The following is a 60,948-nucleotide window of genomic DNA, read 5'->3' as shown; positions in this document are numbered from 1 at the left end:
GATTAAGAAATCAAATACAATTCCCTATTCAAGACACTTATGGTATATTTTGATACTAAAATTAAGACAATTGCACAGATATTTTGAAATGCCCTATATATCTCCATAATAAAATGAAGTTAATATCTCTTCTAATCTTAATTCAGAAACATTCAATAAATTCAGACTGGTCACAACAGGGAATGATGCACTTCCTATTAAATGAGAATGCAGCGTCTCTTAGAAGAAACCCAGATCTAGACAATAACTATCAGAGCTGAAGATGATATAAGCATATGTAGTTACTGCTGTGTAATTTTTTGTTTTGGCATATCATTCTTTTAATTTTATTTTGGTCTACAACTGTAAATCTTTCACAAATATAAATAAATATAGGTTCCTATATACACATCACATGATAAGTGTTCAGCCTATTTGCTTGTACTTCTGAAATAAGGAAATGTATTGAAAATCATAATATTACTCTCATTTTAAACCTTGTAATCCCTTAATTCAGGATAAAGTCAGGGTGATTGGAAAAAGCTGAGCATTTACTAGGAAGATGCCTTCTTGATGCAACACAGAGTTCACAGCAGATTTTTTTTCCTTTGCACCCTAGGAGACAAACATCTGCCACTATCTAGGATTGCACTCTTAAACTTCTGAGTTCAAAGCAAGCTTCTTCACCACTAGGCGACAATGCTAATCTAGTGAAAATCATAATATTATGTACTATTAACACAGACTATTAGTGAAATGTAGTGACAACCATAACTATTCTTACCAATATTTTTGATTCCAATTCTAAGAATGATGGCATTCTTAGATTAAGAATATTAAATAGAAAATTTATTTTCAGAGCAACCTCTACAACTTTGGAAATGCCAAGTGAATAATATATTCATTCCATATCTGAAATATAGCAAAACTTGTGGTATCTGTGTATCTGAAATGCAGAATTTTCTAAATATTAAGGAACAATTTCTGAATATTCCATCATTAATTTTCAACAGGTGCAACCCATTTCTGCATGCAATGATCATTGTTTTTCAGGTTACAGTAAGGTCAAAATAGAAGGGAAACCATTTTGCTGCTACAATTGCCTCCAGTGTCCAGAATGGAAGATCTCAAATAAGGCAGATAAGAAATTTCATAAAAAGAAAATCCTAATACATTTTTCAGAAATCAAATCATATGTTTAACAAGTTGTTCATAATTTGAGATAGATAGGGACTACTATTTGAAAACAAAAAGCTTTTCAGGTACTGATGAAAAGATGATTAAAAAATTGTATGGATATCTATTAGAAATTAAACTAGAAGAACAAGTTAAAGACACTATGATTGCTTGTAACTGTTTTTAGTGCTATCTTTTCTGTAGCCATTTCTTGTATATTGGGGAAAACAACCATTGTTGTTCTTGCTTTCATGGCTACCAAGCCAGGCTCCAAATGAGGAAATGGGTAGGGAAAAGGCTAGCTTACACTATTGTCTTGTCTTGCTCCCTGGTACAAGTCACCATTTGTAGTGTGTGGCTAGCAATTTCTCCTCCATTCCCAGATTCAGACACATACTCTATATCTGAAGAAATTGTTCTGGAATGTAATGAAGGTTCATCCATCATGTTTTATACTGTCCTTGGTTTTATGGGGTTCTTTACTGTTATCAGTTTCATGGTGGCTTTCCTGGCTAGGAAGCTGCCTGATAGTTTCAATGAAGCCAAATTTATCACCTTCAGCATGTTGGTTTTTTGTAGTGTCTGGATATCCTTTGTTCCCAGCTATCTGAGCACTAAGGGGAAATATATGGTGGCAGTAGAGATATTTTCCATTTTGGCTTCTGCAGCTGGTTTACTGGGTTGTATCTTTGCCCCTAAATGCTACATTATTATTCTGAGGCCTGATTTGAACAGAAAGGAGCCAGCTGATAAAGAAACAAAATTGACTCCAGTGCCTTATAATTTCTCCAAATTGTGATAGAAACTTAATTTGTCTCATTAAGAGTCACTCAATAATCACTCACATAGGTCATAGATTTTTTTGGTAATAGGTAAACATTTAAAAGAGACTTGAATGGATTAGGGAAAAGCTTACATATTTGAGTATTTATAGGGATAGCTTTAAGGATTGTGTTTAATCAGAAATTGAATATATCAATTCAATGTAAGAATACAAAGAAATGCAACTAATAAACCAATTGTAAGCAACAGCAGGAAATGTCCAAAAAAGTGTGTTTATGTACATATATTTCTATATATCTCTCTGTGCATACATAAAATGTTTGTCTTTCTGGACATGTATACACACACACAGGCGTGGGATTCTACCGGTTCGGTCCGGTTCTATAGAACTGATTGTTATTGTTCCCGGTAGTTTGGAGAACCGGTATATCAGGCCTTTGGCTTGCCCTGCCCCTCTCTGCCTACTTCTCTGCTGCCTGCCCGTCAGTCCTTATCACACATGTGCAGGATTGCACACATGCACAACATTGCAGCCTGCTCTTGAGCACCCACCAGGCCAGCCATTGCTGCCTGCCTTCCACTGCGGCCCTGCCTTTACTCACCTCCCTGGGTGAGTGAGGCTCTGCAAGCCCTGATTGCCTTCCCCCACACTTGTCTTTTGCTCCCACTGCTGGTTGCCTTTCCTCCCCCACTTGCCTTTGCTGCTACCACTGGTTGCCTTCCCCTCCACTTGCCTTTTGGTGCTGCCGATCACCTTTCCCTCCCCCACTTGCCTTTTGCTGTCATCGGCAGTTGCGTTTCCCCCACCACTTGCCTTCCACTGAGGAACATGTGAAGAGGCTTGTATAATATCTGGCCAGATCAGTAGCTGCTTCTCTCACTTGCTGCTGCACAGCGGAAAGCTTCCAAATCCCCTCTCTCCCATTAGAAATGGCTCCCAGGAAAACAGAGAAGCAAGCCAGGTTGAATCTTGCTTCTCTCTGCTTGTCTGGGAGTTGTTTCTGATGGGGGAGGATTTGGAAGCTTTCTGCTGTTTCAAGAAACTTTTACTCTCCCAAAAACAGCAGCAGGTGATAGAATAGAAGCAGGCTGCTAACCTGGCTTGAGTTTCCAAGTGTTCCTTCCTGCTGCTGTTGATGGGATGCAAGAGTTTCCCAGTACAGTGAAAAGCTTCCAAATCCCCCCTCCCATTAGAAATGGTTCCTGAGCAAGCAGAGAAGCAAGCCAGGTTGAATCCTGCTTCTCTCTGCTTGCCTGGGAGCTGTTTCCAATTGGAGGATTTGGAAGCTTCTGCTGTGTTGGGAAACTTTTGCTCTCCCAAAAACAGCAGCAGGAAAGAACACATGGAGACGATCATGTCAGCAAGGCCCCACTTGATCGAGTCTATATCAGCTGATGGTGGATGTGGAGAGCAGAGCCTGGAAACCCCTATGCACCATGTGTGTAGCTGCATGGATGGTGGGGGCAGACACAGACTGGTCCCGGAAGCACCAATGCTGCTGGAATCGCCATTGCCACCTCACTGCTGTTGCATCCCCCAACCCCTGCAGGTATGGTGAATGTGAACCTCAGGACAGATGACCACCTCAACTGCTGCTCCCACTGACTGTTTTCCTTGCCAAGAGTGGAGGTGACAGAGAAAGAGAGAGCAGCCCACTTGATACAGGGAAAAGTCACGTGTCTCTCCATATTCCTCTCGCCCGAGTAGCATCTTTAAACTTAGCATGCTTCACAAATGAGGAGGAGGGACAAGGCTGCTCATGGATAAAGCAATATGGGGAGAGGAGATACAACTTTTCTCCACACTGAGCTGCTCTTGCCAGTGACTCCAGACTGTTTTGCCAAGCTAAGACTAGATCAGGGTCCCCAAACTTGCTGGCTGGAGAATTCTGGGAGTTGAAGTCCACAAGGCTTAAAGATGACAAGTTTGGGGACCTCTGGACTAGATTATCAAGGAAGAGAGGAACATGCAGCAGATGCCTAGCAAAATTTAGTAATACTGCATATTGGCTGTTTACATTGAAATTGGGTGCAAGATAGTGATGGTAGGTAAATTATTGGGCAGTTTAGTTTGGTATTTATTTCAGTAGGCTGATTTTAGAAAGCTAAACAGGATCAGACCTGGTAAGTATTTGGCTGGAAAGCCAACACAAAATAGGGTGGTGGGGAGGAATGGGGCTGGGAAGGAAAAAAGGTAGATAGGATAAGATAACTTTTATTGTCATTTTTTTACTGTAAGTACACTGGCACACATTAAAAGTGAAATATATGTACTATCCATACATATACATAACACACACATACAAATGTTACAAACACACACACATAAAATCATTGCCCATTTTGAATATATAGCGGAAAGGAAGAAAGAATATTGGATACATATACACAAATGTGTATGAAAAAAACTGCAAAGAAATAGGATTATAAAAAAGAGCTTCCAATCTAGCAGTTGTAGATGAGAAAGAGAAATGAGAAACAGAGAGAGAGAGAGAAAGAGAAAGAGAGATGAGAAAGAAAGAAAGAAAGAAAGAAAGAAAGAAAGAAAGAAAGAAAGAAAGAAAGAAAGAAAGAAAGAAAGAAAGAAAGAAAGAAAGTGGTATATGCCAACTTGCTTATCATCTGCTACTTTCAGTTCCCCTTTTTCTCTGTGTCCCAGACATTCATGATCCAAAATAGCTCTAAATTTTGATTGTCCAGCAAATATATGCTTTTTGCAGAAGTAGCAGATAGCAAACATATTGCTGTGCCTGCAAAGTCAGATCAGCAGATTGCAAGTATTTTGCCATGCTTCCAAAATCAGCTCCGGTGGCATTATTATAAATACTTAATTTAAGGCTTTCAATAAGCAGAAGCCTATACTAACTTTAAAGCCTAGTTGCTTTCTTCTCACACCTCAGAATTTCATCCCCAAATTTCTAATATATATCATATCATATTATATTATATTATGATGATGTATATATTTTAACACTTTGGACATCTAGAAAACACACTGATATAGAAATGTAATTTGTGATACAAAACAATAAAAATATTTAATAAACAATATTATATCTTCATTATGGATAGCATGCATACCATTTCAGTAAATTTTGCTGATGTGTAATTTTTTGTTATGCAGAAGAAAGTAACAGAACGGGAAATAAAATCAAAACTAGCCTTTCTTCCCTCTTAACTTCCAAAATCATTGAACTTTTCCACAATTTCACAACAAATGATAAAATATTTTTAAGTCTTTGTCACATATCCAAGCAATATTAATATAATTGGGATTCAATTTGCCAATCATACCTGGGATAATATGGTAATAGATACCACCAGGAGTTGGATCCAACCAGTTTAACTACTGGTTCAGTGATTTATGATTTGCTTCCCTGCATGCTGCACGCGTGTGTAAATCTTCGTCAGCTTGCTGCCTGGATAGCTGAGCAGCGCTGTGTGCAAGGAAGCAGCATTTGAAAAGCACCTTTTTCCTGCTCTTTCAACCGCATCTGTGCCTTGCAAGGCAGCTGAAGTTGAAAAACCAGGATATGAAGATCAGGTAAGAGCCCGGGCAGGCAGGTGGGCCAAAACAGCAGCAGACATAGAACCGGTTCTATTTCTGCTGCTCTTCAGAACTACCAGTTGTACAGAGCCAGATAGAACCAGTAGAATCCCACCCCTGGATACCACTGTTATCTACTTTTGAAATTTACAGTAAAACTCAGCCATTCATTGATATTTCCCTTGCTGCATATCAATTGTCGGTTGTATCCTAGGTATCAAACATACACTTTTGATGAGATTTGATGAAACATACATTTCTTTTTCAGAAATTCATAAATAAAGTTTAATGAATGTCTACAGTTCTGCTTCACAATATTTTCAAATTCTGTTATTTGGCTCCTATGTGCAAGATAGCTGGCCCACTCAATGTCTTATTTGAGTTCCGGTTTGCAGCGCTTCGGCGGCAGGCAGGAATCCGCAATCGTGCATGGTTTCTGCCTGCGCTCGCTGCTGGAGTGCCCCGAGCCAGCCGGCTTCAGGACTAAGCCACCCCATAGAGGTGGTGAAGACAGGGGAGACCTGGCAGGGTCGAGGGGAATCGCACCTCTCCTCCTCAGCTGGTTAAACTCCCTTTTCCGAAGGCAGTAAGAATGGCGGTCAGAAATGGCCGCCTCAAAGAAGCACTCAGCTGGAAAAGAAAGTGCAGGAGGAAGTTAAGAAGTGAAAGTTTTGGCTGACCAGGATAAGAAGCAACAACCAAGGTATCCTGGAATTTAAATTTTTAAAAAAGATACATCGTTCCCAAGGAAGATTCGGAAGCAGCGAATGAAAGTGAAAAGGGAAATATTTTTTTTTTCCACTCTCCTTCCTAACGTTGACTGCAAACAGAAATGAATGAGAAATTGGAAAAACCCACTTTGGCATCAATAGGTAATTAAACTGGATAATTAAATGTCAAGGGAATAATAAGAATTTCTGAACACTAAAAAACAAAACAAAACACTTTTTTCCTTGCTGTAAGTGGGAAGGGAGAGGAAAAGAATAAGAGTAGGATTCGGAAGGAGGAGACTGCCTAGAATTTAAAAGAATCTGTTTAAATCCTAACAAGACTTCTAAAAGATACATTTTAACTGGAATTTTGTAACTAAACAGTAACCCCAGGAAGAGAAAGTGAAAAAGAAGAAAGTGTCAAAAGAAACAGCTTGTGTGTATCTGTATTGCTTGGTGACTTTGGGACTTTTGGAAATTATATTTGAATGACTAAAAACACTTGGGTGGTTGTTTGAAAAAAAATTTCTTTTACAATGGCATCTCTTGTGGATGAACTGAAAACAGAATTTAAAAAATACAAAGAAGAGGAACAAGAAGGGAAGGACTCTCTTGGCTCTCTTTTTCAATTCTTAGAAATGGCGATCTGTACCTACGAGACACTACAAGAAAGAACTATGCAAGAGGATTGGGACAAAGAAGAAGCCATCTTTAACGAACAAGTAACTTTACTTGGGGAAGAAAGGGGAAAGGAGGGAAAGAAAATGGAGACTTTAAGATCTAAAAAAAACAACCAAAAAAGGGAAAAATAAGGTGAAAAGTAGATATAATGTTAGAAAGCAACAGAAAGGGGAATACAGAAGAGAGAAATGGAGGTGGAGAGACAAGGGGTAAAAGGGCAGAGAGAAGAAGCAAGGGAGTAAGGAAGGGAAGATAAACTTCAAATGTGTGGAGCAAGATGTAAAGAAACAGGACTTATTTAGAGATAATGGGTAAAAACTTAACTGAAAAGTGATTCTGCAAAGATACATAAGATTGTATTGTTATATTTGTATTAGAAATAATGTTAGAAAATTGGAAACAACATGTGATTAAAAGTGAGATAAAATATTCAGTGTAATTCAGTGAAACTTTTGTGAACAAAAGAAAGGAAATGAAATAAATGAGAGAATTGAATTAAGAAGGAATGGGAACATTTTAATGACACAATGTTTTAAAATACCAGTGAAGTGGGGGAAATAATTATGGAAAGTTTATAAGTGTTCCCATAGAAGTATGATACTTATTTGAAAAGTAATGTGTAAAATGTTTAAGATTTAAATGAATATTAATATTAATGATAGATTTGAATTGGTATGGATTGTTGTTTTAATTATATTATATATTTATAATTTTTTTCTCTTTTTAAAATATAGTGTGTAGTTTTAGAATGTACTAAGCAGAATCCAAATGGAAGTTATGTATTATACTAAGTGTTATAAATTTAGGGGAAAGAGATAAAGGCGTCATACTCCAATCAGTTATTACAGGAGAAATTTTGTTTAATGAGAAAAGATAATAGACAGCTGGAAACAGGACAGACAAAGAATATAAGTATAATGATTTGAACTGAGATGAGATAAATAAAATAAAACTAAGAAAGTTAAAAGAGGAAAGAAGCTGTATAGAAAATGTAGAATGGCAATAAGATATGGAATGGTATATAAAATGAGCATGAATTTGAATTTGTGTCTGTACGAAGAGATGTAACCCGGGATCAAGCTGCTTTCAAAAAAAGATGTTTTATGTTTTTATGTTTTATGTTTTGTTTGTTTGTGTTTGTTTTTGAAAATCAATAAAATTTGTTATAAAAAATAAAAATAAAATAATGTCTTATTTATTGAAACACCTGCCTTCCAGAATAAAGATCCCTCTAGAGATCATTCAGAACAAAGATCCTTCTAGAGATCCATTCAGGGTTGCTTTGTGACAATAAGTATGTGAAAACATGGGGGTATTATTTTGAGTAACTCATGTCCCTCCTGGTTAGCCAAGACTTCATGGTAGATAACATGTGATTAGGTTCAGATAGTGGGAAATGTAATATTTGAAGCATGGATGGTCCCACTGAGGCAAGAAACCAAGAATGAACCCAATCATATTTGATAATTTTTTCTCTGGATTCAATTTTCCTTTTTAGGAAAAGTTTGTGGTGTAACCATGCTGTAACCTCAGGAAATTCTAGAAGAAATAGATTACTTAGATTCTTTTCAGTGAGTTTTCCGACTTTGGCATGGAACTGAATTGATCATGTCTATTGATGATCTCTGGTGGGAGCAGGATAGAGGTGGTACATACATTTCAGCTTTCCTTGATGCCTTACAACTTTTAATACCAAGAATCATGGTATCTTTCTGGACTAGCTCAGGTGGTTAGGAGTAGAGGAGTCAATGATGCTATGGTTGTCACTGAAATCACAAATGACCAGAGTCAAACTATCTTACTTTCGATTAATTATGTAAAGAACCAACTCTCTGTAGAAGTGTTTAATGGTGGGAAAGGTGGAAGGAAAAATAAGAAGAGGCCAATCAATAGTAAGATGGATGGATACACATACAATGGTGATGAGTGCTCTCTTGGGAGAATGGGAAAGAATAGTTTTGAGATAGATTGTTATGGACAAGATCTATTGGTATGTTCACTAGGAGTCAAACATGATATTCAAGGCACATATAATTATTTTTATTTTTAAATAAAAATATTCATTCAATTTTTTTATCCCATAGTTTCACAAAAATAGCCACTGTTGATTTTTGGAAAACATGCCAAGTATTCTTCAGTTACATCATAGCAACACCTTTCCCAAGCATATAGAATAGAATAGAATAGAATAGAATAGAATAGAATAGAATAGAATAGAATAGAATAGAATAGAATAGAATAGAATAGAATAGAATTCTTTATTGGCCAAGTGTGATTGGACACCCAAGGAATTTGTCTTGGTGCAAATAGTATACATAAAAGATACTTTTATCAAGAGTCAAGAATCATAAGGTACAATATAATAATTATCTTCCTGCCATTATGAAAATTCCCATAATTATTTCAAATCCCTCTGGAGACATAAAGAACAGAACAAAACAATGAAATGAAACTGTTGGATATCAATGTTAACATCTTTTTTTTTCTATCTTGAAATGCAAGTGGAGAATCTAAACCTTTTTCAGTCTGATTCTCTATTTGCTACATTTAACCCCAAGGAACGTCTGTTCTCCAAAATGATTCTGTTCCTTCCAACTTTATTAATGTTGTTGCCTTGGATTACACATTATATTCCTCTCAGTAAATGCATTGTGGGAGACCCAGTCCTTATTAAGCACAAGAAATATTATTCAGAAGTTCTGGTTATTGGTGGAATTACTTCTCAAATTTCCATTTTTTCCAGCTCCATAACATTCATAAGGAATCCATCAGAAGAAAAAAATTATGATTTCATGTAATTATTACTTATTAATTTTTATTACAAAAAAAAAAGAAAAGAAATAAGAACTAACATAAAGAAAAGAGATAAAGAGAGACAAAGAACAAAGAAAAAGCAAAGGGGAAGAATAAAAAGAAATAGAAAGAAGAAGCTTCCAAATTTCCTTAGAGCAATTATAGGTACAAATATAAAGTTACCTCTTGATTCATGTTGTTATTTTTTAAAAGGAGTAAAAAGAGGGGAATACAGGATATTTATTCTGGCAAGATATCTTCTATAAAAAGTCCTTACATCTAAAAAACATCCAAGTTACCCAAGAGCTTGCTCTTCCTGAGACCATTGTCTGTGAACTGGACTGCCATTTGTCAGAAATGGTGTAGGGTCTCCCACTTGGGCAGGGGTTTGGACTAGATGAGCTAAAAGGTCCCTTCCAACTCTGATTATCTGTTATCTGTTAACTGTCCTTAAATATCACATTTCGATTCTTATTATGTTATGAGTCCCTGATTATGACATCGAACATATAAACAAGCTAAATTCACTACTAACATGGGCAACATCCTGCCCAAACACTTTTATCTTTCTTGGTGACTTCAATCTACCACACATTAACTGGACCCTAAACGAATGTAAAACTGAATCCATACATGCAACCTTCTACGATGCTGTAACAAACCTGGGACTGGAACAACTAGTAACCAACAATACTAGACTTAACAACTGCCTCGATCTCATCTTCTGCAATAGTTTGAATTCAATTTATGGAATACAAATTAAACAACCCTTTTCCAAAAGAGACCCAGCATGATAGATGTTTGTCTCAACATACATCCACACAAAAATCAACACAATGATGTGATCCCCAATTATAACTTCAAAAAAGGCAACTATGATCTTATAGACAACGATCTCTCATCCCTGCATTGGCAATTTCTATTCACTGGATGAAATACTGTTGAAGACCATTACAAGATATTTTTACTTTAAGTCAAAAGAGTCATCAAACTATATGTACCAATAACAACTCCCAAAACCAAAACCAAAAACAAAAAACAGATGACCCATAACAATAAGGAAGCTTCAGTCCAAAAACAGATCACTTTGGTGGCAACTATGATCTTATAGACAACGATCTCTCATCCCTGCATTGGCAATTTCTATTCACTGGATGAAATACTGTTGAAGACCATTACAACATATTTTTACTTGAAGTCAAAAGAGTCATCAAACTATATGTACCAATAACAACTCCCAAAACCAAAAAAACCAGATGACCCATAACAATAAGGAAGCTTCAATCCAAAAACAGATCACTTTGGTGGGGAAAAAAAATCTGGTCACGTTCCCATTTTCAAAAGCTGATATAAAAATTTATGCTACCAGATAAAGACTGAATGCACCAATTATCACATTAAAGAAGAGGAAAACCTTCTATGCAAAAATTCCATCCGTGCTTTCTACAATTTTGTAAACAATAAACTAAAAGACTCAAGGTCCACTCCATCCCTGGAAGGACCTAATGGTAAAGACTGCAATGATGACAACATTAAAGCCAACCTCTTTAATACATTCTTTGGCTCAGTATTTGTAAACAGCAATGGATAATGCCCAGTATTTCCTAGTTGAACCACAAACAACTACAATGATCTAATACATATTGATTTTGCAGAAGACAATATTGAAAAAGCACTATGCAATCTAAAACCATCTCTATCTATTGGACTGGATGGAAGATGTGCCTACTTCTTAAAAAAGCTATCCACTGCCATAGCAGAACTTCTAAGCATAATCTTTGAAAAATCTTTCACAACCAGCTCCTTGCCAAAACTATGGTCACAAGCCACGGTCATCCCCATCTTCAAAAAGGGAAACCCCAGCCAAGTTGAAAATTACAGACCAATCTCTTTATACTGCATCACCTGTAAAGTAATGGAATCAATTATTAACCAATCTTAGAGACAAACAAGCTACTCTCTAATAAGCAATTTGGTTTCCAGAAAAAAACTATCCTGCAATCTGCAACTCTTACATTGCAAAAACATATTGACTACAAAACTCGATCATGGCAAAGCAATAGATGCAATCTTCATCGACCTCTGTAAAGCCTTTGATTCAGTGGTACATGACAAACTACTCATAAAACTAAAATCTTATAGTATCTCTGGACACCTACATAACTGGATAGAAGCATTCCTGACAAACAGACAACAAATGGTCAAAATTGGGAGCGTCCTATCAAATTCTGTACCTGTCATCAGTGGTGTCCCCCAAGGCAGTGTTCTAGGACCAACTCTCTTCATACTCTACATAAATGACCTATGTGATCATATTAAGAGCAACTGCGTTCTCTTCGCTGATGATATAAAGCTGTTCAACACCACAGACAATACTGCTATCCTTCGCAAAGACCTCGACTATGTATCAGAATGGTCAAACAAAAGGCAACTTCAAATCTCAACAAATAAATGCTCTGTCTTTCATATTGGCAAAAAATAATAATAATCAGAAAATAAAATACAGGCTGAATAGTCAAGACCTTGTTGATGATCCACAATCTGTCAAGGATCTTGGAGTACTCATCTCTAATGATCTAAGTGCTAGAGCCCACTGTAACTACATAGCCAAAAAGGCATTAAAAGTTGTTAACCTAATCTTACGTAGCTTTTGCTCTGGTAATATTACACTACTAACTAGAGCATACAAAGCATTTGCTAGACCAATACTCGAATACAGCTCATCAGTCTGGAACCCATATTACGTATCTGATATTAACACAGTTGAGAAAGTTCAGAAATATTTCACAAGAAGAGTTCTCTACTCCTCTAATCGTTGTAGAATGCCTTATGCCACCAGGTTTGAAATTGTAGACCTAGAAAACCTAGAACTATGCTGCCTTTGGTCCGATCTAAGTATAGTATATAAAATCATACATTGCAATGTCCTACGTGTCAATGAACACTTCAGCTTCAACCATAACTATACAAGAGCAAACAATAGATACAAACTCAAGGTTAATTGCACCAAATTTGGTTGCAAGAAATACGACTTCAGCAACAGAGTGGTCAATGTCTGGAATACTCTACCTGATTCTGTGGTTTCTTCCCCAAACCCCAAAAACTTTAATCTTAGACTGTCTACTATTGACCTCACCCCTTTCCTAAGATGTCTGTAGGGGCGTGCAAAAGCTCACCAATGTGCCTACCGTCCCTGTCCTATTGTTTCTTTTATTTTTCTTGTATGTATCCATGTATTCATAGCTATGTTTTTACTTATATCTATTATCTTGTGACCAATTGACAAACCAAATAAAATAAAAAAATAAAAATAAATAATATTAAAAAATAAAAATAAATAAAATAAAAAAATAAAAATAAATAAAATAAAATAAAAATAACCAGGGGAGACATGATAGCAGTTTTCCAATATTTGAGGAGCTGCCACAAAGATGAAGGGGTCAAGCTATTTTCTAAAGCACCTGTAAGCCAGGGATGGAACAATGGATGGAAACTGAACAAGGAGAAATTTAACCTGGAAATAAAGAGAAACTTTCTAACAGTGAGAACCAATGGAACAGATTGCTCTCAGAGTTGTGGGAGTGCCATGCCTGGAGGCTTTCAGGAAGAGATTGTACTGCCATTTGTCAGAAATGGTGTAAGGTCTCCTATTTGGGCAGGAGATTGGACTAGATGACCTACAAGGTTTCTTCCAACTCTGATTATCTGTTATTTATTATTTCCCAAAGCACCAGAAATGATGGATTCAAACTAATCAAAGAGAGAAGCAACCTGGAATTAAGGAGAAACTTCCTAACCATGAGGACAACCAGTGGAGCAGCTTGCCTTCAGAAGTTGTGGATGCCTCATCACTGGAGGTTTTTAGGAAGAGACTGGACAGTCATTTGTTTTGAATAATATAGGGTCTTCCACTTGAGCAGGGGATTGGACTTCAAGACCTCCAAGATTCATTCTAGCTCTATTCTGATTGACTGATCAATAGTCAGGAGTCCAGGAAAAATCTCCATTTAGAGACTCTCACACCCTCAAACAAATGGTCATCTAACCCAGGTTACGATTGTAGCAGAAAAACTAAACAGCAAGTCAGCCCTCCTAATATTTACCCTCATAACTTTTCACACCATCCAGTTTCTCATAGTTATAGTCCCTGAATCACAATCAAATGACCACCACATTTGTGTTTGACATAAACATCACCTGGATAGGTTTGATCCAGTTGAGAGTGAGGGATAGATACATCATCTATTTCTAGTCTATAACATAGTCCTTTCAACAGTTCTAAGAAAGCTCCACACCCATTTGTACTAGTTGACCCTGACAACACAGGTAAACCTCCAGGTGGCCTCAACAACTGTCGAAAAAATGCAAATGACCAGCTGTCTGCAAGGAGTATAAATTCTTCCATTTCCCATCATCCAGTTAGAGCTGAAGAAGCTTCTTGGATGAGAAGCAAAACTTATTCAAAGAAAAGCAAAACTTATTCAAAGAAAAACCAAAAAGTCCAGTTGTCTCTTGAAAAAAGCACCTTTGTGACAACCATGACCTGGATGCCTGACATTTTATCCAGCCATTCCCTCTTGGCCCTAAGAACAACAGAAAGGAAACCATTTCTGAAAATGTCAATAAAAATGTATGGACTTCTTGTAAGCACCACAATCAAGGTAGAGTCAATCAACTATAACAATAGTATTGTCCATACATTTTGTAAAACAGATTAATTTTACTGTATTTCCAGGACTTTTTGCTGGAGAAGAGTAATGAACTCTTGATCATCTAAGACTCTAAAAATAAAAAAAAACAGCTATGTTCAATCAAAAAGTTTCATTATCTGTCAGAAATAGTTTTGATTGAATATGCCTGTTTTCTCATTTTGGAAGCCTACTACAAGTGCAAAATTCTATGAATTCTATGTCATTCCATTTATACAAATGCAAAGCTGGAAAGATCGTTTTTTTTCTTTTTAATATTATTTATTTAAGTATTTATTTCCCTTGGTATTTATTTCCCTTGGTTTTCTCTATTTTTGATTGTGATCTTTTTTACCAATTGCTGCCAATTGCTGCTACATAGAAAGCTGTGTTTTCCTGAACTCTAGGGAGTTACAAACAGCACAGTGAATAGAAATTCAAACCAGACTGATGTTACTATGTTACTAAACATATTCAACTGATGTCTTTGTTACTAAACATATTCAAATATGAGGCATGAAGAGCAAAGCTGTGTGCGTCTATGTTTCCTATTTTCCCTTCTTTCAGATCATCCAAGAGAAAAAGCCAGAATGTTAAATTACTCTATATTCAGAAGCCATATCAATTCTCATTTGGGCAAAACACATCTGAGATTTGCTCTGTTGCTCTTCAGACTGTGGCTGTTAATATGGTTTCCTCGAGTTATGTGCCATGATGCTAAATGCACCATCAATAACCCTAGTATTAAATATAAATCTTATCATTCAGGTGATCTCATCATTGGTGGCATTATTTCGTTGATTTACATGATATCTAACCTGATAACCTTCAAAAGAAATCCATCTGAAGAGTTACTTGACAATCCTTTGTATGTAAATATTTTTTTCTTAACTATACTAGCTCTGAAATGTGGCTGATTATAGGGTAAATGTATTTTGAGAAGAGCATAAATGATTGTAAGACATCTTTCACCTCCTTTCTGTTAAACTTTCTCTGCTCAGAGATTCTACTATATCATTGACATATTTCATAATAAATGGCTAGAAGCAGGACCAATTTTATAAAATTTGCAACTTGTCTTGATCTCATGTAACAGATATATAACTTTCCCCAAACTCTCTGCTTTCTGGATTCCTTTATCCTGGGTGCCATTCAAATAAAAAAATAAAATAAAAATAAAAAAATAAAAAAATCTAGCATACTATGTACCACAAGCCATCAGCTTTCTTCCTAATTCAATACCCTTGACAATGAAGAACAAATCTTCAAACCTGCAAATTTTTTATATGTTTTAGGTACTGCTAAGTACAATAGTGGACCTTTAGAAAGCAGGTACTAAACTAATATAAAGTGCTATAAAGAAGTTATCTGCCAAATATCTATTTCACTATTTCACTCATGAAACTGAGGACAAGTATTTTCTACACATTTTCTTTGAGGGCATAGAGTTTATTTTTGGATGTTGCTGGTAACAAATATTAATTTGAAACTCTCTGTGTGGAAATGCAACTGTTGTGACATTACACTTCTCTGAAGTTTGCTTCTACAGAACTACCTGCATATCATGTCTTTGATCTTTGCTGTAAATGAGATCAACACAACTCCTCAAATCTTGCCAAATATCACTCTGGGCTTTGGTGCATCTAACAGCTATTTCATGGCATCATGGACATATCTTGCTTCTATGGAGCTTCTTTCTTCACATGACAGTTTCATTCCCAACTACAGATGTAACATCCACCAAAATTTAGTATGTGTTCTTGCGGGACCCAATTCTCATATCTCTCGAGTTATGGCAGACATATTGAGTATTTACAAGATTCCACAGGTAAGACCTGCCAAAGAAACCAAGTAATGTATGCCTTTCTCTATTGCTTGCAATTAATGGCAATCTGAATGTAAGTAAAATCACAAAACACTTTCAAATTTTCCTGTCCTAATTTACAGAAAATACTCAAAGCATTTTGTGAAAATATATTTTGTTCCCACTTTGCCTCAAAGGTGCTTTTTCAAAAGACTGTTTCTTTGCTTGATGAAGCAGACATTTCACTTCTCATCTAAGAAGCTTCATCAGTTTTAGCAGGATGGTGGGGTCGATCTGATGAAACTTCATGGATGAGAAGTAAAACATCTTTGTTTTCTCATTTTCTTTTTCATTTCCAGTTGCCTTTTGAAAAAGCACTGTTGAGACAACTATGACCTCCGTAGACACTTGTTTCCACTTTACAAAATAGGAAATAGGACAAATCCTCTTGATCTTATGACAGACTTTTCAGATTTACTTCAAAGTATTTCTCTGTTGCTTTCCATGAAAGTTTCATATTAGGTAGAAAACCAGACTGTCTCTTGGAGTTAGGGGTGTTCCATCACTGTTTTTAAGGAACGTTGGACAACTATGTGTTGGATTTCTACTCTTATATAATAAACTTTGTGAAATCATGAGTGAATGAGATCTTGCAAGATATTAATATAATCTTACAATAAAGCTAGAACAATTATTCATTGTTTTACTTCTTGTATGGACTATATCAAAGGACTAAGATCAAACATACAATTCTACAAGTATTGGTCCCCCTCCTTTCCTTTGACTCCCCTGAAAATTAACCATTCCCTACACCACCTCTGCTTTTGTGGATTTTGTGGAAGAACATCCAAAGGTTTGCTCATAAAAGTCCCTTGGAAAAAAATATTTTGTTTTCTCTTTTCTATTTCTTCTTAGCTTATGTATGGCTCTGCTCAGTTGATTGATAACCTAATTCAAGAAGTCTTCTTCCATCATATGTTCCCAAATGAACATCTTCAAATTATGGAAATTATCCAATTGCTGCTGCATTTTAAGTGGACTTGGATAGGGATAATTTTTCAAGAAAATGAGATTGGTGAAAAATTTCTGAGGGAGGAGCTTGTTATATTTTCACAGAATGGAATATGTTTTGATTACATTGAAGAGTTTCCAACAGAAACATTTTCAAATGAGATGGGAGAACTACTGAATAATTTTATTGAAATATACAGAGTCATTATGACAAGTACCTCCAGTGTTGTCATTGTATATTCTGAAAACCAATTGATGCCATTTTTAAGAATGATTTCCTCTGTTTTGGAAATTGTGGACACAGCAGTGGAGAAAAAAGACAAAGTTTGGATTTTCCCAGTCCAGATGGAATACACTTCTGCCCCATTCCAAAAAGACAGAAGTATGGACTTCATCCATGGGGCTCTTTCTTTCACAGTTGCATCAAAAGAATTATTAGGATTCAATAGATTTTTTCAGATGGGAAACAATGTTCCAGAAGAGAAGGACAGTTTTTCAAGGATCTTTTGGGAACAAGCTTTTGAATGTTCTTTCTCAAAGTCCACTTTAAACCAAGAGTCGGAGAAAAGTTGCACTGGGGAAGAGAAGCTGGAGACCCTTCCAGATTCTGTTTTTGAATTGAGCATGACTGGGCAAAGCTACAGTGTCTACAATGCAGTCTATGCTGTGGCACACGCTCTCCAAACCATGCTTACTTCCTACTCCAAACACAGAGCAATTGCTGGTACCCCTGTTTCGAAAATGAAGCTCGTCAATCATCAAGTATGGCAGGTAATCTCCTGTAGTTATTAATTTAGCAGGTGATTTTGCTTCCATATCTACAACGGTACACAAAGTAGGTAAAAACCCATTTAAATATAAGGTGAAAAAATAACTTAGATGGATCAGAATGTGCATATCACACCATCCTATCTCAAGTGGTTGATTTCTCCCAGAATGTTTCTTTATCACCCAGGTATTTTAATTCCTTTGTATTCAAGTTTATGTAGTCTTTCTATAATGTTATAAATAAGTGATACTATTTCTGGTTTTTAAATTTACAATTACGGTAATATCTGCTGATTAAAATGGGTATGCCTTCTCCCTGGCATTGTTTAATTACATTCTAATTAATCAACCTAATTGTAATTTAATGTAATTAAGTTTACTAATTACAATGTATGAAACTAAAAAAGGATTCCTAAATTTTAGGAATAGTGAGAGAAGTTCTCCCTCCTTGGAAAAATTAAGGGAAATGATGCACACACTTTTTCTCTAACACATAGAGAATTTTGAAAGGACATAACTTACCCTGAAGTATTGTAAGCTAACCCATTGGTCACTGCCAGGAGTTTGATCGTGAAAGACTCAAGATTGTCTCAGCCTTCCAAGATCAGTAAAATGAGGACCCAAATTGTTCGGGACAATATACTGACTCTGTAAACCACTTAGAGAGTGTTGAAAAGCACAGTCAAGCTAATTCTAGATAGATGGATAAATATGAGAGAGAAGAACAAGACAATATGTTGGTGGTTTCAGACTCTGAGAATGAAAATTCTGGTAATGGAGGCATGTATCTTTAGGTGATAAAAATTGAAACGAGGGTTGTTAGTACTTCCCTGATTCTTTTGATATTTCTTCTTCTGCTGTGGATGGAGCTGATGGATCAGAATGCAACAATATCTTTTGAAATGTTATTGCCGTTTATTTTTGCCATTTCTGCATATTAATTTCAGTGATGTTCTTCCTTTGAGCTTCACCACTACCTAAGAAAAGTCTCATTTAACAACAGTCCTGGAAAAAAAAAAATTCTTTGACCAGAATGGGAAGGTTGCAACTGGCTTTGACATTATCAACTGGGTTACTTTCCCAAATCAATCCTTTCTTAAAATCAAAGTTGGAAAAGTAAATCCATCAGCTCAACTAGAAAGCCTTCTCTCTCTATCAGCAGATAACATTGTGTGGGCCAACCTTTTTAATCAGGTATCATCTATTCAATTTTCAAGGGTTGCATTGATGTTACAGCTATTCTGGCTAGGTTTTTTCAATAGTTGAACATTATTAATAAATGTTAAATGAAAAGCAATATATCGTGATGCAGAGGACTTTGAAGAGAATTTTGTGCAAGAAATAGTAGCTCAATGAACTCCAAGCTCTGAGCTAAGTAGCCCTAATCTTTGAGATCTATGTGTGGAATAAGAGAATTTTCCATTTACATGATTCATTATGACAAGAAATATTTTATGAAATAAAACCAATCATGCACACCAGAATGGAAGTTTTCAAAATTCTAATACAAAATTGAAAGGGCAGATACCTTGAAGATTATAATTTCTTAGATTAATGCTTAAATTCTAAATGTATTTTACTTTCATTTATTAACAGACTCAACCTCTTTCTTTGTGCAATGATCATTGCTCCTTGGGTTACAGCAAGATCAAAATTGAAGGGAAACCTTTTTGCTGTTATAAATGCCTTCGTTGCCCAGAAGGGAAAATTGCCAATCAGACAGGTAAAAGATACCATGGAAGAACTGTTGATGTCTATTAACTCCGAAGGTCAATAATTTTTCTTTTAGAATGGAAAATTCAAGAGCAAAACCAAGTAATAACTTTAAAAATTCATTTTTAATAGGAAATATCAAAAATAAAACAGAATGTGTAATTTATTTTGAAAAAAAGATTCTATTTCCATATTTTTCCAATGAATGTGGGAGACTGGATTATATGGCATTTATTGTACAAAAGAATTAAATGAGTCACATAGAAGGACAAAAATCAGTTTTTTGAAAAATAAATAAATCTAAAGGCATTTTTTTTTTTTTGGAAATAAAGGACTGCCTTTTATACTAAAGTAAGCATAGTCACTGAATATATACATTGTTTTGAAACACTGTACAACTACAATGATTCACTTAACAATTATGGCAAGAAAGGTCATAAAATGTGCAAAACTTACTTGACAATTATTTTTAAAGTGATCCACATGGGCCTTATCTTGAAAAATATCTGATTTGTTCAAAATGTGGTGTCCCATGTGGTTTTATGCAAATGTACATTCGCACATGTGTCACCTCTCTTGTGGGACATCCATTGATTACCAATTTGCTTTCAAATCCAAGTGCTGGCTAACAATTTAAAACCATAGTCAGGGTTTTTTTTTTTTTAGACTTATCTCTTCCTAGTTATATCTACACAAGCCAGCATATCTGGAATGCAGTAATAAATCAGCTTCAACAGTTTCGGTACATGCCAGGCCTCACGTAGGCTGAAAACATGTACCAGGAACAAAGAACATCAATCAGCAACACAACACCATGGGCTGCTAACTGGACTGCAGGCGCTGATTTGCTACTTTGTACCTTCTAAACTGACCATATAAAACTGTGATTTGATGCTACTATGTGTCCACTAACATTCCTACTCATGTAACATAATGATTGGATAGAGTTCACCGCTTGTGACGTATCACTATGTGTTTTTAATAAAAGAGCTTCCCGAGATAGAACCAGCCTGGTGTCTTTCTTGATGCATTCGACCACCCAGTGAGAAGCCTTCCAAATGCGGAGCAAAGCCGCATCTGGTGACCCCGACGTGATCCGTTAAAAGAAATGGGTGCGTCTGTCTTCGACTGCCTATCTCACCCGGCCGGATGAGCCAGTTGCAACCCAGGGACGCCGTCTCATGTCACGGATCCCTCCCCAGGAATCTTCTGCAAAGAAGACATCCTCCCTTCAGGTGAGTATGGGCGGAGAGTTCTCCAAAGCGCAGATAGCACATTTGCAGGAATTAGGAGAATTAACGAAGAGCTCAATTCTTATTCTCAGGAATCAGGGCAAAACGCTCCCGGTTCCAACAAAGAAGGACCTTATTACCCTTTTGACTTACATTTACACACAATGTCCGGCTTATCCGGAGAAAGGGTCCTTGAAAGTCTCCACATGGCAATGTTTGGGTGACTATTTCCATAATACTCCCAGGGCTCCGCCAAAGATTCTGACCACATGGCGAATAGTCATGGAATGTTTAAAAATCCATAGTTTAGCACTGACCAAAGCCCCCTCCCCTAAGGAGGGTCCTCCTCCTTACACAGCCGAAACCAAGACTAAGGATGCTCTCCCGTTAGAAGCTTCCTCCCCCACTGCTCCTGAACCCATGAGTCCTCCTAACTCAAATCCAGCAGAGGATCAGACACCCATGGGAGCGATCGCGCAAGCCATGATGCAGGGAGGGCTCTCTTACCCTGGAGGAGCTCTCTCTCTGTCCTGTTGAATATATAGAGGATGGAGCCGGAAATTTGGTGCCTAGACTTGAACCTTTACCCATGAAATTAATCAGAGATTTAAAACAAGCCGTGGCCATGTACGGCATCCAGGCACCATATGTCAGAGGCTTCATTAACACCATCAGCACCTCCTTTTTTATGTTACCCCAAGATTGGAAAGATCTTTTCCATATGGTACTGACAGGACCACAGTATGTTGTTTGGGAATCAGACTTTCGCGCTGAAGCCGAGAGATTTGCCCGCGATCGTGGCGCGGCTGCGAGAACAGATCAAATTTTTGGTACGGGCCGATTTACGGACTTAACAGCTCAGATGGCGCTCCCACAACGTATCCTTGCCCTTATCAGTATCATAGCGGTCAAAGCCCTTGACAAAGTCGATGATCCTACCTCTGGCATTGTAGGATCTTTTTCAAAAATCACTCAAGGCTCACATCAGCCTTATGCTGAGTTCATAGAGGAACTTCAGAAGGCCATTCAGAGACAAATCTCGAATGAAGAAGCCCGTAAAGAGCTTCTGTTGAAACTGGCCATTGAAAATGCAAATGAGGATTGCAAGAGGATTCTGCAGCCTCTATCTGCCCGAGGGGGGGCTTCCCTCTCGGACTATCTAAAAGCTTGCAGAATCGTGGGAACTGTCTCCTACAATATGGAGCATCTGGCCATGGCCTTGCAACAAGCAAATTCCCAGAACAGGCCGGCCGGAAACTGTTTCAATTGTGGGAAGCCAGGCCACTTCAAAGCACAATGTAGAGCCAGGGACAATACACAAAACAACACCAAGCCTAAAACGATATGCCCAAGGTGCAAGAAAGGGTACCACTGGGCAAACCGGTGTCGCAGCAACATTCCTAAGCCGCAGGGAAACTAGAAGAGGGGCGATCAGCCAGCTCCACTCCAAAGGCTGACTCCATGTCTTTCCAACTAATTGCCTCCGAAGATATGGAAATCGACATTCCAGGCACTGTGTACTTTCTTCCCACACGCCTGAAAACGATCCCTCCTGCCATGACACCCCTCATAATTTATCCCATCCGAGACCTCATGGCAAGGGGAATCATTGCATCTCCGTTTCTGAGAGATTCCGATGACTTTTCCTCAGTGGCCATGGCAGTAATTGGAAATACTCCCACCAAATTTAGCAAGGGAGAACTAGTAGCAACCGCTGTTCCAGTACCTGTTAAAATGGCTGATGCTTGGGCATTTACTATCCATCAAACGGTGGAACAAGCCAGGCCTGTGTTACAATTCACAATCCGTGACAAAGTCTTTTCGGGTCTCTTAGATACTGGAGCTGATGTAAGTGTCATCCGAACGGCTGAGTGGCCGGATGATTGGCCTTTGGAAACTGCCCCAGCCGTTCGGGGAGTGGGAGGAGTTCAGCACGCCCACCGTAGCAAACACTGGCTACCGGTGAGTTCCTCTGATATTTCTCGCACTGCCTACCTCCAACCCTTGGTTCTTCCGCTACATACTAACCTGTGGGGCCGCAATCTTATGTCTCAACTTAACGCAAAACTCATTATTGATTAATGGAATCTTTTGCTAGAACTCCACTGCGGCTACAATTAAAAACCACAGAACCTGTTTGGGTAGACCAATGGCCCCTCACAATAGACAAACTAGAGGCCCTGCAATCACTTGTCCAGGACCAAATTGTCAAAGGGCATGTTGAACATCTGTCAGCCCATATAACACCCCCATTTTTGTCATAAAGAAAAAGTCAGGAAAATGGAGGCTCTTGCATGATCTAAGAGCCGTCAATACAATAATAAAACCAATGGGGGCGTTACAATGTGGTCTTCCAAATCCCAACATCATCCCTGAAAAATTTGATCTCATGGTCATAGATTTAAAGGACTGCTTTTTTTCTATCCCCTTGCATGAACAAGATCGCGCCTTATTTGCTTTTACACTACCTCATTTAAACAACTCCTCTCCCTCCTCCCGCTTTCAGTGGAAAGTCCTACCCCAAGGTATGCTCAATAGCCCCACTATGTGTCAACACTATGTCAATAATGTCCTGCTACCCTATCATTCTGCTTTTCCACAATTTCTGTTGTATCACTACATGGACGATATCATTGTTGCCGCTCCTGGGCCACCTGGTACGGTATTCACTTCATTTTCCTTCCTGAAAGCCATTCTTGCAAAAGGAGGTTTGCATATAGCACCTGAAAAGGTACAAGTACTAACTCCATATGCATATCTGGGCTATAAAATGCTTTCAACTATTGCCTATCCTTCACTCCCCTCTCTGTCTCTACCTTCTCAACCCACCCTGGTTCAACTTCAGCAATATCTGGGTACTGTAAACTGGGCTTGACCTTTCCTGTCTTTAACCACTGATATTCTTTCTCCATTGTTTGAAGCCCTTACCTGGGGAAAAAAGCCTGCTGACATAATATCCTTGCAGCAACCTCAACTTCAAGCAATAACTCAAATAGAAGAGAATATTCGAAAAATATGGGTAGACAGAGCTGCTGCCAATACTCCTCTAGATATGGTCATTTTAGCCACCCCAAGGCTTATGACTGCAGCAGTAACTCAAAAGGACCAAAAACTCCACATCATAGAGTGGATCCATCTTTCCCATACGCCACGATGCTCCATCACTTCCAAATCAGCTCAATTGGCTCAATTGATCATAAAAGGCAGGAGCCATGTAAAATTACTTATGGGAATAGATATCTCCACACTTTTCATCCCTTTTTTGCTACAAATATGGGAATCTCTATTCCAAAACTCCCAGGAAATTCAGTTTGCCTTAGCCGACTGGCCTGGACTAGTTTCCTGCCACCCGCCCACTGATCCACATTTTCAAATCATTCGGACAATACCCATCTCTTTCTTCTCTCCCATCAGCAAAGAACCTTTGGTCAATGCTTTGACTATATTTGCTGATGGCAGTAGGGAACAAGGGGCATGCGCTTGGCAAAGGAATGGGGTGTGGCACACTAAAACCACCCCTGTGCAGACATCCCCACAAAGGGCTGAGCTTGCTGCAACCATATTAGTCCACCAGAATTTTAACGAACCCCTCAACTTGATCTTAGACAGCCTATATGTTACCCAAAGAGTCTCTACTATTCACGATTCTTACCTCTCTCCCGCTATTGATAAAAACCTTCTCTCTCTTTTTGTTACATTGCAATACCTTGTTGCACAGCGCCAGCACGACCTCTTTGTAGCACACATTCGCAGCCACCAACCCTTCCCAGGAATTCTCCAGGAAGGCAATGATGTGGCTGATCAAGCGGCTGCAGGTATCATGACCTCACACACATTAACTCCTTGGGAGAGCCATTCATACTTCCATCAAAACACTAAAGCTCTCATGAAACATTTCAACCTTACTATGGCTGAAGCCTCAGCCATTAGACAGCAGTGCCCCACCTGCAGTCAACAAGCCCATTCCATTCCCTTAGGGGTAAATCCCCGCGGGTTGAAAGCCTGTGAAATATGGCAGATGGACGTTACTCAGTTTCCTCCATTTGCCCCCGGAAGTATCTGCATGTCACAATTGATACTTATTCAGGGTTTATAATGGCGACCCCGCAAAGAGGAGAAGCCTCCAAACATGTCATCAACCACTGCATTCTCACCTTTGCATTGTTGGGACGCCCAAATGAAATAAAAACAGATAATGGTCCTGCATACACTAGCACAGCTATGTCAGAATTTTGCGCTAAGTGACAAATTACCCACAAATTTGGGATTCCTTATAACAGTCAAGGACAAGCCCTGGTAGAGAGAGCCAACTTAACGCTAAAAACAGCGTTAGAACGACATTTGATCAAAGGGGAAAAAAAACCTTGGCCTCCCGGCGATGCAAGACACCCTTAATCTTTGTCTTTATACACTCAACTTCCTCAATCTCTCCGGCACCCCTGCCATGACGGCAGCGGAGCGACATTTTTCCTCCCCCCTTCCCCTGATTCTCCCAAACCACAGGTATACTACTGCCAACTGCCAGACCCTACTTGGAAGGGCCCTGCTGGTCTCATCACCTGGGGTCGCGGCTACACAGCTATTCAGCTTCCAGATCGTGTCCTGTGGGTTCCTGGACGACACGTCAGACCATACCACCCCAAGGTAGAAAAATCACCACCTGCAGACATATCAACATGATTCGTCCCGTTACCTTGCCGACCCTCTTCCTCCTTCTTGCCGCACATGCCTCCAAGGTCTCCATTCCGTCTCGAGTGACATACTTCACGCCAGGCACCCCCCTCCTGTTGACCTGCACCGCGTCTGGGGACATTTTTTCCCCCTATCTCAGATGGTCGACACTCCCTCAGCCATGGCTCCATATCTCCAGCAATGCTTCTTTCCAGATCAACACCTTTGAACACCCTCCTTGGACTACACTCCTCATACTTCGTCCTACTGCCACCGCCTATTATTGCTCCGGTCGACACCTCTATGATTCCATACGTAACATTTATGACTCCTGGACAGTCCTCAGACCCCATTCACCTCGTCGTCATCACAGACAATTCACAAATCAGCCTGACATTCATGTTCAGCCCCCCCTTTCTACATCGGGTTAAGAGATCGCAGAACCCCACCAGCGCGTCAGATGGTTGCGCCCCCTGCCTGATCAAAACCACACAAGCAGGCTTCATTCAACTAACTCTCATCTACCATACCCAACAACCGCAGAAGTGCCTTCCTACCGGAAAAACAACGGAACCATGTACCACCTATGTAAGATGAACTCAAAAACCATTTGCTACGATCCCAAGACGGCGGTACGTCTCAACGTTACCTTATGGGCAGGACTCCCAAGAACCTCTGGCAGATCTGATCCTGAGGGGGAGGGAAAACTTTATTACCTAAACCACACCACCGTGCTCAAGGATGGTACTAACCCAATTGTTTTAACCTTTGAGGTTTGTGTTGCTTGTTCCAAACCAGGGGGATATTCATGCGGGTCGGTGGACTGGAAAACAACGTACGCCCACAATCATAAATATTTGTGTCCTATGCCCATTAACTGGGCCATAGGGAACCCCAATCAATGGATCCCTTGTGGAGGTTCCATCGAGTGCTCAGGTTGGTCTTGTGTCTGTGATTATACCGGGGGAGGGTACTCAGGCTGCAATCATCTGTCACATTTCAAACGAATATCAGGGTCTACCACAGACAATAAAGTAGAAATCACCATCTCCAGACAACACCCTGCCTTGGATACTTATGGTATAGGGATCGATGGCACAGGATCAGATCCAAACACTTACATTACTATAAAAACCGAAATAATATATGAAGGTAAGGAAACATCATTAGGCTGGTCGGTATATAATAATTTAAGGAAATTAGATAAAGCCCCTGATACCAGTGTTATTGCAAAAACTTGTTCATGGATATGGCAGAAAAAATTGCAAAACAACTTGCAATAACCAATTGTTTTGTCTGTGGGGGAACCACCACAGGGGAACAATGGCCGTGGCAAGCCTTAGAAGCCTCACCATCACTGTTCAATAACATGTCTTCTATAGGAAACATAACAACTAGAACAGTTTCCGATCCACTTATCTGGACAATTACCACCAACTTAATTGGTAGAAACTGCTTTTCCCGAAATGGGTCCACTCCAGTAGGACACCTCCTTTGCTTAGGTACATGGGATAACTCCTACCAGACTTGGACAGCACCTGACAATGCTACTACCACACCTGCCAAATTCAACACCTCCCTCCTCCCTTATCTCAATGACACAACATCTTCCCAAGACTGGACAGCCCCAAATAACATGTATTGGATTTGTGGTAACCTAGCCTATCCATCCCTTCCAGCAGATTGGCAAGGATCATGTGTATTGGGGTGGATAAGACCTTCCTTTTTTCTCCTACCGATCTCCATTAAGCAAGAACTAGGCATCCCTGTATATGATACATTATCCCGCAAGAAAAGAGACACCGATAATGCCTTTGCAGGCTCCCCCTGTCAATCAGAATATACAGGGGATACCTGGACCTCAGAAAGAATCGTCTGCACCTAAGGCGTGGCCACTTAGGCCCAAGACGGGTCCTATGGGTATAGAACCCCCATATATATGATTAATAGAATTATTCGTTTACAAGCTGCTTTAGATTTAGCAGGCCAATGAATAGATAAGGCTCTAAACACTCTAGCGACTGCCACAGACAAATTACGCACAACTGTCTACCAAAATCGCTTAGCTTTAGATTACATACTAGCCAAAGAAGGAGGGGTATGTGGTAGGTTCAATCTCATGAATTGTTGTCTTCAAATTGATAAAGTTGGCAAAGTAGTAGCACAATTAACAACTGAGATGCGACAATTAACCTATAATCCTAATCAAGTATGGCAAGGTATTAATCTTAAAAATATTTTTAGTTCCTGGTTCCCAAAACTACCAGGATTACAAGCCATAGTAGCTCTCATAGGTATGGTTGCTGCAGGATGCGTTATTCTTCCATGTGTGTTACCAATTTTTATTCGCAGTCTGTCCTTGTTAGCTGAAAAGCGCGCTATTGCACAGGTTAATGCCCTCTGGGAAAAGGAACCTCTGTACAAAGTCATACCCTCAGAAGACCCTGATGCGTCGCTCGCACAAGTTTTTGCATGGGCAATGACGAAGATCCAGAAGAATTTCCTCCATATAAAACTAAAACAGAGGAGATGCCGTAATAAATCAGCTTCAACAGTTTCGGTACATGCCAGGCCTCACGTAGGCTGAAAACATGTACCAGGAACAAAGAACATCAATCAGCAGCACGACACCATGGGCTGCTAACTGGACTGCAGGCGCTGATTTGCTACTTTGTACCTTCTAAACTGACCATCTAAAACTGTGATTTGATGCTACTATGTGTCCACTAACATTCCTACTCATGTAACATAATGATTGGATAGAGTTCACCGCTTGTGACGTATCACTATGTGTTTTTAATAAAAGAGCTTCCCGAGCTTGTGATCGGGGCAGCTCACCCAAGATAGAACCAGCCTGGTGTCTTTCTTGATGCATTCGACCACCCAGTGGGAAGCCTTCCAAATGCGGAGCAAAGCCGCACTGGAAGGCAGGATTTATTATGGCTATCCCTTCTACTGAGAAAGTCCATCCAGTTGGATGAAGATAAAGAGTCTTTTTATAGTGGCTCATTCCTTGAGGAACATCATCTGAGTAGAGATATAACTGGCTCCCACTGTGATGCTCTCTTGAAATGCCTAGAATAGAATAGAATAGAATAGAATAGAATAGAATAGAATAGAATAGAATAGAATAGAATAGAATAGAATAGAATAGAATAGAATAGAATAGAATAGAATAGAATTCTTTATTGGCCAAGTGTGATTGGACACACAAGGAATTTGTCTTTGGTGCATATGCTTTCAGTTGTACATCAAGAAAAAATAAAAGACATTCATCAAGAATCCTAAGATACAACACTTAGTGTTCATCATAGGTTATTAATAAGCAATCAAAGCATACTAGGAAACAAATAAAACAATATAAATTTTAAAGATACAAGAAACACGGGTATAGTCATAAGTAGGAAGGATGAGAGGACTAATAATAATATAGTCTTATTATATAATTTGCCAGTGTTGTGGGAATTAGTTGTTGGCATTTGGGGAAAAAACTGTCCTAATGTCTAGTTCTTCTGGTATGCAGTGTTTTGAGAGCAGAAGTTGAAACAATTTATGTCCAGGATGTGAGGGGTCTGTAGATATTTACATAGCCCTCTTTTTGACTCATGCAGTATACAGATCCTCAATGGAAGGCAAGTTGGTAGCAATTGTTTTTTTCTGCAGTTCTAATTATCTGTTGAAGTCAGTATCTGTCTTGTTTGGTTGCAGAGCCAAACCAGACAGTTATAGTGGTGCAGATGACAGACTCAATAATTCCTCTATAGAACTGAATCAGCAGCTCTTTGGGCAGTTTGAGCATTCTGAGTTGGCATGGAAAGAACATTCTTTCTTGTGCTTTTTTGATGATGTTTTTGATGTTAGATGTCCATTTTAAGTCTTGAGATATGGTAGAACCTAGAAATTTGAAGGTCTCTGCTGTTGATACTCTGTCATCTAGTATTGTAAGAGGTGATTGTATAGGAGGGTTTCTCCTAAAATCTACCACTATTTCTATGGTTTTGAGTGTATTTAGTTCAAGATTGTTCTGTTTGCAGCACAAGGCTAGTTGTTCAACCTCCCATCTGTGTGAAGGTTCATTGTTGTCTCGAATGTAACCTATCACCTTTGTATCATCAACAAACTTCAGTACTTTAACAAAGGGATCTTTTGAGATGCAGTCATTGGTATAGAGAGAGAGGAGAAGTAGAGAAACTACACAGCTCTGGGTGGCTCCTGTGCTAATTCTACAGTTATTTAATGTAATTTTGCCTAGCTTCATCTGCTGCTTCATCTTTGTAAGGAAGCTTATGATCCATTTACAAGTGTGGTCAGGTACAGCTAGTTAATTTACTTTAGTTAGAAGAATATCTGGAATGATGATATTGAATGCTGAGCAGAAATCAACAAAGAGCACCCTTCATAGGTCTTTGGAGATTCAAGATGTTGTAGGATGTAGTGCAGAGTCATATTAACAGCAGCATCTGTCAATCTATTTTCTCAGTAGGCAAATTGCAAGGAGTCTAACAGCGGGTCCATGATGGTTTTCAGGTGGGTGAGCACTAGCCTTTCAAAGGTCCTCATAATTACAGATGTTAGAGCAACTAGTCTGTAGTCATTCAATTCCCTGATGGAAGGTTTCTTTGGCACTGGAATGATAGTAGAGCATTTGAAGAAAGAAGGAACATAGGACATCTCTAGTGATTTATTATAGATGTGGGTGAAGATGGGGACCAGTTGGTTTGCACAAGCTTTTAAGCAAGAAGGAGTTATCTTGTTTGGACTTGTGCTTTTCCTGGCTTTTGTCTGTGAAATAGACCTTGCACCTCATTCTCTGTAATTACCAAGGTGGTGGGCCCAATGGGATGGAGTAGGTAGTAGGAAGCTTGGCTATTGTTGGCGTGTCTGAGATGGGGATTGTGGAGATGGGTGGCAATAGTTTTCTCTAAAGCCTAAGGATTCAGGCTGATGCAGAGCACATCAAGTGGTTGGTCTGAATATTATTCCCAGGGGGTATTGACTTTTTTATATGGGGTCTTATCATTGGAAGACATCCAGCATCACCATGGGTTAGGCAGCAATATGAATCTTTGATAAATAACTTACTAAATAAAATCAGAGTAATTACTGTGCTTCTCTTCTTACCCAATTTATTTATATAACTTTCCTGGTCTACAACCTTTCATATAGATTTGATAAAAAAATTCCAAGCCTGGAAATTCTATGCACTGAAATAGGCTTCATCTGAAAGTTGGGAAAGACTGTGCAAACTCTGAATTCTAATGTGTTTGACAATTCTATTTCCTCTTCTAGATTCAGATGACTGTTTCTCATGTCCTGAAGAAAACTATCCTAACAAGGTGCAGGTGCTTTGCATTAAAAAAAAAACCTTCTTGTCTTATAAAGAACCCTTGGGAATCACCTTGACAAGTGTAGCTTTCTTCTTTTCTTTGATCTCAACCATAATACTGGGGATCTTCATTAAACAGCAGGACACTCCCATTGTCAAAGCTAACAACAGAAACCTGACCTATAGTCTCTAGTTGTTCTCCTCCTCTCCTTCTTTTGTACTTTGCTTTTTGTTGGTCAACCTGACCAAGTAACATGTCTCATGAGACATATTGCTTTTGGCATCATCTTCTCTATAGCAATTTCTTGTATATTGGGGAAGACAACCATAGTGGTCCTTGCTTTCATGGCCACCAAACCAGGCTCCAGAATCAGAAAATGGGTTGGGAAAAGGCTAGCCAACATTATTGTCCTGTCTTGAACTTTGGTGCAAGTAACTATTTGTAGTGTGTGGCTGGCAATATCTCCCCCATTCCCAGATTCAGACATGCCTAAAGAAATTGTCCTGGAATGTAATGAAGGCTCGGCTATCATGTTTTACATTGTCTTTAGCTTTATGGGGTTCTTGGCAGCCATCAGCTTCACAGTGGCCTTCCTAGCCAAGAAATTACCTGATAGCTTTAATGAAGCCAAATTTATCACCTTCAGCGTGTTTCTCTTTTGTAGTGTCTGGGTGTTGTTTGTTCCCACCTATCTGAGCACCAAGGGAAAATACATGGTGGCTGTGGAGATCTTCTCCATTTTGACTTCTGCAGCTGGATTACTTGGCTTCATCTTTTTCCCCAAATGCTATATTATTGTTATGAGGCCTGATTTGAACAGAAAGGAAAAGTTAATATTTTGGTGGAATTCTGAAAGGTGGAATTGGAATAATTAGTCTAATTAGTCTTAGCACCACAACAAATAGAAAAGAAGTGAACCTCATCTTTGTACCCGTCCACATAAAAAACCCTAGAGCATGGCTAAGAATATTGGGAAAAGATAAGGAAGAATGAGTGATATTATGAAATAAATAAATTGAATCTAACCATGGATTTTTATAGGAACAATATAAACACAATAACATAAAACTGAACCTTTTAGAGCATCTGCTAGTTGGTCTGTATTGTTCTTTTTATTTTGAAATAAATAATAATAGGAATGTAGTTACCCAACTACAACCAGCAGATGATGTGAAAGTAGTTTCTTGCCTATGCAAATTAAACACAAAAAGAAAAGAAAAAAACATCCTTGGTCTATTGTTTTAAGAAAGAAGTGGGATAAGGCACAAATAAATCTCTAAGTGGGGTCAACCCCTCTCAGAAAGAATGCTAACAACGAGATGATTGCAAGGAATACAAATATTTCCATCCTTCACCATTCAATCAGAACTGAAGAATCTTCTTGGATGAGAAGCAAAATGTCTTCAAGGAAAAACAAAGTCCAGTTGCCTTTTGAAAAAGCACATTTGGGGCAACCCTGACCTGGATGACTGAGAATCTCCATAGACAACAAGAAGAAAAAGTTTGTCTCAAAAGTGAAAGAAAAGGAGAAGTTGGATATACACTATTCCCCCCCCCCCAACTGGTCAAATCACCTAACCAAATGAATCTTTTGATCCTAAAGAGACTTACCTAGTTAAAAGAAATGGAACTATGAATGTTGATGGGTGACAATCACCTACTGATACAAGGAGAAAGTGAAATGATGGCTTTCAAAATCTCCCAAAGTGCCTTAAATCACCCTGACCTTATTCCAGAAGAAAAAACCTATTAATTGTTGCCCTTCCAGGAAATTTATAAATTATCTTTTGACAATTGACAGTTGAGGTTTTAACATTAACAGATTTAACAGATAATCAGAGTTGGAAGGGACCTTGTAGGTCATCTAGTCCAACCCCCTGCCCAAGCGGGAGACCCTACACCAGTGGTTCCCAAACTTTTTCGGTCCACTGCCCCCTTGGTGCTACAAACTCATCCTCGGTGTCCCCACCCAGGGGTGGGATTCAAATTTCTGTGGGTGTGGCCTAATTTGAGGGTGTGGTTTGCTGGTCACATGATTAGGTGGGCGTGGCTTGCTGGTCATGTGACTGGGTGGGCAGGGCCACGTGATTGGCAAACCAAATACAAGTGGTCCTCACTTAATGACCAGTTGTTTAGCAAGTGTTCTAATTTATGACTGGCCTCCCCAGAGCTACTTGATCAGTTTTTGGAGTTTTGACAGCTTTAGATCAGGGGTCTAAATCCCACCCCGCCTGTGTGTGTGAGAGAGAGGGAGAGAGAGAGATTGGATCAGATTTCTCTCTGTGTGTGTCTCCCACCAACGCCAGAAAGCCACCGTCAGTCAAAATTCATACTAGTGGTCTCCAGGACTTAAAATTATGAGTTTGGTGGTCCCTGAGGCCCAAACGTTTGGCAACCCCTGATCCAAAGGGATGAGCCTGAGAGAGGGAGAGAGAGAGAGAAAAGAAAGAGAGAAAGAGAGAGAGAAAATAAAGAGAAAAGGGAAAGAAAGAAAAAGGGACAAAGAAAGAGGGGGGTTGCGTGGAAGAAAGGGACAGAAAGAAAAAGAAATAAAGAAGGAGGGGGGAGGGAGGGAGGAGAAAGATAATGAGATATCTATTCTAGTCCAATCACCTGCTCCAGCAGGGTTAGAAGGGAGTGTGTGTGTGTGTGTGTGTTCTCCTTGTAATTTACCAGTACATTTTGGTTTTGCCTTCTTCAGAATTGGCACTGTAATACATTGGGGAAAAGTAATTTTTAGGGTGAAAATCTGGTCCAATGGATCCTGTTTAAAGCCTCAACAAAATGTGAGAGCTTCCTGATAGTCTTGACCATGTTTTGTCCACAAAACCTTTAATAGAAGCCAAAGAGGTTTCATTGTGCTGGTAAAGATTTTCAATGTGGAAAAGGGCCTCAGTCTAAACTAGGCCTCATTCAATCTGATGCATCAGGTCTCTCTCTTTCTCTCTCTCTCTCTCTCTGTCTCCCTCCTTCCCTTCCTCCCTCTCAGACTGGCTTTGCTCTACTTTCCCGATGTGCCTGTGGGGCCGGCGTTTCAAACAAGAGAGAGAGAGAGAGAGGAAGGCAGGCAGGCAAAGAGACAGACCTTTTGAATGGATGGATGGATGGATGGATGGACAGACATATGGACAGACAGACAGAATGCGACAGCGGCGGCACTTTGGGAAAGTGGTGGCAGCGGCTTTTCCCAATGTGCTGCCACATTCGAGGCACCGGTTCTGGAGCATTACTACAGTCAATGGGTGAACCTGCAGGGCCGGTGCCTCGAACGCCCCCCTGCCGCCTCTTAGCGTCCCCAAGGGGACTGGCAGAGGGGGACTAAGAGGTGGCAGGGGGGCGTTCAAGGTGCCAGTCGGCCCTGCAGTTTCACCCATTGACTAGCACACTGCTCCAGAACCGGCGCCTTCAATGTGGAAGCAGTGGGATGTTACATGCCGCCACGGCCGTGTTCGATGCACCGCCCCCTGCTGCCTCTTAGCGCCCTTCTGCTAGCCCCCTTGGGGATGCTAAGAGGTAGCAGGGGGGTGTTCGACGTGCCGGCCGGCCCTGCATTTTCACCCATTGACTAGCACTGCTCTGGAGCCGGCACCTCCAATGCGGAAGTGATGGCACGTTACATGCCGCCATGGCTGTGTTCGATGCACCGCCCTCCTGCTGCCTCTTAGTGCCCTTCTGCTGGCCCCCTTGGAGATGCTAAGAGGTTCAAGGCACCGGCCCTGCAGATTCACCCATTGACTGTAGCACCGCTCTGGAGCTGGCGCCTCAATGGGTGAACCTGCAGGGCTGGCTGGCGCCTCGAATGCCCACCTGCTGCCTCTTAGCATACCCAAGGGGGCCACTAGAGGGGCGCTAAGAGGTGGCAGGGGGCAGTGCATCCAACGCGACCATGGTGGCACGTAATGTGCCACCGCTTCCACATTGGAGGCACCGGTTATGGGGTGGTGCTACAGTCAATGAGTGAACCTGCAGGGCCGGCGCCTCGAAAGCCCCCCTGCCACCACTTAGCACCCCCTGCCAGCCCCCTTGCCTCTTAGCACCCCCCTAAGACATCCCGCCCCCCGGGGTGGTACTGCCCACTTTGGGAACCACTGCCCTACACCATTTCTGACAAATGGCAGTCCAATTTCTTCTTGAAAGTCTCAAGTGATGGCACTCCCACAACTTCCAAGAGCAAGCTGTTCCATTGGTTGATTGTTCTCACTGTCAGAAAGTTTCTCCTTATTTCCAGGTTAAATCTCTCCTTGTTCAGTTTCCATCCATTATTCCTTGTCTGGCCTACAGGCACTTTAGAAAATAGCTTGACCCCTTCCTCCCTGTGGCAGCCCCTCAAATATTGGAAGACCACCATCATGTCGCCCCTGGTCCTTCTCTTTATTAGACAAGACAAGCCCAGTTCCTGCAACCGTTCATTGTATGTTTTAGCCTCCAATTCCCTAATCATTCTGGTTGCTCTTCTGTGTACTTTTTCTAGAGTCTCAACATCTTTTTTGTAATGTGGTGAACAAAACTGGATGAAGTACTCTAGGTGTAGTCTTACTAAGGCTTTATAGTACTTCCCTTGATCTTGACTGTATTCCTCTGTTAATACAACTTAGGATTGCATTAGCTTTTTTGGCTGCTGCTGCACACTGCTGGCTCATATTTAGCTGGTTGTCCACTAAGACTCCAAGATCCCTCTCACAGTTACGGCTATTGAGCCTGGTTTCACCCAGTCTATATGTGTACTTTTGATTTTTCTTGCCTAAGTGTAGGATTTTACTTTTCTCTACATTGAATTTCATTTTGTTAGTTTATGGCCCAGTGTTCTAGTCTCTTGATTCATCTGGATCTTGAGCCTATCTTCTTGGGTATTAGCCATTCCTGCCAGCTTAGTATCATCTGCAGATTTGGTAAGTTCCTCTTCTATTCCTTCATTTAAGTCATTAATGAAGATATTGAAGAGTATTGGGCCTAAGATGGAACTTTGTGGCACCCCACTGCTTACTTCCCTCCACGTAGACTTAGACCCATTAAGGACTACTCGTTGAGTATGGTTTGCCAGCCAGTTGCGAATCCATCTAGTGGTGGTGCTATCTATTCCACTTTTTTCTAGCTTACTAAGAAGTAGGTTGTGGTCTACTTTATTGAATGCCTTGCTGAAACCTAAATATATTATGTCCACAGTATTTTGCTGGTCTACTAATTGAGTCACTTTGTTGAAGAATGAAATAAGGTTGGTTTGGCATGATCTGTTTTTAACAAATCCATGCTGACTGCTAGTTATTACTTTACTTCTTTCTAGATGTTGGCAGATCTTTTTTTTATTATCTTTTCCAGTATCTTCCCGGGTATTGATGTTAGGCTGATTGGGCTATACCGTTTTTCTCATATAATAAGGCCGGGTCTTATTTTTTTTTGAGCCCTGAAAAAATGGCTAGGCCGTCTTTTCGGGGGTGACTTAATTCCCCCCCCTTGCATCTTTGGGAGGGCGGGCAGTGATGGCTTGGATGTTGACCTTGGTGTTGGTGGGGCACTTCGTATCGGGGTCAACGCAGGCAGCACCATATCCGGCTGTGCAACAAAAGTACTTCCTAACGGCAAGCCCCCCCACCATTCCCCCCATTTTGCATGTTTTAATATAGGCCTTAATTTGGGGGGAGGGGCTTAATTTCATTTCATGCTTATAAAACATGCTGGGATTTCCTATTGGGGGAGGCCGTATTGTTGGAGAAACAGGGTAGTTTCCTGGGTCTGTTTTTTTCCCCCTTTTTTGAAGATGGGAACCACATCAGCTCTTTTCCAGTCCTCTGGTAGTTCCCTGGTGCTCCAGGATTTTTGAAAGATATGGTGCAGCGGTTCTGAGATGACCTCTGCCAGCTCCTTTAAAACTCTGGATGTAATTCATCAGGCACCAGTGATTTGTTTTCATCAAGATCAGACATGTGTTCTCTTACTATTTTTTTGCTTATTTTAACTTTTATTTCAGGTCTGTCTTTTACAGTTATGTTTTTGGTGGGTTGAGCTATAGTTTCTTTTTGCGTGAAGACAGAGGCAAAGAATGAGTGAAGCAGTTCTGCTTTCTCTCTGTTGCCTGTTACTTCCTTGCCATCTTTTCTCTTTAGTGAACCGACTGTTTCACTGACTTTTTTCTTGTTATTTATATGTTGGAAGAAGCTTTTTTTAAATTATCTTTGACTTTTGTTGCAAGTCTTTGTTCGTTCTGAGCCTTTTCTATCCTGACTTTGTCTTTGTATATTCTATCTGCTATCTGCTGATATTCTGCCTTGGTTGTATGTCCTTCTTTCCATTTTTTGTACTTGTCCTTTTTTTCTTTCAATTTGCCAGAGAGATCTTTGTGCAATCATGCTGGTTTCTTCTTGGATTTCTTGTTTTTCTTTCTCAGTGGTATTGTGCTGGTCTGGGCTTCTATGATCATACTTTTTAGAGTTTCTCAAGATTCTTGAGTTGTTTTCCCCTTTAGGATTTTCATCCATGGAATCTTTCCCAAGTTCTCTCTGAGTTTATTGAAATCAGTATTGTCTGTGGTGTTGAAATCTATTCAACACCACAGACAATACTGCTACCCTTTAAAAAGACCTTGACTATGTATCAGAATAGTCAAACAAATGGCAACTTCAAATCTCAACAAATAAATGCTCTGTCTTACACATTGGCAAAAAATATATATCAGAAAATAAAATACAGGCTGAATAGTCAAGACCTTGTTGATGATCCAAACTCTGTCAAGGATGTTGGAGTACTCATCTCTAATGACCTAAGTGCTAGAGCCCACTGTAACTACATAGCCAAAAAGGCATTAAGAGTTGTTAACCTAACCTTATGTAGCTTTTTCTCTGGTAATATTACACTACTAACTAGAGCATACAAAACATTTGCTAGACCAATACTCAAATACAGCTCATTAGTCTGAAACCCATATTACGTATCTGATATTAACAGAGTGGAGAAAGTCCAGAAATATTTCACAAGAAGAGTTCTCCACTCCTCTATTCATTGCAGAATACCTTATGCCACCAGACTCGAAATTCTAGATCTAGAAAACCTAGAACTACGCCGCCTTTGGTCCAATCTAAGTATAGTATATAAAATCATACATTGCAATGTCCTACATGTCAATGAACACTTCAGCTTCAACCATAACAATACAAGAGCAAACAATAGATACATACTCAAGGTTAATCGCACCAAATTTGATTGCAAGAAATATGTCTTCAGCAACAGAGTGGTCAATGTCTAGAATACTCTATTTGACTCTGTGGTTTCTTCCCCAAATCACAAAAACTTTAACCTTAGACTGTCTACTATTGACCTCACCCCTTTCCTAAGAGGTCTGTAGGGGCCTTGCATAAGCGCACCAACGTGCCTACCATCCCTGTCCTATTGTTTCTTTTATTTTTCTTATATGTATCCATGTATTCATAACTATGTTTTTACTTATACCTATTATCTTGTAAGCAATTGACAAACCAAATAAAATAAAAACATAAATAAGTCATTATGTTCTGTTGCTTGTGTTTGTGTTATGTTGAATTCTATTATGACATAGTCACTTTCACCCAAGGTTCCTGCAGTTTCAACTCCCTCTATCACTTCTTCTCTGTTTGTAAGAATTAAGTCCAGTATGGCTGTCCCTCTAGTTTCACCCTCTACCTTTTGGACAACAAAGTTGTCAGCTAGATTGGTTAGGAACTAATTTGCAGATTTAGTTTTCCAATTGATATCAGGATAATTGAAGTCTCCCATTACTATTGTTGTGTGTTTCCTGCATATGTTCATTAGTTGGCTGGCAAAAAGGACATCTATATTTTCTGCTTGATTGGGTGGCCTATAATATACACCTATGCCATGTCATTCTTTTTTTCTTTTATATTGACCCATATGCATTCTACGAGGTTTTCATCTTTGGTTTCATGCATTTCTATAGCAATATAGTGGTCCTTTACATACACTGCAACTCCACCTCCACTTTTATGGGGTGTGGTTTTTTTTTTTTTTTTTAATAGTTTGTATCCTTCTACCAGTATGTTCCAGTCATGGGTTTCATCCCACCAAGTTTCTGTTATTCCAACTATATCATATTTACCTTCATGTATTCGTAGTTCGAGTTCACCCTGTTTGTTCCCCAGACTTTGTGATTTGTATATAGGCACTTGAGATCTTTATGTCTGACACTGTGTTTCCTGTCTACATAACTTGTGTTGTGTCTGCCTGTCCCTAATTTCTTGCCACCTGTTTGATTAGTGCACATGATATGGCACTCACTATTAAATGCTTGGTTTTGGTTGGCATCAAGGTTGATAATCTTACCTGCACAAACATCTATTTTGCATGCACTGGTATCCTTATTAGTTTTAGGTTGCTGGGGACAGAAATATTCTGAATCCATTAATTCTCTGTCCCCGCTGTTCAGTTTAAATGTTTATTCAGGAAATCGGTGAATTTAATGCCAAGTAACTCAGTCCCTTTCTTTGATAGATGCAATCTGTTAGGGTTTGGGAATTAACCCCTAGAAGAGTATTGCAGCAGTAGTCAAGCCAGGCAACCAAAGGAGAGCGGAAGGGCCCCAGAGTATACACACACTGAACACAAACACTGTTTGTAGTTTAAATAGTTTTTAATCCAGTTAGAGTTTAAGAATTGTCATTCAGTCCATTAAGTCATTCACAGTATTTCCATCCAGTAAGACTCACTAGTATAGTCCAAGTTAAGAGTCCTTGCAATATCTTTATCAGCCGATAAAGATATCTTCTCCTCCTCCGGTTTCACTCTCCAGAGAAACAAACGCTGGATATTCAGTAGAATTACGCAGTAATCAGCAAACAGTAGCAAACAATAACAGTTCAGTCACAGGCACTCACAGTCAGTAATCTCAGTTAGTCGCAGTAGCACACAGTAAGTCGCAGCAGCACACAGTTACAGTCAGTAAGCTTTCCAGCTTCTAATGCTTCCTTATATTGTAACTTCTAACCGCACCCTTAATCGGCTAATTGCCTGCTGCATTGTGCTTAAAGTGATAAGCACTTAAACCATGATATCTAAGTTTTATATATTTATTCACCCAAACCATATTTGGTATCAATGTTATACCTAACACAATCCATCTCTTTTGTACAGTTTTTCATTGGACCAGCTGCAGGCATCATGACTAATAAAATCAAAGCCTTCCCTTTTACACCACTCCTTTAGCCACACATTAAACTCTGGTACACTCTACCGTTTCTCTTTTTGTTCCTTGTATACTGGTAGAACCTCTGAAAAGATAAGCCTACAGCCCATATTACTAAGTTCATGCCCCAAGCTCTGGAAGTCTTTCTGAACAGAAAGTACATCCTTCTAGGATAGATCATTTGTACCAAAATGTATAATAGCATCACCATCACAGTCCTTGCTGGCATTCTTGACTATCTTAAGAATATGCTTCTTGTCTCTGATGGCAGTAGCACCTGGTAGACACCTGACCTCTTTCAAAACCTCATTATCCTTTCCTAAATTTACATCCCTTACAATTGAATCCCCAACCAGAAGGTGGCTTCTCTTTTTGGATGCCTTGCTCTTCTTGTGTGACTGGTGCGTAATATCTGATTCACACTTTCTTCTTTCCAAAGTAAGTTCTTCTTCTAGGACCATGATCCCTAACTTACTTATCATTATCACAACTACCTTGACCTGTCACTTTAGTGCCCCTATTAAGGTCAGCAAGGGCACTGTATCTGTTATGCTGGGACACAGGTAAATCACCCTGTCAGATCCCACGCTGTCCATACTGCCCTTTTCCTGTAGGATCTTGTGGTAGTGGTGGCTGGTAGCAGGGCAGCTCAATTGATAGCTGATTTGGACACCTAATTTCTGCTTGGAGAGCACAGATTAGAGATTCTAGATAGGTAATCTGTCCATGTAGACTGGCAATTCAGCACAGTCCATAATTTTCTTAATTACTTCCTCCTGCATTGGTATTTTATCATTTTTCCTATTCTTAACAAATACAATCCTAGCCGCAGTTAGTACATTTACAATCAAATATTTCAACTCTTTGTTGTATATTTCCAGTATAATTCAAAATAAAAAGACCTCTGGTTTAAAGTCTATATGTTGTTTTAGCATTTTTTCCAACCATGTGTGCAATTTAGTCCAATATTTCTTTGCATCCGAGCATGTCCACCACATATGGTAATATGAACCAGGTATCTGATGACACTTCCAACATTTATCCAATTTATTCTTAAACATTCTCGCAAGTCTCATCAGGGGTAGATGCCACCTGTAAAACATCTTATACAAATTTTCTTTATATGCAGTTGACATTGTCCTTTTATTAATTTTGAGAACACAATTTTTGCCATTTTTCTAAATCAATTCCATATCCAAAAATTTTCCCCCAAGGAATCATCATTTCTTTAACTTGTTCCTCCTCCAATTTAAATTCTAATAAGTGTCCATAAAGTTTTTTAATTACCTATTCATCAGTACCCATCAAAATCTTATCTAAGTCAGTCAACTTATCATAAATACCTCCTGCTTTAACATCTTTGTCAAATCTAGATTGCATTTTCAAATATGAAAACTAATTCATTTTTACACCTTGTTCTTCCAATGCTTGCACAGATTTAAGTTCACTCTTTTCATTCAATATTTCATCATATCTAACTGTTTGTTTCTTTTTATATATTATTGGATAAGAAAAAGCTTCAATAGTTGATATCCATGTTGGAATTTTTAAATAATATTGTCTTTTTATCTTCTCCCAATTCAAAAACAATGCCTCTCGAATATAATGTCTTCTAAAATACCCCTGAGTTTTAGTTCCCTTGTACCAAAGGAAGGCATGCCATCCCATCAGCAAGTCTATTGTTCCTTAATGATATCCATTCCTTCACCCACATCAAATTTGTTGCTTGGTAATACAACTCCCAGTTAGGGAAGGCAAACCCTCCTCTTATTCTTGCATCTTGTAATAATTTTAATTTTATTCTTGCTTTTTTACCCTGCCAAATATATTTCAACACAATTCTGTTTAAATCTTCAAAAAAAACCCTCCTTCCCTAGTCGGATTGGAATTGTATGGAATAAATATAAAATTCTAGGCAATACATTCATCTTAATTGTAGATATTTTCCCAATCAATGATAATTGTAAGTTTCCCCATTTTGTCAAATCTGTCGCAATCTACTGTTTGAGTTTAAAATAATTATCCTCCTTTGGTGTACTACATCTTGATGTAATGTATATTCCTATATACTTAACTTTGTTAGTGACCTGTTTTTCTAAAACTTCTTCCAACTCTTTCTTTCATCTTACTAGCATATTCTTTGTTAGTATCTTTGTTTTATCTTTGTTTATTTTCAAACCTGCTACTTTTCCATATTCTTCTATTTTTTCTATTAATTTAGGTGCTGTTTCCAATGGGTCTTCTAATATAAATACCAGGTCATCTGCAAAAGCTTGCAATTTATACTCTTCCTTTTGGATTTTCATTCCTTTTATTTCTTTATCTTCTCTAATATTCCTATTCAACACTTCCAATGTTAACACAAACATCAGGGGTGACAGTGGACAACCCTGCCTTGTCCCTTTTCTTATATCTATAGATTCTGTTAGTTCTCCATTTACCATAACTTTTGCAGTTTGTTCATAATATATCGTTTGAATGGCTTGAATGAATTTTTTACCAAAGCCCATTTGCTCCAATTGAAATAACATAAATTGCCAACTCACATTGTCAAAGGCTTTTTGTGCATCTAAAAACATCAAAGCCATTTGCTTCTCAGGATGTGCCTCATAGTGTTCCAGCATATCCAAAATAATTCTGACATTGTCTTTGATTTGTCTCTTTGGCAGGAATCCATTTTGATCAATATGGATAAAGCTATTTAAGTATCTTTTTAGTCTTTCTGCCAAGATTGAAGCAAATATTTTATAGTCTGAATTTAATAGGGATATAATTTTTAACTTTATTTATTTTTATTTATTTATTTGATTTGCCAATTGTTTACAAGATAATAAGTATAAATGTATACATAGTTGTGAATACATGAAATGGTTACATATAAGAAAAATAAAAGAATAAGAGAAACAATAGGACAGGGACGGTAGGCACGTTGGTGCGCTTTATGCACGCCCCCTACAGACCTCTTAGGAAAGGGGTGAGGTCAATAGTAGACAGTCTAAGGTTAAAGTTTTTGGGGTTTGGGGAAGAAACTACAGAGTCGGGTAGAGTATTCCAGACATTGACCACTCTATTGCTGAAGTCGTATTTCCTGCAATCAAGTTTGGTGCGGTTTACTTTGAGTTTGTATCTATTGTGTGCTCTTGTGTTGTTATGGTTGAAGCTGAAGTATTCATTGACAGGTAGGACATTGCAATGTATGATTTTGTATACCATGCTTAAGTCAGACCGAAGACGGCGTAATTCAAGGTTTTCTAGTTCTAGAATTTCAAGTCTGGTGGCATAAGGTATTCTACAGCGAGTAGAGGAGGAGAACTCTTCTTGTGAAATATTTCTGGACTTTCTCAATTGTGCTAATATCAGATACGATGTGTGTGGGTTCCAGACTGATGAACTGTATTCGAGTATTGGTCTAGCAAATGTTTTGTATGCTCTGGTTAGTAGTGTGATATTACCAGAGAAAAGCTACGTAGGATTAGGTTAACAACTCTTAATGCCTTTTGGCTATGTAGTTGCAGTGTGCTCTAGCACTTAGATCATTAGAGGTGAGTATTCCAAGGTCCTTTACAGAGCTTGGGTCATCAACAAGATCTTGACTATTCAGCTTGTATTTTATTTTCTGATTTTTTTTGCCAATATGTAAGACAGAGCATTTATTTGTTGAGATTTGAAGTTGCCATTTGTTTGACCATTCGGATACATAGTCAAGATCTTTTGTAGGGTAGCAGTATTGTCTGTGGTATTGAACAGCTTTACATCATCAGCGAAGAGAACGCAATTGCTCTTAATATGATCACAGAGGTCGTTTATGTAGAGTATGAAGAGAGTTGGTCCTAGAACACTGCCTTGGGGAACACCACTATTGACAGGTACTGGATTTGATAGGACGCTCCCGATTTTGACCATTTGTTGTCTGTTTGACAGGAATGCTTCTATCCAGTTATTCAGTTGTCCAGAGATACCATAGGATTTTATTTTTAGGAGTAGTTTGTCATGTACCACTGAATCAAAGGCTTTACAGAAGTCTATGTAGATTGCGTCTATTGCTGCAGGTCTGTATCCTCCTTCGGTATAAGTGTAATGTATGCTTCTGTCCATGTTTTGGGTATGTTTTTCTTTAATATAACTTCAACTTCGTTCATAACTTCTAATAGGTGAAGATTCAGTATTTCCTGAAAGGTCATGTAAAATTCTGCTGGTAAGCCATCTGGACCTGGTGCTTTTCCAACATTCTGTTTTTTAAAGCTTCTGTTAATTCCATCATTGTTATATTCCCTTCTAGGATTGTTTCAATATCTTTAGGTATCTGAGGTAAGTTCGCTTTCTGTAAATATTGCTTAACTTTTTCTTCTTGAATATTCTCTTGAAAATACAATTTCCCATAGTAATTTTGTATAATTTTTTTCTTCTCCTCATTTCCATAACATGTATATTCATCTTCATTTATTAGTTGCCTAATCCTTCTTGATTCTCTCTCCTTTCTCAATTTATAGGCTAGCCATCTGCCTAGTTTATTTTCATCTTCAAAGTAATTATGTTTAGTGTTTTTAATTTTTTGTTAGTTCCTCTTTTTCCATTAGTCCCATTAGTCCTGCCTTGGTATAATGCTCTCTAATGGTTTCTTTATTCTTTATTATTATCTGCAATTCATTACAGATTTCATACTCACAAGACCATTGCTAAGAATTAGGCAATATTTCCTTGAGCAGCTTTTTGGATTCCTCATCTACTCTGTCTTTGCAAATGTGGAGGAGATTCTAACTAATTCTCTGGTGCCATGGATTATAACAAACAAAGAAGCAGCAGCACTGAAAAAAGAGACAAAGTAAATGAGTGGGAATTTTAAACAGACTAAGAAATAGGGGGAAAAATCTCCTCTCCCTTCAATCTTTCTGACTAGTTTATGCTCACTAACACTGTTCAACTATTTACAAAGTCTGCACTACTATTACTGTTAATCTTCTCATCACTCTTTATCACCCATCCATCCCACTTGTGACTGTATGACTGTAACTTTGTTGCTTGGATCCTTACAATTTATATTGACTATTTCCTAGCATGATTTATTTATTTATTTGATTTGATTTGTCAATTGCTTACAAGATAATAGGTACAAATATAAACACAGTTATGAATACATGAAATGTATACATATAAGAAAAATAAAAAGAAACAATAGGACAGGGATGGTGAGCACGTTGGTACGCTTATGCACACCCCTACAGACCTCTTAGGAAAGGGGTGAGGTCAATAGTAGACAGTCTAAGGTTAAAGTTTTTGGGGTTTGGGGAAGAAACCACAGAGTCAGGTAGAGTATTCCAGACATTGATCACTCTGTTCCTGAAGTCGTATTTCCTGCAATCAAGTTTGGTGCAGTTTACCTTGAGTTTGTATCTATTGTTTGCTCTTGTATTGTTATGGTTGAAGCTTTGATTGCTTATTGTACCCTATGACTATCATTAAGTGTTGTACCTTATGATTCTTGACTCTTGATGAATGTATCTTTTCTTTTATGTATACTGAGAGTATTTGCATCAAGACAAGTTTCCTGTGTGTCCAATCAAACTTGGCCAATAAAGTATTCTATCAACATACCTTATGTCTAGCCCATAATTAGATAATATTTTTGGAATATTTGAGTAATGGAACACAAATTAGGTAATCATTCATCTGGCTTCCTGCTTATATGTTCCAGCAAAGGAAGTTAACCAATCAAAGGATAGTCATATAAAGATAAATACAACATCAATCTGTTGTGTTCAAAAAATTGCTCCTAACTAATATTTTGCTGAATTGCTGTCAGGTTTCTAAATCCTTAATACTCTTAATATTAAAACATGCTGAAAACAAGTTAGGATAGTCCAAATTTTTATGTCATATATTAGCCAAATTGAAATGTTTAGTATGGATTTGGATATACATTTAGTATGGATTTGGATACATTAAACAAAAGCATGCACAAAATAAATAACTAGATATATCCCAATCTTTTGGCCAACCTACAAATTTGCCTCTTTATTCGTGTTTTGAAATTGCAACAATTTCCAAATCACAAATTTTAATTTAACAGAAAAAAAATAGTTTCTTCACCCCCTCCCTCCCTCTCCCTCTTTTCTCTTTTAAGTAGAATTTACCTAGGATATCTTGTAAATATTCAGAATGTTTGCCATAAAGGAACAGATGTAAGTGTTAGACCCTGCAATAATAGATGTTGCCTTATCCTTTACATCACACTTATAGTTAGAAATCAATCTGCCTGGGTAGACAAACTCAATTGAAGCAAAGGTGGTTCTTCTTGCTGTGAAATAGCTATCAGAAATAAGAATCCCCAGAGTTATGTTAGCTAACATGAGGGTCTTTTCATTGATCTCCTTTACAGCAAAAATTAAAGCTAAGACATGTAGGAAAAACCTGCAATGAGATGCTAATTTTTTTAAAAAATCACATATTTTATAAGTCAGCTGAAGACAATGAGCCAAAATAAATGCACAATAGCAACAGAGGAAAACATATAAAGAGATTTGCACTCAGATCTGATATATTTATTGTTTGAATACCAAACCAATTAAATCAGTAATTTGTAACTTATATATGCGCCAAGATACACAAATATGAAAATGAATACAATACTGTGGCAAGTGGAATTGAAATATTTCCAAAGCCATTTCAGGATTTCTAATGAATTTTATTACAATAAATGTTGGTCTGATGAAGAGGATGGGAAACTCTCTATAAATGGAGCTCAGTATTAGTAGCCTGTTCAGCTATTATGGATAGTTTTCAATAAGGATACAGTAGTCAATAAAATAAATTTTCATCAATATTATTAACAAATCCAGTTAGTAGAACTAATAATACTACCTTCTTATTATGTAATAATTAAACCTTAAATATTGGTTTTCCTTGCAAAAGGAAGGAAACTTGCAAAAAGCGATCAAATAATATGCATCATCCACGGAAAATACAATGGGCAAAAAACCCAAATATGGAATATATAGACTTCCAAATTTATAATTACTTAAAATGAAATCACTGTGTTTAACTTTGGTCTCCTACTCAGAAAATGTTAAGGTTATTGAGAGCAATGGCAGTGGTCACCTGCATCCATAAAAAAAAAAAAAACTGGATTGATAAAAAAATAAACATTTTGCCCCTACTGATAATAATAGTAATAACATCTGGCAGACTATGCCAACAACAACAACAACAACAACAACAACAACAACAACAATGAAGTAAAAATGTGGCAGTTGGGAGAAAGGCTTTCCTTCATTTTGGTACTCCATTCTCTACTAAAGTTGTTATCACAGCATAGAAAGGGTTTTACATTTTTATTAAATACAGAATCTATCTATACCTGTATCTGTATCTCCATATCTATCTGTCTGTCTATCTATCTATCTATCTATCTATCTATCTATCTATCTATCTATCTATCTATCTATCTAAAACGTCATTGTTTCAGCCATCATGTAGGACTGAGACATAATGCCAGCAATGATGAGATCTCCCGAATGATAGTATTTATGCTTAATAAGATGAAGCTTGCCCATAGAACATGTTGGGCTCATAGGAGGAATATGGCAAACAATGTCTGGCAATAGTGCTGTTATCACAATCATGAACAGTAACATCTTTTAAAAGAAAAAATACATCAGGTACCAATTTATTGTGTACACACTAAGCAAAAGAACTCGTTGATTAGAACTGCCCACATATATGAAGAATCACATTGCAGATTTTATCTTTCTATTCCCAACCATGAAGGGATCAATATTAGTTAATTGTTGTTATTTTCTGTAGAACTATTCAGGGATTTGAGAAATGTTCAAGTAATTTGCACTCCTGGTAGCTACGGGGGAAATAAACATGCCACTTATTATGATGATTAAAAAAACAAGTAGAAGATAAATAATGAAATAAAATATTTCATTGACCTATGAAATAGGAAGAAAAAACTTGTAGAAGTAGAATTAGAAATAAAATGTAGTTTTGAAGTTCTATACTTGTAAACAAGGAATATCACTGAGGACAAGATCTAAACTGAGCTAAATAAGAAAACCTCAGAAAAGAAACTTGAATAATCAGGAAGACACCACAATTTGTAACATTTATTTTGCTAAAGAGTAAAGAGTACTTCTCCTTCATGGGTTACTGCCTTGTCAGGGCGAAAGGGCTTGCTTAGCTCAATGAAGCTATGAGTTATGTCATCCAAGGCCACCCAAGATGGACAAGTCATAGCAAAGGGTTCTGACAAAATGTGATCCACTGGAGAAGATAATGGCAACCCACTCCAGTATCTTTCCCATGGACAGTACCAAAAAGCAAAAAGATATGACACTGGAAGATGAGTCCCTCAGGTTGGAAGGTGTCCAATATGCTACTGGGGAAGAGCAGAAGGCTAGTACTAGTAGCACCAGAAAGAGTGAAGTGATGGGGTCAAAGCCAAAAGGATGCTCAGTTGTGTTTATATCTGGTGGTGAAAGGAAAGTCTGATGCTGTTAAGATCTATACTCCATTGGAACTGGAATGTAAGATTCATGAATCAAGGCAAGCTGGGCATAGTCAAACAAGTGATGACAAGACTGGACATTGGCATCTTAGGAATCAGCAAACTAAAATGGACAGGAATGGATGAATTTAATTCAGATGAGTAGATAAACTACTGTGGGCAAGAATTCCTAAGAAGAAATGGATTAGTAGTCTTCATAGTCAATAAAAGAGTAGGAAAAGCAATACTGGGATACAATCCCCAAAATGACAGAACGATCTCATTTCGAATCGAAGGCAAACTATTCAATATCACAAAGGATAGGAAGGACTGGAAGAACATTGTCTAGGGGGTTGCGATGGGTCGGACATGACTTCGCAACTAACAACAACAAAGAGTACTTGCTTTCTTTTATTTAAAATTATTCATAAATTATATTATTATTCATAATAGAACATTTAGATTATAGTTTATAAACAATTAGAAAATATAAAATATTTTCTTTGTTTAAAAAATTATGTGACCCTCCTCCAACTCACACACAAGTAATCATGTGCATTAAAAATCATTAAAAACATTAAAAATCAAGAACAAAAATCCTTACCAACCGCACAACACATACACACTCCAACATTCTATGGCAGCATTGACACAATCAAATCAATCATTTGATCAGTTGGTGGGATTTCCAACTAGATTTGTATTGAGAGTAAAGAGGAGATTTATCATTGATGATACTTGATGGTAGGAAGGTTCAGAGGCTAGACTCTTGAACCTTTTATTTGCCTGTTTGCAGGTAGTATGTTGAGATTCTTATAAATAGAAGGATAACAATAAAAAACCTTATGGTGCCCATTCACAGAGTTGATCTGGTTCCTTGTACCTGACAGTTCTCTCGCCATTCATGGTAATATAATCAGAAACTTTTAGAAAAGCAACAAGGTGAGGACCAATTGTATTTTATGGGGAATGATGTTGTGTAGGGAAGAGGCTACACTGAGAAGGCCCTTTTTCATGATCCTCTAATGAACTTTACATTTTATGTTGCAGTTGGTTGAAGACTGTAATGTATAGAATCAATCAGCATACCGAACTCCATATTCAGGATTATTTGTTTATAACTGTCCCTTTTTATTGGGATTGGGTCTGAAAATAATGAGCTGGCATTGGGGAAAAATATGGAGCCTAGTAATCCAGTTGTTGAAGTAACTTGGAAATATTTTCATTGCGCTATGTACAGTATTTCCCCTTCATGATCAGATAGGTTGTGATATACAGACAGTACAATATACAGACACAAATGATATACAGACACTACAATGACTAACATGCAAAACATGGCAATTTTGGCTTTTTTAAAGCTAGGTGGTAGTCTGAAGATGCACTAAGGGTGGAGAAATACATACAATATGCCGCATATTGTGTACAATATGCAGCATATTCTTATGGAATAATCACTTAATCATAAATTTTCAAGAGTTGTAAAATTCAATCTAAGATGTTAGCATCTAATATACATTAGCATCTGTTCTTTTCCACAACGGTTACCCTAAAAAGATTAGAAATCCAGATAATTTTTAATGAAGCTATGATTTTTTTCTTAGTAGCTTATTCCTCATTTGAAGAATGTCTTCTCCCCAGAAATATGACAAAAATATCAAGAAATGTTTCTACTGAGTGAATAGGACAAGACCTTTCAGATAAATGTTGCTTATTTCAGGAAGTAGAGAATACCAGGATCAGTCCTGGTCTTCTAAAGAAACCTGTCTTTAAAAGAAAATGAAGCTCTATTGTAGCAATAACACAAGAAAAATATGTTCTGTAATGAAATAAATCCTTTATCTCTTTATCAGCTGCTCCTTTTTATTCAAATCAGGTCTCAACAAAATAATGTAGCATTTAGAGGAAAAGATGCAGTACAATAAGCCAGCTGCAGAAGGCAAAATGGAGGAGATTGTATATTGTATATTTGCCTTTGGTGCTCAGATAGGTTGGAACAAATAATATCCAGACACTACAAAAGACCAACATGCTGAAAGTTATGAATTTGGCTTCATTAAAGCTATCAGGTAGCTTCCAAGCAAAGAAAGCCACTGTAAAACTGATAACAATCAAGAACCCCAAAAAACTAAGAACAGTATAAAACATAGTGGTTGAACCTTCACTACATTGCAGGACAATTTCTTCAGGCATTGAGTGCAAGTCAGGATCAGGGAATGGGGGGGGGGGGGATTATAAGCCATACAACACAAATTGTAATTTGTACTAAGGAGCAACCAAGGACAATAGCGATAGCCAGTTTTTTCCCTACCCATTTCCTTATTTGAGATCCTGGCTTAGTGGCCATAAAAGCAAGAACAATGGTTGTTTTCCCCAGCAGACAAGAAAGGGCTATAGAGAAGATAATGCTAAAGGCAGTTTGTTGCATGAGACATTTCACTTGGTCAGGTTGCCCAATGAAAAGCAAAGTGAAAAGGAAGGATAGAAGGAGAGCATTGAGAAGAACATAGGTGAGATTCCTGTTGTTGGCCTTGACAATGGGTATGTCCTGGTGTTTAATGAAGATTCCCAGAACCACAGCTGAGATGAAAGAAAAGAAGAGAGCAACACTTGTCAAAGTGATTCCCAAGAGTTCTTTGTAAGACAAAAATATTATCTGTTTCAGAATGCAAAGATTTTTAGCTTTGTTTGGGTATTGATTGTCTGAACATATGAAACAGTCACTTGCATCTCAAAAACAAAAGGGTTGTGCTTCAAGTATAACAATTATTTGACTTAGATGAGCTGAAAATTAGTTGATAAGATTTTATTAATTCCTGATTACTTTATAACAAATGTGAAATGTACCAATGTATGTGAATGTACCAATGCATAGGTCTGTTCTCTCTCTCTTTCTCTCACTCTCTCTCTCCCCCTCTCTCCCTGCCTCCCTCCCTCTCTCTGTCTCTCCCCTGTCCCCTCCCTCTCTCTTTGTGTGGATGTATTTGTTTGGTGGTGTTTGGACTGGTTTTCGATATTTGTATGTATTGGCCAATAAATAGACTTTTTTTTTCATAACAATGATGCAGCTACATATTTTATCCTAGATAAAAATGAGCCTTTGGCAGAGTCTAAGGCTGCTAGCAGCATAATGTAATGGAGAAAAAAAAAAGGACATTGGATATTCTAAAAAAACAATTGTATTCAGTAAGTGCTGTAAGTCACTGTGTGGCTTGTGTGGGTTTTTTCAGCTGCTATATGTTTTAATTTTTGTAATTTGAATGCAATTGTTTTTATTCTATTTATTATCATCCACTGTATAGAGTCACTTGTTGAGATGGGTGGTTGTACAAATTCATTAAGAAAAGTCATGGAATGTTATCATAGAAATAAGAATCTACTGTTAGCTCCTTCATTACATATACATAAGTTTCAAAGGCAGATAGTAATATCAGATCAGTAGCACATTCTTACTTCTGAGCGAAGAAGACTGCAATTAGAAGACAGTTCTAATTTCAAGATTAGTGCTGGGTCATAATACATTTATACATATCTACATTTATACACCTCTTACCTGTTTTGTTTGAGATCTTCCTTTCTGCGCATAGAAGACAATCATAGCAACAAAATGGTCAACCTTCTCTTTTAAACTTGCTGTAACCTGAATAGCAATTATCATTGCACACAGAAAGGGGCAGCAACTGTGAAATGAAACCAAAATGTTGTTATTATTGCTGTTATTTCATAGATCTGTACTTCTCCGTAAGAGTACTAGTATGAAGTGAATTTTTGAGCACAAAATGAAATAGCAAAACTTTTCTGAAACAATGCTATTGCTATGCATTTCTAATAGACAAATCTATTACATATCTATTTAAGGAAATAGTATTATTGTGTCTCTTTAGCAAGTACTTTGGAACATCTGCGAACATTAGTGAATGTGAGTAGATATTGACAAACTTTGAAGTTGTGTCAAAGCTTAACCATGAAGGCTGACTCCGCTTCTATATTCAGACAAATTTAATCATGGTGACCCAGATGGATTATATCTCTGTAGTTGGTAAGGAGAAATAAAATGTTGTTAATACTTTGAACTTTGAGCATCACACAGAAACTAAACAAAATTATGTTTGATAGGTATATTCAGTTACTTGGATATTGGTATTCCAATGGGAAGGAAGGAAGGAAGGAAGGAAGGAAGGAAGGAAGGGAGGGAGGGAGGGAGGGAGGGAGGGAGGGAGGGAGGGAGGGAGGGAGGAAGGAAGGAAGGAAGGAAGGAAGGAAGGAAGGAAGGAAGGACAATTCCAGATAACCAGATAGAAAATAGATATGCCTACAAATCCTTTAAGCAAGTAATAAAAGCTCAGACATTTGTAGTTCTTTATAACTATCACTGGATTGTTCATGTACTAAATTTTGTCTTGGCTTGTCTTGATTAAATTTAAACTACTTTCACATCAGAATAATTAAATATGTCTCAATGTTGTTGCTCTAAGTCTAAAACTTTAAAAACACACAAACACAAAGATAACAAAAGTTAAGATAATATAGATTTTGGACATCCACCTTTAGTAAATTCACTACAATTGTTGAGATTTGAACTCAATGCCTTTTCAGATGTACCCCAGCTGATTGTTGAATTCTCTCAGCATAGAGTATAAACATATATAGTTCCAGCCCTGTCTATATTTCAGCATAGTTTAAATCATATGTACTTTTTATTACTGCAATATCTTCTCTCATGTAGCCAATCTAGAAATATTATCAGTAGGTTTCAGTTTTAACAATAATGACTCAGTGAAGGATAGTACCTATTTATGGTTATTTTTTGTGAACAAAGACACAATCAATAAATGAACAAAGACATGATGGGGAAAAGGGGGGGGAATGTTTAACACAATTTGAAAAGTAAGCAGGAAGTACCTTGTTAAACTCATTTGGCCATGTGATATTCTCTACAGAAATGGTGAACAACTTATCTTGAGAAGCTGTGGGATCTACCCTTCCAATTTTGACATTAAGAAAAGCCTGGTTTGGGAATGTGATCCAATTGATGATATCAAATCCAGTACTTAATTCCCCATTTTCATTAAAATAATTTTTATCTCCAACAGTGTTATTAAATGATGGTTTTTTTCAGATAGTGATACAGCTAAATAGAAGAATTCATAGGGATAAATACATATACTACTTATACTTTACACTGCTAGATTTCACACTTTGGTCCAGTTTATTTATTCAATAAATACTGAATCAAGTCAAATAATTGATTAGCTATAGATTGTCAAGTTATACCAATAAGATATACATATCATTGTAAAATTAAAAATAATTCTTAATATTATAAGAACACTAGAAAATGAAGGAGCTAAGTATCACCATTCCAATATTCTTATTATGTCCCTCTGTAAGATATATAATACCTGCCAGGCTTCTTGATTCACTGTCACTTGTCTTCCACTGGCTGCTCTAACTTTATATTTGAATCTTGCTGAAAGCATGGCTTACAATGCATTTCCCATGGCATAGACTGCATTATAGATGCTGTAACTTTTCCCAGTCATAGTGGTATCAAAGATAGCATTAGGAAGACTCTCCAGCTTCTCTTCTCCAGTGCACATTATTCCAATATCCTCATCCAACCTGGGGAAGGAACATAAAAATGCCTGTTCCCAGAACAATCTTGTTAAATGGTCTTCCTTTTCTGAAGTTGGATTTCTTATTTGTAAAAAAAATTTGAATCCTGAAATCTCCTTGGAGGACACTGTAAAAGATATCACCCCATAGAAGAAATCCATCCCTCACATTCTTTGAAAGGAAAGGGAGGTGAACTCCATCTGGGCTGTCATTATCCAAACTTTGTCTTTTCCCTTGATTGGTATCTCTTCCAAATCTGAAGCATAGGGGAACATTCTAAAAATGACCGTGACCTGGTTTTCACAATGTAAGATCAAAACATTGGAAGTACTATTCATGATAACCATGTACATTTTAATCAATTCATGAAAAGTAACTAAAATGTTGTCAGAAAATATCTCCATGGCCAGCTGTTTCATGAATTCAAAACACACACCTTTCTGGGGAAACATAGTGACAGCATTCTGTACAAATCTCTCTCCACTCTTGGTTCATTGGAAAACCAGCCCAATCCATTTCCATTTTAAATACAACAGCAGACTGAGAATTTCTTTAATCTCAATGCTCTGATCTGGAAAAACCTGATGAAAGAATACATTGTCCTCCTTTTTGGGGACAGGTCCATAGAGGAGCTAGATAAATGAATTAAACAGATGATGGATACTCATGTTTTTCCTAAATATATATGAATCACAAAATTTGCCATTAAACATTATCATATGCCCAGCCCAGAATTTAGAGATAATCATCTTTTTAAAAAAATGTACAAATGAACATTGTTACAAAGTCATAGATCTAGATTTAAAAAATAAGTTCTTAATTCTTGATTCAAAAAATAGTACAATTAAACTACATCACACTTGATGAAATTCTGTTGGTCCTAAATAATGGAATAAAAATTATCTCGTTCTTCATCTGGATTCCTGCTTAAATGTCTCAGCAAAAAAAGTGAGAAAATCAAGGGATGGCAATATAAAGATCAATAACCCATAACCCATAACCTATATACCTCAAATGATAAAGTAAAATACAAACCAATTTGGTGTTTCATATATAGCTTTGAATAATTTTCAGTCCCTAAAGCCAGATCCTCCAAGCATTCTTTTTTATGAAAATTGTGATTCTATAAGTTCTGTATAGCGATAGGTTCCTGTTCTGGTTCTGACAAAGAGACTATAAATATTTCATTGCTATTTATCATGCACCCATCTTATTAAAATACCTGTTAATTTTCATAATGTCTGATATAAGAATCAATAGCATATTTATTGGAAAATATATTCTCTCCCATACTACCATTTAACAGGAGGCATCTACTAGGCCCAAAACTCTTGGTTTGGATAACCTGGAACTGCATCGCACTTAGGTATTGCATACAAAATTGTATGTAGTAATGTGTTACCTGTAAAGGACTTTTTCTGTTTTAATTGCAATAATACATGTGCAAACAACCATTCTAAACTTGACTGTAAAAATGTGATTTTTGTAATAGAGTTGTCAAATTTTGGAATGTTCTATCTAATTCAATTGTTTCACAGTTCATCACAAATTGACTTCTGTGGTCCTCACTTCATATTTAAGGGTGCATGCGTAAGTGCACTAACGTGCCCATCACCCCTCTCATTTTATTTTTATACTATTTGTGTTTTCATTTTTGTTTGACAAATTACAAATGAATAAATAAATAAAATTAAAAAAAATCATTTTGTGACTAATGAAACTCCTAGATTGTTTCATGTCAAAATACTAAGCTTTGTGCATTTTGGTTCTGAGGCTTTTATTTCTCAGGGAAGTAACATTCATGCTTAAGTCCAGTCATTCTTTAGCAGTTCAGAAACCTGTGGCCATCATTAGTCTCATTGTCCTGTTTCAGATAATAACTGACTACACTTACCAGGAAGAATTTTGACCTGGATTCTTTGCACTGTTTATCATGATCTGTGATTGGTGAACTCAGCAATGTTTCTATTGTCATATATTTGCTACTATGTAGTCACGTTGTACTTCTTAGAACCATTCCCTTCCTGCTTGAGTGCCAGGCCAGTTTTGTAACCATGACACTTTTTGGATCGAGTGGAATTACAAAATTTTCCAATGGGGGTAGACTTCCTTATATAGTATTCATGGTTACTGAATTGATCATCAGTGGATTCAGGCTCTCCATCATTTTGGTTCCCAAGTGACCTTAGCTTTTTTTTTGCCAAGTCCATGGATGTCCTTGGTTTTTTGAAGAACTGCAAACACTAAAATGTGTTGGCTGTCATCTCTAAAAGTAAACAGCGTGCATCTATAAGTGAGTATAGCCAAAAGCACAGTAGAGCATATTGGAATCTCCATAATGTAGCAGTGAAGAAGGAGGAAAAGATTTTTCACTGTCTCCATGGAATCTCTAAATGATAATTGAATGACTAAATCAGGTTCCTGAATCCTTAATATTATCAATATTAAAATACAGCGAGAGCAAATTAAGATGTTCCCAATTTGTATATCAGTGAACTCATATATGAACCATGAAATTAACTGTACAATATGAATTACCTCAAACACATGCACAGAATAAATAAATTAAAATACCCACATCTTTTGACAAACGTACAAGTTTGCCTCTTCATTCGTGGTTTGAAATTGGTGCGATTTCCAAATCATAAAAGTTAGTATAAAAGAAAAAAAAATAGTTTCCTCCCTCCCTTCCTCCTCTTCTGTCTCTTAAGAAGAATTTACCTGGGGCATCTTGTAAATATTCAGAACGTTTGCCATGAAGGAACAGATGTGAGAGTTAGATCCTGCAACAACAGATATTGCTGTGTCCTTTGCATCACACTTATAGTTGGGGATCAATCTGCGCTTTGTGGAAAGAAGCTCAATTGAAGCAAAGGTGGTCCCTCTTGCCATGAAATAGCTTATCAGCAATGAGAATCCCCAGACTTATGTTAGGTAACATGATGGTCTTTTCATTGATCTCCTTTACAGCAAAGATCAAAGCTAAAACATGTTGGTAATTCTGAAGGAAAAACCTGCAGTAAAAGATATATTTTAAGTCATGCTGCTTTGGTTATAATGGGACTTCTCATACATTTTATAAGTCAATTAAAGACAATAAAAAAGTAAAGATTTCCCTGTCAGTCATGTCCGACTCTAGGGTATGGTAATCATCTCTATTTCTTGGCCAAGGGAGCCAGCATTGTTCAAATATATGGCTACAATTTTTCTCGAAATAGTCTATCTTTGATTTAGCCAGTTGTACCAAGGATTCCAATTGTTATAATAGGTTGAGGATTCTTTATTTTTTAATGATTGGGTTAGTTTGTCCATTTTGGCACATTCTAAAATTTTCTGAATGATCATTTGTTCAGTGGGGATAGAAGGTGATTTCCAGCACTGAGCGAATGCCAATCTGGCAGCGGTTAGGATATGAATTATAATATACTTCGATTTTTTTGGATACTTGTTTATCAAAAATTCCTAGAAGGAAGGACTCTGGTTTGTACTCAGTTTGTTCCTTAGTAATCTCCTCTAGCCAATGCCTAATTTTTTGCCAATGTTTCTGAGTTTCTTTGCATGACCACCACATATGGAAGAAGGTACCTTCTATGTTTTGGCATTTCCAACATTTGGGACTCATGTTGGGGTGCATTTTCGCCAATCTCGAAGGGGACAGGTGCCATCTATAAAACATTTTGTATAAGTTTTCTTTATAAGCTGCTGATTTCGTGATCTTAATGTTCCTATTCCAGATCCTTTCCCATTCTGCTAGGGTGATACTCTGTCCCACGTTTCTGCTCCACGCAACCATATTTCCCTTGACAATCTCTTGTTCTAGTTCCGTTTCCAATAAGTGTTTGTAGAATTTAGATATATTTTTTTTATTCGGTTCTAATAGAATTTTGTCTAAAGTCTGCAATTTATTGTAGATTCTGAATTCCTTAAAATCTTGTTTATATCTACTATGGATTTGAAGGTACACCCACTGATCAATTATAAATCCTCGCTCTTGTAATTCTTGTCATGTTTTCATCTTTCCTTGTGGGTCTAATAAATTCTCGTATTTAATCATTTTAGTTATATTCAAATTATTAGGGTGTACTATTGCTTCCATTGGAGAAAGCCAAATCGGTATTTTTAGATAGAGTTTTTTACGTACTTTTTCCAATTGGTTAGTAGCGAGTCCCTGATAAGGTGCCTATGGAAATATGATTGCCTGGGTTTCCCAGTTTCCCACAGGAAGGCGTGCCATCCTTTCTGCATATAGTGGCCTTCTAATATTAGTGTTCTTTTGTTGGTTAGATTCACCCATTCCTTTATCCATAGTAAAATAGCTGCCGTATGATATATTTCCCAGTTTGGCAGGGCTAACCCTCCTCTGCTTTTCAGATCTTGTAAGGCTTTTACGTTGATCCTAGCTTTTTTTCCCTGCCAAATAAATTTTAGTGTTATCTTATTTAGTTCTATAAAAAAAATTATTTAATTTGATTGGAATTGTCTGGAATAAATATAGAAATTTTGGAAGTATATTCATCTTAATCAAGGCAATCCTGCCCAGTAAAGAAAGCTGTAATTTACTCCAGGAATCTAAATCTTTCTTAGATTGTTGGAGTAGTTTGTCATAATTGTTTTCAACATACAGAAAGTTGAAGAAAAGGTTGGGACAATGCAATTGGCCATGGAAAGAACTGAAATAAAAAATAAAAGAAATAGAGAAGAGGACAGAACAAGCGGAGAAGAACCTAGAAAGGACTGAGGAAGACTTTAAAAACGTAAACAGAGAAATGGAAGATTCCTTGGTCCAACTAGAGATGGACAGAGCAGCAGCATACCTAAGGTTCCAGAACATGGAGGAATCCAAAATTGAAAAACTAGAGCAACTAATGGCAGGTCTGCTGGCTGAACTAGTAGAAAAAGAGAAAGATGACTTACTCAAAGAATTCGACGAAGTCTATAAGGTGAATACCAATTATGCAAGGCATCACAATTGCCCAAGGGAGATACATATCCGTTTTTCAAGAAGATGCGTGAGAGACCTAATACTGAGAATGGCCAGAGATGAGAGAATATTATATAAGGGCAAAGAGATCATTGTTCTTAAGCAAATTCCAAGAAAAGTGAGGGCCATAAGGCAAGAATATAAATTTTTAGCCAATTACTTAAATAAAAAAGAAATTTCATTCAAATGGCTAATCCCAGAAGGGATGTTAATATCGTGGAAGGGAAGAAAAATTAAAATTGATTCAATAGAACAAGCACAAGACTTCCTAGAACAGCTAACAACCACGGAGGACCAACATGCTAGGGAGGAAATTCAAAGGAACATGCAGGAAGACCGTAACCGCCATAGGAACAAAGAAGAAAGACCCGTCCAAATCCAAGGGAAAGACAGCTTACAACAGGAAAGAGAAGAAACAACCCTATGTCAACCACAAGAAGAGAGCCGTATAGTTACAAGACAAAAAGCGAAGCAGACTTAGGTAAATGGAGGAAGGAAGGAAAATTCTTTCCATCAATATAAACGGTTTAAATTCAAGACCCAAAAGGAAAAGGATTCTAACCAAACTAATAAAACAAAAGGTTGATATAATTTGCATACAAGAAACACACATTAGGAAAAATGACGAGAAATTTTTAGATTGTCCGAAACTGGGAAAATTATTCACAGCACCAGCAGATAAGCACAAAAAGAAAGGTATTGCAATATATGTGAGAGATGACTTAAAAGCGGACCTAATTTGGGCAGACCCTGAAGGAAGAACTCTGGTGGTACAAATTTTGATTAATTGTTTTACATTTTTACTGATAGTAATCTATGCCCCAAATAATGATCAAGGTAAATTTTTCAAACATCTCCACCAAAAAATAATAGGCTTTGAAAAAGGCAATATTTGTCTGATTGGCAATTTTAACTCTATTGCTGACTATCGGAAAGATTATAGTAACACGAGTAAGAATAAAAAAGGAAAAAGAGAATTTTCGAAGCCATGTAAGGATATGATGAATGAACTGAATCTGGCAGATATCTGGAGAAAACTAAACCCCAAAAAAGAACAGTTTACTTATTATTCTAACCCACATAAAAACTGGACAAGAATAGATATGGCTTGGATAAATGGTGAACTAGTAAATGAAGTCAAAGATAGCGAAATCTTACCAAATGACTGGGCTGACCACAACCCAATTCAAATAATGTGGAGAGGTAGAAGAAAACCAAAGAAAAGATGGACACTTAACACCCACTTAATAAAAGAAGAAGAATACACTAACAAATTGAAAGAAGAACTCAACTTTTTTTTAAAGGAAAACAATAATGAGTTAACTTCGAAACAAAATATATGGGACACAATGAAGGCAATTATAAGAGGAACAACAATTTATTACAATGCTATGAGAAATAAAAGAAAGTATGCCCAACAAAGTAACCTACAACAAGAAATTAAAGAATTAGAAACCCAACTACAAAAGAACCCCAAAACCCAAAAAATACAAAATCAGTTAATGACAACTAAACACAAACTGAATTTACTGGAACAAGAAAAATTGGAGATAAGTCTGAAAATGACCAAGCAAATCTACTTTGAGCATGTAAACAAGCCAGGGAGATGGTTAGCCCACAAACTCAAAAAAAACGAAGGAAAAAAAACTGATATACCAATTAATGGACGAGAGGGGCAATTTGCAAGATGAGATAGCGAAGAAAAAAGAGATCACCCATAAATACTTCGGGAAATTATATAAAAAGGAAGAAGTTAGTGAGGATAAAATAAGGAAATACCTAGAGGAAGTGAACGATAAAGCAATTCGAGAGGA

The 60,948-nt window shown here is 37.8% G+C and overlaps 1 protein-coding gene across 1 annotated transcript; it reads left to right on the top strand.

The window, feature by feature from the left end:
- Positions 1–15,061: 15,061 nt before the first annotated feature.
- On the top strand, positions 15,062–31,020 carry LOC113427561 (vomeronasal type-2 receptor 26-like). Its single transcript, XM_087947264.1, has 6 exons — positions 15,062–15,229; positions 15,907–16,185; positions 17,077–17,943; positions 18,906–19,134; positions 19,537–19,663; positions 30,846–31,020. Exons 1-4 carry the CDS (start codon positions 15,062–15,064, stop codon positions 18,966–18,968), a joined length of 1,377 nt encoding a protein of 458 aa, XP_087803390.1. The 3' UTR covers positions 18,969–19,134; positions 19,537–19,663; positions 30,846–31,020.
- The last annotated feature ends 29,928 nt before the right edge of the window (positions 31,021–60,948 follow it).

Source organism: Notechis scutatus, chromosome Z (genome assembly GCF_049901735.1).
Source record: "Notechis scutatus isolate UNSWTSFEM ecotype Mainland chromosome Z, rNotScu1.2, whole genome shotgun sequence".
NCBI lineage: Eukaryota > Metazoa > Chordata > Lepidosauria > Squamata > Elapidae > Notechis > Notechis scutatus.
Note: the sequence above shows the minus strand (reverse complement) of the source record. Positions and strands in the feature narration are given on the sequence as shown.

Bases quoted from the DNA above. Each gene is read 5' to 3' on its own strand.
- LOC113427561 (XM_087947264.1), top strand. From the start codon at position 15,062: ATGTGCCATGATGCTAAATGCACCATCAATAACCCTAGTATTAAATAT. The intron at 16,186-17,076 runs GTAAGACCTGCC...ATTTCTTCTTAG, and splicing joins GTATTTACAAGATTCCACAG to CTTATGTATGGCTCTGCTCA. The intron at 17,944-18,905 runs GTAATCTCCTGT...TCTTCCTTTGAG, and splicing joins TCAATCATCAAGTATGGCAG to CTTCACCACTACCTAAGAAA.